General features: G+C 39.7%; 1 protein-coding gene across 2 annotated transcripts; it reads left to right on the top strand.

The window, feature by feature from the left end:
- The first annotated feature begins 12,484 nt into the window (after window positions 1-12,484).
- On the top strand, window positions 12,485-35,589 carry nr2f5 (nuclear receptor subfamily 2, group F, member 5). 2 transcript variants are annotated; one of them, XM_062422203.1, is made up of 5 exons: window positions 12,485-13,691; window positions 19,385-19,444; window positions 25,078-25,358; window positions 27,216-27,462; window positions 33,271-35,589. In XM_062422203.1, exons 1-5 carry the CDS (start codon window positions 13,325-13,327, stop codon window positions 33,588-33,590), a joined length of 1,275 nt encoding a protein of 424 aa, XP_062278187.1. In that variant the 5' UTR covers window positions 12,485-13,324; the 3' UTR covers window positions 33,591-35,589. The 2 variants fall into 2 exon arrangements, with proteins under 2 accessions (XP_062278187.1, XP_062278188.1); XM_062422204.1 differs by lacking the exon at window positions 19,385-19,444.
- The last annotated feature ends 36,500 nt before the right edge of the window (window positions 35,590-72,089 follow it).

Below are 72,089 nucleotides of genomic sequence, written 5' to 3' on the forward strand. Positions count from 1 at the left end.
TTATGTTGATGTGATGCTGAAGTTTCTTTGGGGATGATAATGTAACATGAAAATCTAAGAGGAAGGAGGTGTAAACTCTGTAGGGAATTGCTTCGTTAAGTGTTTCACTCTTGAGACAAATAAATGACGGCCTTGTTCATGGGCCATTTCTTTTGTTTTTTAATTACACCTAATATTAGATTTAGGTCTTTAAGATTTCAGGAAAATGTATAAAAGGTGTAAAATTCATATTTGTATTAATTTTGTTACCTCAATACACAACACTTTAGATTTTTGATAGCTCTTTTCAAACAGCTCAGTGCAGTTATAACAAATGCTGAAATCACATTTCAATAAAAAGTCTTTGTAAGCTGTTTTAATGTGACAAAGAACACTGCCCAAATTCCCTCATGACCTTTGCTTGGTCTTATATTCTGCTCTGCTTTACAATATATGAATTGTGGATTTATTCCATCTGCACTCTGCGGTTTTTGTGGTTTTTGTGGTAGGCAGAGGAAGTGCCATCATTTGACTTTGACAGCAGCGCTCAGAACAAGTAGTTCTCTCTCTGCCATGTTCACTGATTCCAGGGAAGAAAGAAACCGGGGTCAAAGAATCAGTGAAATCACACAGGACAAATATTGTATGCAAGTGCTGTATGCAAATTAACTTAACCCCTTAATGAACCAGCCAGCGGCTATGGGACACTATAAGCTCATGCTGTGTATCCAAACTCCGTTTAAACCTGCAAAAATGTAGATTTGAATTATGTTGAATATATTGGGCTGAATTTTGGGGAAATGTGTTTAAAGTGATGAATTTATCTATGATTCCATCTGATGGTAATTGTACAGCTATAAAAAACATGTAAATGTTTCAGACTGATAAAGAAAATGACACTCAACTAAAGTCAAGTCCGTTTTTATTTATATGTCAAATCACAAATTTACCTCAAAGGGCTGCACAGAATAAAACATCCTCCATCCTTAGACCTTTGATTTAAATGAGGATAAACTCCCCAAAAAACCTTTAATGAGGAAAAAATGGAAGGATTCCAAGCAACAGAGGAGAGATCCCTCTTCCTGCACGGACAGACATGCCAATAAATGTTGATGCTGTCTGACAGTACAGAGTGAGAAGAGTTTAACCTCAGTGGCCGCTGAAAGAAACACTCCAGCAATTTACTATTACACACACATGTCTCGTAACGCCACTCAGTAGCATCTTTCATTAGACTTCCTCTGCCCCTTAAATTTCCTCATCTTTTAAATTCCACATCACAAGTTTTATAACACAGGATTTCTGCCAAAACAGCCTCAAGTTAACCCTGACATGACATCATCAAGGTTATTTGATGGCTGTCCAAGTGTAAAAGTGGTGGAGTGAAACAAAAGGGAAAAGAAAAAGGGGAAAATTGTTAGTTAAGGTGTGGAATATTCTCTAGATAACCATCAGACATTTATATATTTTTTTTACATGACAGAGACGTCTCTACTAGTATGTTTCTACTGTAGAAAACTTAAGCTAAAGAAAATAAAGATCACACACTGGCAGACTTTGCACACAATGTGTATGTGTGTGTTTGTGTGAACATATGTTTAGGCCTTCCACAATCAAAATCTCCATCAGTTTTACACTTCTAAATCTAGCAGGGCTTTTGTTTCACAGTAATGCGCAGTTGCACGCACATGCTCACACCAGCACCTGTGCTCATGCTTAAAAGCATGTTACACCCCCCGCCCCCTTCGCCGCCTTTATGTATTCTTCTATATAGGAAGCTGACACTCTAAAAATGTCTTTACAGTCAAGCCTTTTTATGGTATCTGATGCCTTACTCCCCATTCCATGATTCACTGTAGTCCTTTTTTCCGTTTTTGATGGCCGGGAATCATAAAAGAGTGCAAACGAGTCATTGATGGATTGGATGGAGTTTTCTAAACGTGGGGCTTGACCTCCCTTCCCCTCCCCTTTTCCACTCCCCGGGCTGTTTGAGCAGAGTGTTCGGATCAGGACCAGCTCTCAGAGCCTAATGGAGGCAACTCATTTTGAGGGGGCTCGTATCTTTGATGCCGAGTTTGTTAACAATGCGTCCTTTCTGTGACTGGGTAAGAATTGGCCAGCAGGGTTCCAGTGAGAGGGGAAAATGTAAACGGGGGATTAGCCGGACTAATGGCCCCAACTTGTCGTTGATGTTAATTAGCGTTAATTAGGACCCCCTTCATTTAGCAGGCTGGACTGAAAGATGGGGGCAATCCAATGGTGTTTTTGCAAATGTCCTGTCATGTTTGTGTCATGTTTGTGCACACATGGTCCAAGTCTTATGCACACTTTTGCACACTCGCACACACAAGCCAAAGCACTCTCTCGTTAATTTCAGCATCTCGTCGATGCTCGCACTCGTACGCTGACGGCTTCCTTCTGTTTGTTCTTTGCCCGTTGTCAGAGACCATTTGCTCTCGCCACAATGACTCCCTTTCACTGGGTTTGATGTTTGCAGCTATTCAGCCTCCTCTTTTCTTGTGGTGAAGAGAAGAAACTACCATTCCACCTCGACTCTTTGCACAGCCCTAAAGCCAAATGTACCCTCTCCCCCTCATTCCAGTATGTGTGTTTGTGTGTCTACTGATCCAGGGGAATGACAGAGGTAGGATTTGGGATCTTTTTGCTTCCATGGTTCCTACACTGAGACATCATCAGCCACTTTGTTGGGTCAGTTAACCCCGTATTGTCCCGGAGGCCCCTTAGAGCGCCGATGCCATTCAGCTTGCTAGTATCTCTCCCCCCTCTGCTTGTGGTGGCAGCTTTGTGTTACACGCAAATGTGCACAACGTTGTGCATACACACTCATTCAGGAAATGGGTGACACCCACACATGCACACAAACATAGAGAGGGCATGTCCTGCACGCTACCTGAGGCTTGTTTATACTTTGGCATGCACGGCCACCCTTTCCAACGGGCTCACTCTCAGGCTCGATGTCCCAGCAGGATTCAGTGGTGTGAAATGGGGGGCCCACAGTTTGCTGCTGGTGGGAGTTAAGAGAGAAGAAAAAAACGCTTCTCTCTGGCCAACACCTGGTATCACTTTATTAACCCTCGGCTGTCTTGACCCCTGAGAGCCAAGGAACAGCAGGGCCAAAGGGGGCCGCAAGGGAGAGAGGGGTGGGGGGTGGGGTGGAAGAGGAGAAGGGGTGCAAAGGGTGTATGGACGTCACTGCGTAGCCTTTGAAGGGGGAAGCGATGCCCCCACATCGGAGCCCCTGCGATGACTTTACCAGTACTCTGACCCCCCTTGACCCTGACACCCCCCTCTGCCCAATCCAAAAACCCACCCCTCTCTTGCTGCAGCTGCTGGTTCCCATTGGCCCACCACGGGCCGCTGTGGCGGAGGGGAAGAAGGAATGGACGGAGAGAAGGAGAGAGAACGAAAGAAGGGAGAAGGAGAGGGAAGACTGGGAGAAGGATGGGGGAGCAGCGAGAAGGGGGCCATGCAAAAGGTCAACTGTTGGTCAGAGGTTTTTATTGGGAGTGCGGGAGGGAGGGAGTGGGAGTGGGAGAATGCATTAAAGACCACCGTCTGAGATTTTAACTGCAGGGAGGGGAATTTGGCCTTTTTCCACCCCTACACACGTTTAGCAGTTAGAAGACAGACTCTGAGTAGACCTGTATGCTTGCGGCCTAATGTTTAAGTACAGAGAAGTTAAGTGAAGTGACGCCCCTGGGCACTGCAGGGTCGTTTCAACTTGAACAGCTTTACTGCATGATTTTGGGTGATTGTATACTGCATGTTGACTGTTGCAGCACAGCAACCAGACAGCAAAGTTGAGTATCAGCACAGAGGATATCCTCACATCACATGCATTGCTTATTCAGGGTATTGAAGATCTCTTGGGTCATGTAATTACAGTCGGATGGTAAGCTTGTGGAAATTCCATCAGAGGGACGTCATACTGGAGGATTAGTGCTGATCCAATCAGAGGTTACGATCGGTCCAAGGCAAGTCTGAAAACCCTATATGAGCCTCTGATTAGTTGCTGGCACAGTCAATTGGGATTCATGATCCAGAAATAGATTCTGTAAGAACAAGTTAGCTCTTCTGACCTTTTATTAAAATCGCCATCAAGATGTTTGCTGCCCAGTTGTCAATCTCACCTGCACTTCAGACAACTGATGTACAGTCAAAGACATATGACTGCAGCTAATTGTTTTCATTATTGACCATCAAATTTCTGATTAACTGATTAATCAAGTTTATAAAATGCCGGGAAATAAGCAATCACACAGCATTTCACAAAGCTGCTGAATTTGCTGAAGGGGGAACGTTTATTTTATGCTCACCTTAACTGTGACTATAAGACATATAAGCAAACTTACACACATTAGAGATTGTTCACCATTATCAAGCTGCAAATAGTTTTATGTATTTCATGATCTTTTCACATTTAGGTGCTCAGTGACCTGGTGATGCCTCTCAGGGTTTCTGGTACAGTAAAATGATACATCTACTGGGAATTGTAAGATGCCCTTTTGTAAAAAAAGAAAAAAAAAAAGAAAAAAAAGGTGCATCAACATGTGGAAGTCTTTACCCACAGAGCTCAAAATGTATCATGACTGGGAACATTTTAAACTAGAGGGATCAGTCATGTGGTCATGCATGATCTGATACCTTTGTGGTATGTTTATTTCTGTGTGTTTTGTGCTTTGTTTTGAGTTTTGTGTTGTAATGTGTGCATATTTTTTGTTGAGACTTGTAGTTTCATATGAATTTTACTGTTGAGTTTGATGTATTTTAAAAGTCCATCTAGGGACAGGAACTGCAAACTAACTCAGCAATGAATGCTGTGGTTTGTGGCATACGTTCTATGCAATGTAGTTGTCCCTGTTAAGCATGATTTTATCAAATTTACAACTGGTGCAACCATGGTCCAAAATGCATCTTATACAAGTGCAATGTGGAAACTTGAAACATCAAATGAACATAAACTGAGAAAGGATTTTAAAGTGAAGGTGGAGACATCATGTGTCCAGCAGTTAATCAGTTAATATAATACATACATATTCATAGATTAATAGAAGAAATAGATGTAATGTTGAGATTCTTTTTAATTTTTGTGGACCCAATCATCATCATCATCATAAATTATCACCCAAAGCAGAATATTTTTACATGTATTAAAACATGTCTGGAGGGGATCTTTAATTTACAATGACTTAATACAGAGTAAAGGAGCAAATCTTCACATTTGAGACGCTGAAATCATCAAATATTTGGTATAATTGCCTGATATATGACTTAAAGGATAGGTTCACAATTTCTTGAGTCTGTCTTAAAACAATAGTCAGATGCCCAAATGAATGCTGAAACAAGTTTTGCTTGTTGTTCATACTGAACATCAGAAGATGGCTTCAAAAGCACTTGCAATGTAAGTGATAGGGGACCAAATCCAGAGTCCTCTTTTTAAGCACAAGTGTATTTAAAAGTTAGTGATAATATAAGGGTTCCTGTCTGAATTAATCCAATAGAGTGGATATCTTCCACAGTTAGTCTTTTTAGTAAATAACTCCCTCTTTGTGTCTCGACAGACAGTGTTTTCCTGTTTAGTTGCAGTGGAAGGATCGTAACAAAAAGAGGAAATTTGGCACTAAAAAGACTAACTTTGAGCAATATTAACTTGATTTATGACGTATTTGAAAAGCTGAAGCTTCATATTAGCTTCTAATAAGCTTAAATACATTTTTGCACAGAAGGAGGACCATTACTTACATTGAAAGTGCATTATGAAGGGTTCTTCTAATGGCCAGTACGAACAAGAGGGCAAGATAAACAAGTTTCAATGTTCATTTGGGCACTTGACTACTGTTTTAGGAAAGAAAAGGACAAAGATTGTGAACCCGTCCTTTAAATTACATTTTTTTATTATGAAAAAGTTTTGTTGTCAATTAATTTTCTGTCAATCAACTAATAAGCAGTGGATTCCTTCAGCACTTTAAACAAAAATTCAACCTGATTTCTGTGTTTTTTAATCAAAATGCTCTAATGTTTCCAGACACTTTCAGCCAACTCTAGACAGGTCTGGAGATTGTTCAACCCACTCAGGAGCCACTTGAAGATGAATCAAAACTCACTATCTCCATTCTTTCTGCACTGAACTCCCTTGTTGCCTAATTTTACTGGCCTTCTTCTTATCTCAACCAGAGCTCAAACAAAGATGACATCTGTCTAAAGACACAAGTCCTCCATGAAGATATACAGCAGTCTTCATGTCAAAGCTTCTCTCTGCAGGCGAACAGATTACAGGCTTTCTCTGGGTCGTGTTGGGCATCTGTCCAGACTCCAGTCCACGACCAGGAAGACATTGTGAAAAACAAGGTTATCTCCTGACTCAACCCCTGCAGTGCAGCGTCAACACTGTTCTGCTGCAGCTCGCCCCGACCGGCAAGTCACAAGGGCTCAGCCTTCAGTCGGGGTCCAGAGGTTAATTTATTGCCTGATCTCATGACCGCAGTTTGGAGTAAAAATGGCAGTAAACATTGCATTATGAAGGTGGGAGAGGAGGAGGAAGGGTGGAGAATCAGAGTCTGCCTAGAGTATGTCTGTTGGTTAAGTGCATTGGTCACAGTCTAAATGCCTGACAGTTTATAATGAGGGCTGTTTGACCACAACTGACCAAACAAGACAGTATGTCTCCACTGTGGCAACAGGAAATTAAATGACTGGATTCACGTAGGTGAATTGTTCTTGTTTTTCCAAAATACCAAATAAAGAGATGAAAAGATGATCAGATAGATAGATAGATATATAGATATATAGATAGATAGATAGATAGATAGATAGATAGATAGATAGATAGATAGATAGATAGATAGATAGATAGATAGATAGATAGATAGATAGATCTTACACTTTCACCTTTCTCCCTTTTTTTCTCCCTCTGTACTTCTTCTTCGCTTTCTTCTTTCTTTCTTTCTCTCTTTCTTTCTTTCCCTCTTTCTCTGTCTCTCTTTCTCTCTGTAGGCATCTTTTTATGGAAGTGACATTCCTGGAGTGGTCGAAACAGAAGCCCTTGTTTAGAGGCGAAACCCTCCCACCCTATCCCCTTTTTTCATCTTTCTAGTTTTGGAGCCCTGGGTCAAAGGTCGAGACCCCCTCCAGCTTCAGAGACATGTCAGGTCATGCAAGCCACATAGCATTCCCTGTATAGCCCCCACAACCCCACCCTGCCTCCCCTTCACCCCAGCAAAAGGCCCGCTTGCCTCTTAACAGCGACAAACCCCCTTACACAAGAGGTGTGAGAGTATGTACGGCTGAGTAAGCGTGTGTGTGACATTTTGAGAGATAGTGAGTATTAGCAATCACTTGAGGATTTTACTTCGTGGAAGTTGCTTTTTTGTCCGGCAACCAGTGTTATAAATGCAAACTTTTACTCCAAAGTTGTATAATATAATATATAAGATTTCAAAATGAGGTCTAATCTTACTGGAAGCTGATTGTAAAGCATGTTTTTGAAGTGAAACTGATCTGAAATAAAATAAATAAATACAATTACTCTTTATAAATAGTTTTGAATGTTTTGACACTGTAATTAATCTAAAAGGAAAAAGTAAATAAACATAAGATGCACGGTTGCATAATAAATTGCTGATGTGTATTGATGATGTTTTTCTTTTTTTTTTTAATCTGGAGAGGTTGTACTGTGTAAAATGATAAACTGATGTCTCATCTGTCGTGATTCGAAGCCATCGTTCACTGCCTTTGTGAGATGTACGCAAGCACTTCCATGAAATAATGCAAAAATAGGAAGTAAATGCCAATAAATTAGAGTGGAACTGAATTAAAACTGTCAGGAAGCAATTAGGAAAACACCATAATTCCTCTAAATGGGGGCCAAAGTTGAACAGATAGCAAAATACGTGTTAAATGAAAATAACCAATTTTGGGAGTGTATCGCTGCCAAATGTTAAAGGTCACGAGACTCGACGGGGCCTTCGCTCGTGTCCTCTTCGCTTAGTCAGCAAATGGAACCAGCGCCATAATCCCACAAGAAATCGGATGAAAAATGGGTTTGAGATGCACAAACAGGACTGAGATGTAGTGCAGAAAAAAGGGTGACCCCTTCCGAACAGATAAACAAATAACTAAATAAATCCTGGGGACACTGGGGGTGAGGGAAGCTACCCCCGAGGGGTCAGAGCAGGAACAGATAAATCTCCCTTAAAGACGCCATGCCTTTCCACAGTTAACCTCTTAATCAACCCCAATCGGCCAAAGGAAACTGTGCTGACTCTCAAAACGATCAGCTCTGTGTCTCTGCAGTGAGTAAACACCCTCGCACATTTGGACAATGTAAAGCACACTATGTGAAAAGAGTGTTGGGGCCATTTACTCCTGCATGATGAGTTTAATTAGAAACAATACAGTGAGTTTCATGAAGTTAATCCTGTGTCTGTGACAGAGATTTGTGTCCACCGTGAATTCAGATTACACGCCATTCATTTGTTTTTCATGTGATTGGTCTTTTTTTTTGGTGGTTTCCAGTAAAGTTCAGTTGGTTTCCAGTAAACTACAGTTATCTTCTTCCTTGTCTGTCCATCAGCAAGCGTTTCTGTAGCAGCACTTGAGTGATTAACCTCCAGTGAGCACAAGAGCATCCAGATAGTATCTGTTCACAGGTCATGCAACACACGGGCTGCGGACGTAAACTGTGCAAGACCTCCTAACAAACATGTCATTCTTAGCTTTGAATTTCTATTTCGGTGGCACGCTCAGGTTACATACCTGGCCACTTGATGGTACCTTTCCTCAATGGGATCATATTTAGCATGGCTTGAACTGGAGCGTTGCATTGTGGGCGCTGGTGTTGTCAGGCCATCCATAAATTAACAAGTAAAACAGTGGCCTCTGCATTTCCTAGGCCATCCGGTGCGGTCATGTTTACCACCCCTTGCCCCCCACCCTGACACCCTCGTGTGTCAAAGTCTCCCGCACCAGTTGGTACATCCATCCATCACTGAGTCTCAGACAGAAGTGGCAATTAATTCTGTGCATTTGTTTAGGATGTATAATCATGTAAAAGATTATTGGAGAGCTCAGGTAGCGTCAGGTGAATCACAAGTGACATGTTAAATCCAGTCCCAGTACCATCTTCTCTTTGTTTAAACTGTGTGGCGCATTTTTCTATGTTGCTGTGTGGCCTTCAACACCCATGTACGCCTGCATGTATATGAAACAAACTTTCAAAGAGCCGTTTGACCCAAGTTTGCTTGGCACACACAGGTTACATTCTTGCATTTTATCAAGGGGAGGTTGAAAGTGACCTTTGAGATGCATATTTATACCTTCAAACATGTATTCATAACAAAAGGAGAGGAGGAGGAAAAGTTGGATGAGGCTTCAGCAGTCTGAGTTAGCCAAATCAAGTGGGTACAGTGCAAAATTACACTCTTTTAAATGCAAAATTCACTTCCTTTTTGTTTTCCCAGGGCAGCGTTTCCTTGCTGATGTGCTGATAACTTTGGATAATACCTGCTGGATTTCCACCAATACAGAACAAGGACAGGGTATTTAGTTCATTTATTTCTGTCCTCACCCAGTAGGGAAAATTACAGCAACCAGAAATGGTTTCATTGTATTTATGTGTGATTGGAAAAAGATATGAACTTAAATATGAAAATGTGATTTAGACCTAAAGATGCAAATTATTGTGTTTCTAGTCATCGTGTTATAGGAGCAGGTGTCATTTTTTTCAACAGTACTGTACAAGAAGGAATAATAAAGGCAAAGTTAATGCTCTTATATATTCAAACACAGCAGAAACAAATATTTGCCCTTTTCTTTTATTAAGTAATATTTTAAATCTGAAGGAAATACTTTTTAAACTACTATATTACGGATATTGCCTCATGTTTCTACACATGTAACATGTGACACTTATTTGAGCTTGAATTATAGCTAACCATTTTAAAATGTGTCACTGGATGCTGCTCCACAGAGGTCTTTTATTTTAAAATTTCACACCATTTTTAATTCCCTTTTATGGGCAGTTGAGAAAGAAAGAAAACAAACAAAACCCTTTATATCCCAAAAAAGAAGTGACTTAATCCATGTCAGTGAGGGCTTTGTCTTTATTTAATGGGTGGACATCACATACATTACTAAACCTCAGCTTGATCCTCATTTAATTAGCCCTTCTAGGTGAAATCCTGGTCAAATTCATCATAAGCCTCGGCTGTATAGAATTACACTCTAATTATTAGGCCCCAAACCCTGAGGTGCCCTTGGTCACTTGCCTACAGCTTGTGGAATCTCCTAATAGCGAGTCAGTGGGCTAATTGGAAGACAGGTAAGGTTACATGTGACAGCAATTAAGCCAAGCGCAGGGCCAACTTTATGGCCTCAGGCAAGCCCAGAGCTGCACTAAGAACCCCTAAGTGAGGGTTTGTCCTTTCTTTGCTTTTAGTAGAAGCAAAGTTGGGGATTACAGTTCCCCCTTTTTGTCTATAGCAGAGATATGCTTATGTAAGTAGACTATCGGTCACTCGTGTTTTGTATTCAGTCGCTTTTGTTGCGATTTTGTTACACAAATGTGAGCGAAATATGACTTTCTTGCTGATCAGTTTCTTCCTTTTCCGCTTTCTTGTGATAATTATTATGATTTCTATTCATATATTAAGAGCATAAACACGTGTCATAATAAGTTTAATGGCAATAAATAGATTGTTTAGACCACAACGGGGAAGAAAATGCGGGATAATTGTGAAGCTTATAATGAAGCTTATTAATGAATACATTTAACACATGTTTATTGTTTACTGTGGAGATTATAGTTGGGATTAGAGGTGAAAACTTCACAAGGAATTACCAGAATCGTTTAAACGCTTTAAAAGACAGATTTGAAGTTGAATGAAAGTGTGGGGGGGGGCAATCATTTTTTTCCATGCATAACTCATGGCAATGAGAGGGGAAGTGTGAGAGCGTGTCTAAACACATTATCACTTTTCAAACCTCGGTCCCATGCAGCACGGGGCGGTGGGACACTCGACCCCTGGCAGCGGTGTTGTTGGAATTACCTTCACATGACAAATCAAGACCCTATCTGGGAAAATAATCAGGTCCCCGCTGCTCTCGGCGTGAAAAACCCCATTAGAGAACAACACTCTCACTGTTAATTACCGCAGTGGCCTTTTGTGAGCTGGCAGAGACTGTATGACACAACAAACCGACAAAATCAACACTTTCTCAACTGGTGAACGATTTAGAGAGTTTGGCTCGGTGAGAAGTTTGGCACCTTTTGTTATTGTTGACTTTAGTGGTGCTGAGAGAGGTGCTCCACCATAAAATATATGACCTTTCAGTAAGTTTAAAATATTTATGATTCTGCACGATTTTTTTTGTGTGGCTAGGTTCACTTTTGGTAAAGTTTAGGCTACAATTGTTTAACATGTAAGCGTGTTAAAATGGGATTTTACTTAAACTAATATATAAGAAAACATCAGTAACTTTGCACTGGACAGCTGACCCAAGATTGATTACAAGGCAGCGTTGCATGGTGAATAAAATGGTTGGTAAACTGTGACCTCCAGTCGTTGCACAGAGGGCAAAACAATAAATAAGAAATTATGTTTTCGGAAGAAAAAATAAACCATGAATTGTTATTTATTATCTAAACTGGTGCTTCTTTTCCTAGAATCAGTTTAGGCTCACACACATCATTTCTTGCATCTAAAAGATCCCCAAGATATGTTTAAAGACATTTAACAAACTCTACTGTTCAATAGTGTGTATGAACTGTTTTTTTTACCCACAAAATTACAGTTACTCAATCAAACTTTCTTATATATTCGTCTTCTATCTTATTAAAAATCTCTGAATATGCAAATATTGTTCATTTCAAAAGTTGTGTGTACTTCACATACATCATCCTGCAAGGTGGAGGTCAAACATCCAAGTGGAGAAACAGTAGGTACAACTTATTTATGAGCTCAGGTGGGACTTCAAATCCCTTCAATCCTCATCATGAAGATTTAAATGAGCTCCTTAAAAGATAAAATATATAAATTCAACTAAAAAGATAAACCTGAAAGTGTAGGTTTTCATCTCTCTGCAGGATATGAAGCACATGTTCAACACAAATAATTTAACTGTGTAAAGTTGTTCTTTTACTTTATATTCACCACAGTGTTATCATGTCTTGACGCACAATCTTTTATTTTCAATGGGACACTAATGTAGCCTACTTTAAAGTACTTCTATCGCAACAACCGCTCCTGTCAGTCAAACCCATCCTAATCGACCGTCGTCCAATCAGAGACCTGCTTACTTTTTACCAGACTTTTGGGGCCAATCGCGGCCGACCCTTCATGTCCCACCGCTCCCGCTGAAGGGAGGGGATGTGACCTTATTTGGCAGTAATGACCGTATATGGAGCGCCGCCAGGGGGGGCAGCTGTACGTGGGAGCCTGCTTGTGACACTTTCCCCAAATTGTAGCTTTGACTCCGAGAGACGGGACAGACAGTAGAAGGGTGAAGCGATACACTCGAGCGCCAAAGAGCGTCCTACTGTCTCTGCTACAATTCGCCTACACGGTCGATCATCCAAAAAAAACAGCGCCGAGGATATTTAGGTTGTGTGTTGGGTGAATAAATATCAGAGCGCACACTGACGTCGGCTTCCAAAAAACCTCACCGCGCAAGAACAAGAGGATTGCCTTTTCCTCGGGACTGCGCTTTATATCGTTTCAAAGAGCTTGATGGGACTAAATAAACCTTTTACAGAAGAACGTGAAATGTGGTCAGTATTAAATCGATCTTGTCAAGATTCATGAGGCTGAATTTATCTTGATTTCCCCACATTTTCAGTATTGAGCGTGTTGCAGACTGGAGCGACCTGCTTATAGGCGAAATATAGTTGTCTGTTAGATTCAGTATCATTTACCCTCTTACAATTTATAGAGGCAAGCAAATAGTCAGATAAGGGTTTACTTTTCCAGTCTACACTGCCGAATTGGACTGACTTTTCCAAGAGGTCTCACTCTGAAGAACAACGTGTTTATGGATTGCTGCGCAGCAAGGAGCACCGGGAGTTGTAGGCTACGCTCTTATTCATCGATCATGATGATTCCTCGCTGTTGCTGTAAACTTTGATAGATGTGTACAGCAAGAACTCAATAATATAGAAAAAGCGGTTTAAATATAAGCTCAGAGAAGCTTTGATTGACCTCCTGGAGGAAGTGGGAAGCGCCTCTTCGTCCTCCCTCGTTTTTTCTCCCCAAGACGTCAGGACGGATCCCTACCACTCTCTGACTCTCCTTCTGTGATTTAAACAAAGAGCAAAGTGTTTGGGGATAGCATGGCAATGGTAGTAAACCAGTGGTCAGAGAACATTTCTGCAGATCCGGGGTCCCAGCTCCAGATTTGCGGCCAGGAGCCCGGCGGGGCACCGGGGACTCCCAATGGTTCCACCCCGGGGAACGACGCACTTTCCGGGGACAAGATCCCCAACGTGGACTGCATGGTGTGCGGGGACAAGTCCAGTGGAAAGCATTACGGTCAGTTCACCTGCGAGGGATGCAAAAGCTTCTTTAAGCGCTCGGTGAGGCGGAACCTCACTTACACCTGCCGGGGGAACCGAGACTGCCCCATCGACCAGCACCACCGGAACCAGTGTCAGTACTGCCGACTGAAGAAGTGCCTCAAAGTCGGTATGAGGAGAGAAGGTAAGACCGGGACTGTACTCTGTGGGTGTGAGGTGGATGTCAGTGTGAGCCTATGGTACCAGATACTTATGTTTACAAAATGTATTGCTATGCGTAAAGTTGTGCGTAATGTCCTCTGCAAAATACAAGTCAAAAACAGGCCATCAATCGTACAATATTTTACAGTTTTAAAACAAATGACTCTTCACATTGACTGAGACTCTTGTTTTTAGTGCAGTTCTACTTGGTTCATGAATTTTCTATAAACAATAATCTTTGCAGCAAATTATAAAACAGACTATCCCCTTTGTGGCTAGAAAACATAATTTAAGAACATGCTGGACACAAACTGATTTGAGTTGGAAGCCATAATTTCAACACATGGACAGATTCCCTCTTGTTGCAAGATAAGAACATGTTTCAAGACGAAATGTGACACTCTTTCAGTTTGTGAGATGACGAATTACCAAAGAAAAAAAGAAAAACTAACCAAAAAAACTACAAAAACCCCACTGAGATAATTTTGTGCGTAAACCTCTGCGTCATGTAGTGAAATGCCTGTTGATCTGAAGGTTGTGTGCTTCTACTTAACCTTTCTACGAGCCAGTGTTGTAATGGGTAAATAATCAGTCACCACCTGCGGGACCAAAATGCTTATTTCACATTCATTTACCACATCTAAACCATTCATCCCATTGCTGCTCTCGAAAATCCCTCTTTTGTCCTTCTGTTTTAATTATGCTGTTTGCTCACCGACACCCAGAGCGGCTTTAAGAGGATGCCGCTACATTTGTTGTATTGTGTTGGATTAACAACGGGTCAGTTAGTGCCAAAGAGGAGCAGTGGAAACATGTTGGCGAAGAAGAGCGCTTCCCTTATTAATTATCGTTCAGCAGCGACACCCCGATCATGAGAGATGTGAGGGTGAATCATTTCTAATGTGAACCAAATGGACCAAAAATATTGTTTTCCTAACTATTGTTTTGACAGCGTGACTAATATGTTACATTTTCTGTGGTGGTTATGTGAGTTGGATTGGATAACTGAACTCCAGCCATCAAGACATAATTCAGAGGTGACAGTTTTCAGGATCAAAGGCAGTATGGGGAGTTTGTGGCTACATGATTTTTTGATATAATCTCTTAAGAAAATGAATGAAAATGCCAACAACAGCAGCATGTATTCTGCAAACTATGCTCCAATATTTTGAGATCAGGTGAGCCACATACAAATAGGCTTTAAGTGTCTTATGTGAGCAAATAAAAGTGCAACGTCTCACCAAATTATGACCTTAAATACCATCAAACAAGTCTGAATCTCTAATGAAGATGTCACACTTCGCCCCTTTTATTTTCCCTCTCAGAGTACGGAATAGTGTTAGCAGCAGCATCCCTGCTCAAGGACACTTCGGCAGGGGACACTGAAGGACAAACAGTGGCTCTAAACGGCCCAGCCGCCCTTTGTTCTCTGCTTGAGCCAAACTATGAATGCAGAGATGGTGGATATACCCGTCCTTAGAGCCTGAGAGGAGACGATCCCTCAAGGGTTCCCGCTAGTGCACCGCTATGCCTCTCTGTAACTGTGAGTGTATGTGTGTGTGTGTGTGTGCACTGTACACACAGTCTTACCTCATGTAAAATACCCGCAAGCCACACCAACTCGGTCATGCTCCTTTCCGACTGAATGAACCCGAGGAAATCGCCTGACGCACTGTAGCGTGTTTACAGCAGAAAAAATATCCTTGTGAGTTAGTTTTGGAACTGAGACATAAAATGAAACTTTGAATTTTATCGTCCTAACAGGTGAAAAGATGTCAGAGGAAGAGGAAATCAAATTCAATGCAAATCAAGTCATCCTAGTGTTTTTTCAACACGAAATTGAAATGAAATTCCTGAAAAGATCATTTGCATGTATCACCAATGGTAAATTATTTTTAAAAAGTCCCTAGAACTAAAACTAACTAAAGTAAATGCTTTATTTAAATTAGTGTTTTTGCAGAGCTGACTTTGCAGAGCTGACATTACAGCCATGAGACGTCAGAAAGTTTATAAACTTATTAAACAATCGCGTCAAAAGGAATTAGTCTCGCCTTTTAAAAGAGATAACATTATGATGCTGTGCATATAGATTGTAACATTATCTACAAAAATCATTTGAAGAAGTAATTTGTCTCCTGACATTATTAAATTAAGTGAAATTATTAAATTTACTTTCAAGTTAAATTCAGATCTTTCCAAACGTTTCCAAAAATGCGTGTTTAATTAAAATCAGCCCAAATAATAGGTGGGTGGGAAATTCTTCAATTTGAGTTGAAAATATGGTAAATTATTCAACAAAACATCCTTTAGAAAAAAATAAAATGTTAAACATCATGTGTTCACTACCTGATATAAACAATGCGTTGCAGTGCTGGTTTAGAGTTGTGCGAGTCGCTTAAATGTGGAGCATTTATAGGCAATTTACATAGGCTGAGTTCATCTGTTAGTGCATGTGAGGTCAACGGGATTAAACGGTGCCCTTAAATCCTCTTTGTAGACTGACTCCTATTTATCAGTGACCATTTGTTTACTTGCCTACATGCTTTTGTTTATACACATGTGTTGTCTCTCTGCAACATGGAACACTGGAATAGTACCTCTAAAAATCAGACATAAAAATGAGAAATGTCATAAGTAGTGAGCTGTTAATAAAAAGCTGAGCAAGGCATAATTTTAGCATGACTTGTCTCAAATTAAATGAACCACAACTGATATTTTGAGCTGCTAAAAAAACACCAAGGCAAATGCTGTATTTGGCGTTTCTGCCTACACTGTTCATTAATATTTGAAAATCCTGGCATCTTTATTTTATTGCAACATCTACAGTAAATTTAACACTTCTGCATCCCAGAATTCAAAGATTTAGGGTGTCAACTAAAAAGCAGCAGGACTTGTTAAAGCACACAACCGCTATCGTCCTCCCCAGAGGTCATACATAAGTCATGTTTCCTCTACATTGTTCAACAGGTTCACCTAAGGTTGTCAAGGAGACGCAATGTTTGTTCACAGTTACAGTCCACGTGAAATATGCGACTGATGTTTCCTCGATACCTCTTTAAAAGTTTTAAGATAGTGTTAAAATGAAGCAGCAGAATAGGCAACATGAGCGAGAACATGCAACTCATTTAACTGAAAGAGATTGGCATGTTTTGGCATTTCAAAGCCTTTTTACTTAAAAATGCACCCACACATAGGTCAAAGGGCGCTTCACATCCTGACAAAGTAGGCTAAGAGCAAAATCTGAAGGAAAGTGCTGCAAGATGGAACAACTTATGTTATTATAATTATTTGCAAGTGTTGACGGATTTTGTTCACAAATGAAGTCTGAAGCTGTCAGGCTATGTGAAGATTGTGTTTCTGGATAGCTGAGCGCTGCTGCTGATGACCTCAGTTTGCATCATCTGGTCTGTAGCTCCACCAGTGCCTCATCAATAAAATTAGCTGGTTTCGGTTATTAAAATTACAGCATCTTTTAATATCACTAACACTCCCGCATGACTTTGCTGTTTCAACTAAATTAATATTAATCGGCCTGAGAAGACATGTTCAAAGTTTCATGAGTGGACCGCTTCAGGTCTAGAGGATTTTCACTTTCAAGTGTGTGTGTTTCTTTTTGTTTCCAAAGGGGATGTTTGACCTCTTTCGGTAGACTGCTGTGTAGAACATAATATCATTTGTTGGAGACTTTTATCTGGAGCACCTTTCAGCATCATGACAGTAAACATTTCTGTGGCGGCCTCAGTGGGACCCAAACCCCTAAAAAACCTTGGCAGCGTTAGTGTCATCGTCTAACAATGCAGCTACACAAAAACCTCCACTTATTTCTCTGTCAGTGTAGTTTCTAGGCTGAATAGGAAGCAGAGCGGCAAAGAGAATCAGCTTGACAGTTCCTTTGAGCTGGAGTGAATGTTTTAATTTTGAAACACCCCACAAGGACGAGCTACTGACTTCACTGAGAACACAAAGACGTGCAGTAGTTTACTGTTGATTAATACATACGTTCACAATGATAATGTCATCTTAGCTGTTGTGTATGTCTTGAATCTGACACCTGGGCAGCTGTGTACACATCACACCACACAGAGACACACAAGTAGAGTTGTGAATGCACTGACGATAAATTGTCTGAACAGCCGTTAGTAGCACAAGAGTATGTAATACCCAAACTCAGCATGCACGGTGGGATGTGCTGCTTCCTCCTCTGACCCATATTACACTGTGACAAAACAGCAGCGGAAAATATAGGTCAACCAAAACTAAAACATTAATAACAGACAGGCGCAAGTCAAAGTCCAAATGTGTGAACTGGCCGGGGCCTCACCAGTAAGTAAATACCCCACTGGAACACTAAAGTGTAACAGACAGTGTATTGACTAATCCATACTCCACAGTCGGCTTGTAAGAGCGGGCAATTTAACACCAAAACACTGCAGCCTGGTCTCCTTTGGCTCTGAAATCCTTTGCTCATCCCAGTAATTTAGCTATTGACGAATTCAAATACTTAACCCTTGTCACCACACTTTCAGACAAAGTCATTATCCGAGGCCTCTCAGATGAAAATGGCTCCCATTGACATAACGCTCAGTGCTAGCCAGCCTCCATTAAAGCGATACAGCAGAGCCAGTGATGTTATCCCCAAGGCTAACGTGAATATTGCAGAAAGGCATGTGGCTGAATAGATGATTGATGCTGTTTTTAATACGTTTAGACACATCAAGGTGAGGAGGCAGTACAACATATAATGACCTCCTCCATATAAAGTCGTTTTTTTAAGCACCCCCCCACCCCCCACCGCACCCCTTGCACATCCAACAACAGCGAATGTAATGTGACCTTCAGGTGCATTCACTCAGTCCCTTTTAACATACTGACTCTAGAGTGTTTTGCTTGTGACTTTAAGTAGCTCAACCTGTTTTTTTGTGTCACTCGGGTCACTTGTAATAACACACAGAGTTGACACAGAGGTACAGAATTTGTCGGTCACTGTCAGGAACATTTAACCCCATGTGTCTTTCCTCCGCTTCGACGCTGTGGGGGAATCCAGCCACATGTATATTTTAGGCGTTTAGCTCATGATCTTATCCATGCTCACTGATTGGAAGTGTAGTAGCAGTAGTGCAGAAGGAAATGAGCACAAGAAGACACAAAGCTCTATTAACAGCTGCAACAAACGTTTCCTGTTTGTCCTCATTTGGAATCAAGAAAAAAAAAAGAAGAAAATTATTATATTTATAGTTTGATAAAGATGGGTAATTTCTTCCACGTCTAATGCAATGTTGTTGTTTTTTTTCTCCTCGACCACACATTAAAGAGTCCCTCTAATTCCCCCATTTTCCCACTTAACCCCTCCGTGTTATGAAACCATACAGACGCTGTTGTTTTGCTTTAATTTGGTCAAATTTGGAGGTCTGCCAATGTCACTCCTGTTGCCTCGAGACAAATGAAACTATGTGCATGGCTAGATAAAACTAGGAGTACTTGGAAAGTATGTTATTATTTTGCCAAGCAGTATAAAATAATTTCGTTCTTGTCTGGTGGAAAAGCTGCTGAAGTAGCATAATATGAAGCCAAAACATTTAATCACAGTGTGGACTAATGACCATGAATAGTACATTAATCTGTTGTGCATTATCATAATAGTAACATCATTTTATATGTTTTATTTCAAAACATTAGGAGCCCCCAGGCAGTGTCCGACCTTGCCTAATGGGGAAGCCCGTCCCTTCATGCAGGCTGGTAAGCAGTTGGATGGTTTAGTTCTGTAAAGGCTTTTTGCAGCTGACTTTTAGTATTTTTTCTAAACTTTGAGCACCAGAAACAGAAATCCATTAATCCCTACTGGAGTGGCAGCAGATGTCTCAGTCGTATATATACCTCATAATCTAAAAATAAAATTAAAACCAAAACAAAAGGCATGACCAGATACCACTGGGAATAAATGAGAAGTCATGTTTTGGGTGAATTATCCCTGTATGCTGTATGATGACAATACTAGCTGAAGAAATAGAAGAAGAGTGAGGCAGGAATGATCTGTTTAAAAACACGTATGCACGCAGCTTGACGCATAAATGTCTAAAGCATGAAGTTAGTTCTTCTTTGGCTCCCTGAGTGGTAAATGTAGGGGGGGGCTGTAAGTGTAAATGAGGATAAATTAATAAGGATAGCGTGAATCAGAGTCACTCAGCGAAGGGTGAATTTGGTTTACTAATTAATTCAGGAACTGCCTCATCAAAGTCTGAGAGAAAGAGTGAGGCAACAGCATCCATACAGCAAAAGCTATCAAACTACCTTACACAAAGATGCTTCCTCCTCCTCCTTCTCTTCCTCCTCCTCCTCATCCTTCTCCTCCTCTGCCCTCCATGTCCCTGTCTGTCTCTGTCTGTGTCACAGTTTTCCCTCCCGCTCCTGCACTGCCTCCGGTTTTCTGCACTCTTGTTCTGTTGTGTCTTTCACATTCGCCGCATACCTCCACTCTTTCATGTTCGACACACAACTGGGGATGGAGTCAGTCCTCGCTCAGTGAGCACGTGGTTCGTTCTCCATACTCTCTCAGTAGATGAGAAGAACGAGTGTTTTGAGTTTATCATGCGCCACACTTTTATACGAACAAATATCCATTTTGACACGCTCTGACTGATTTACACACAAAATATTAATTCAACGTATTCCAAGTTTAGGAGGGCTTACAGTTTCCCTCAGTGTAGCACAATAATTTTCAGCAGCCTTGACATTTTAAGTGTTTTAAGTGTACCATTAAAGCTGTTATAATCAATATCATTATAGGAACAATGGATCACATGACTACAAGGAATCTGAAAGGTGTCACTCGTAGTGATAAACCTCCAGATAATTATTAGCTAACTGCAGTTATCCTCAACTCTATGGAACTTTATTATGCACTTAAAGGTCTCAATTAAAGGTTGGCTCACTAATGTTGTTCCCATAGCATCATTTTTGGCTGCAGGAGGCACCTAAAATGGACAATATGCTACCTGGCCAGCACCTAACCTCAGAAGGATAACATTTACAACTATGTGCTGATTGTAGTCAAGCATATAGCAGCCAAAGAGCAAGATTACAATTTAGTTTAGATCAAAATCAGACCTAAAAGTAGAGAATATCAGACTAACATTCATCAGGTGAACACAAATAAATGCTAATGTTGCCCTGTGTCTGCTGGATGTGTAAATAGGAAAGTGTTGGCAAAAAAAGTGATAACATGTCAGAGTTGTATTTACAGTTTCTTTCCGCTGCCCCTGACATATACACAATGCATTATTATTCACTCACTTTACAACAGTGCATACGTAGATGTACGGTGAGAATGTTTCTGTAGAATAAGTAGCAAAATAACTAGAGGCTGTTCTTGCACAACAGCACACAGCCAGACAAATACTGTGGACCATGGACTCACAGTCCAGAGTGTCTGTACATGTTATATCCATTTTATATATAAAATAAGTACAAAACTTTGAGCTAAATAATAGAAGCTTTTAAAATAATAAAAATGGAAGAATTTAAAGTGTTCTGACATCCTTGTTATTCGACAGAAGCAAATAACTTTTTTCCATTCAGTACTATCACGTTGTCAGCTCTGTTTGTCAGTCTCTTTATCTCTAACTCTCTCCTGGTTTACACATTAGCTCCTCTCTGCTCCTATCAGGCTCTCTTTGGAGCTTTGCCCCGCTGCAGAGCAGTGACCTGCAGGTTAAAGTTCAGGGCCAAAGTAAAACCGAGCCGCAGGATATTACCTTGATGTCACATCGCACACACTGCCCTCTGAGTTAGATTACAACTATGTATACATCTACAGTACATGCACTGACACGCACACAGACACGCACATGCACACCCACACACACACACACACATGGGCACAATGACATGACATAATATCTTTCCTTTGCTTCTCCCAGATGTCTTTTTAGCAGATGAGACTTTTAGTTTTTTGGTTGACAGTGTGTTTGATGGCTGCAGATTTTTCTAATCTTGTAAATGTCCCTCATACACACACACACACACACACACACACGAACACTCAGTTGAGCCGTGGCACTAAGTGACATGGCCACACATCAGCCGCAGGTTCATGTGAGGTAACGTGTTTATTTTTTCATTCGGCGGTGGAAGCTTTAGAAATGGAAAAGCTACTTATTAAACGCAACTATTAGACTGAGCCAAATCTATAATGCGTCTGTGTTGCCCCGGCACGGTGACCTTTTAGTCCAAATGTTGATAGGCCTTAATTGTATTTAGCTGCTGTAATTCCACTAACAGTCTGACCCAGAGGCTAATCCAGGGCAGCCAGGCAGCGAACCATGCACTCTGCCAGCTGCCATTTGCTGAAGTGGCATTTTAAAAGTCGCAGCTGAAATGTCCCATGGTACCTCTGTCTGCATGCACTTTCCTCCTCTACCACTTTCTCGTGCCCTCATTTTAAGTCCCAGCTACATGAGATGTTGTTTCATTCTTTTTTTTGTGTATGTGTGTGTGTGTGTGTGTGTGTGTGTGTGTGTGCGTGTGTGTGTGTGTGTGTGTGTGCTTTTTATTCCCTCGGTTTGGTTTCGGAATATATGTGAGAATATTTATTTGCATATCTGCAGAAAAATGAAGTTTTCTAGCTTTTTTTTTGCTTTTTTGTCAGATGATGCGCTCTGTCAATTACATTAAGCAAAGGCACAGTGCACCAATTAAAAAGCAGGGAGCAGATTATGGAAGACACTCAAATCTGACTTTATGCTCTCATCCCCCTTTTATTCTCCATCTCTGTCTCTGACCCTGGTTTCCTTTTTTTCTCATATCCTCAGGCATCTGTTTTGTCTCTCTCTCTGTGTCTCTATCTATCTAATCTCATTTCTGTCTCTCTCACTCTCTCCGTCTCTTGCTGCCCTCCTTTATGTCAAGATACTGCGTCTCTCTGTCTCTACACTTGTCTGTCTTTCTCTCTAGTCCTTGGGACCGCTCCATAATCCCTCCTCCCTCCTTTTCTGTCTCTCCTTCTCTGTCTCTCTGTACGTCAGTCTCTTCAGCCAGCTGTAGGCGGGCAAAAACAGAGAGCGATGTGTCTCAGTCAGACATACTCAAGTGCTCTGCCTCTCAGCCACGAGTGACCTCGACAATGAGGCTTTTGAAAAGTCAAGTGGATCAAGTAGATTTGCCACCATCTGCAGGATTAACCACTAATCAATATGAGAGCAGATTAATAGCTGTGAATTCACAAAATCGGAGACATCGCAACCAGGGGGGTCCCAACAGGTCGTGGAATTTGTGCAATGTCATTGAATCTTGATGCATTTGATTAATTCCACATTGAAGTCAGGGTTAATGTGTTTTACAACTTGCTCAGTGTATTACTGAGAAACCCAAAAATAGGGTTTTTGTGAGATAAAACACATTAACAAGCCTGGACAGGATGACATTTTTAGGTCATGGTAGTGCTCTGACTTAGATATGGACAGTCAGGGAAGAGTCTTTCGCAAGCCTGCATTACAATAACATTACTGACTGACAGCTAGAGCACTGTGACTCTTTCACTTCACATTTAAAGCAAACCTCAGAGTGCTGTAACTGAAAACATATTTGACCAGGTAATCTTTGTGGAAATTACAACGCCTCGCTCTCGGACCACTGTTACCCCTGCTTCTACGCGCGGTAATTTATTTCCCTTCCTTTTTTGAACATCCTGCAGACACAGACACGTGTGGCGAATCTGACAGTCGTTCTCTGCTAAACAAGACAAGAGCTGCTAGAGAAGGACAAGGAATGTCCCATTGTGCAACCTTCTCTTTGTGACAGGCAACACCTCTTAGCTCAGTGAGACTGTGCTGTTTGCCAAAGGAGACCTACATTCTTTTCCGGGAACACGGGTTGACACAAGTTCACAAGGAAAACTAGTATTTTGAGGTCAACACCTTTTGTGCAGAAGTGTTTTTCTTCTGCACAGAGGACAGGCTAGAATTAAAGGCATTTTTATAACGCTTTTGAGTGATTTGACCTTTTCGTTTCTTAAACGCACCATGGTGCGTTCAATTGACACAGCTGCTGTGTCTGAGGTGACAGGTGATGCAGAGTTGAAAAGCATTTTTCAAACCCCTCCTTCTCCCTTTTCTTTCACCCCTCTCTCTCCACCTCTTACCTCCACCTGTCTCTTTATGTAAACCACCGCTTTCTATCTGAAGCCTCATCTCAGGTTATATTCAAACATATTGAACTATGCACCTTTTTTCTTTTTCTCTCTCATCTCTGTCTGCCCTCAATCTACGTTTTCTCAACTTATCACCTCTCACTCTCTCCTTCTCCACCTTATCTTCCTATTTCACCCTTTTACCTCATTTTCCCCCCTTTTCATTTTCATTGCATTCATTTCTTTCCTCTCTCCCCTGTGCTCTCTCTCTCTCCCCTGTGCTCTCTCTCTCTCTCTCTCTCTCTCTCTCTCTCTCTCTCTCTCTCTCTCTCTCTCTCTCTCTCTCTCTCTCTCTCTCTCCCCCGCCCTCTCTTTCTCCCCCTCCCGCCCTCTCTCTCTCTCCCTGTGTGAAACAGTAGATGGAGTTATTAGTCAGACAGTGGGGATGACTGAACAGGTGTTTTCCAAATGGGCCTTTGAGCACTCGCCGCATCATCATCGCTCGGCACGGGGGCGTGTGTGTGTGTGTGTGTGTGTGTGTGTGTGTGTGTACATGAGCATGGCCTCTGTGTGCCCTTTTCGCCTCAGGCTGAGCCATTTGCCAGCTGAGGGAGGAGGGGAGATGTTACCGTATGTATTCATATGTGGTATGCGTATGTGTGTATGCATATGCGGGTGCATAACATATGTAGGTGTGAAGAAGTGTTATATCTTTACCAGCTGCTGCTTGTCATTACTCATTGATGCACAACAGCAGCGGAGAATGGCCTTGGCCTGGCCACTTTCCACTGCTCCACTGAGGAGACAAACGCTGACATATTTAAGAGTCACAGAAATGTTCCCGTCTCTACACTTTTCAACCCTTCGACCCCATTCTGCAGCCCACCCACCCGACACATTTGACATGCCCAATTTGCTTCTTTCTTTTCTGTCTTCGTCTCCTCTTCCTTTCCGTTTCTCCTGCAGGCTTTTCGCTTTTCATGCATGCCGTGCAGAGGCCGTTTGGATGTGGACCAGGTTTAGGTGTATTGCATAATGTTACAGCAGGCCTCATAAATCATAAGTGTAACAGCCACCTAATGACAGAAATGTGCTGTCTGTTAAAAGTTATCAGCTGGACTGAGATAAAGACATACGCAAAGAAAGAAAAGACAGAAGTACTTGGGAATGTCACAAATTCATGAATTAAAAGTTCAGATTTATGCAGCTGAATTCTGACCCTCACCTTCTCTTGTTTTTCAATCAGCTGTACAACGAGGACGTACATCAAACTCCCAGAGCAGCCCGGGACAGTACCTGACCAATGGTACCGACCCGTACAACGGCCAGCCCTACCTATCCGGCTTCATTTCTCTGCTGCTGCGTGCAGAGCCTTACCCCACGTCTCGCTACGGGGCCCAGTGCATGCAGGGAAACAACCTGATGGGCATTGAGAACATCTGCGAGCTGGCGGCCAGGCTTCTGTTTAGCGCTGTTGAGTGGGCAAAAAACATCCCTTTCTTCCCTGATCTGCAGCTCATGGATCAGGTGAGTTGGCCAATTTGATGCTTAACTAGAATTGACTTTCCACAGAAAATACCCAAACAGCAACTCTTTAATAATATAAAGAGAAAACACAGAGAAACTTGGCAACAGGGTGTTATACACTTTCAAAATATACAGCAAACAATACTCTGTGCCTTATTAAACTGATGTTTAGATGGTGAAATTGACTATTTTCACCACTTTAGTTCAGTTATATTATTATTGGAAACATTGAAATTTAGATCTGATGATGGCGCTAGCTAGATGAAACATGTTTCATGGCAAACCAACCAATATTTTAAAAGATATTTCAGGTTGAAAATGGTGGACTGAGAGAGCGACATTGCCACCCAAAGAATAAAAAAGAAAACAATTGTTTCTATTGAATTGTGCCATTGAATGAAAACCAATGAAAAGAAATGCTGTTTTGTCAGCTGTGATTAATATATTTTTTTAATAGATTTCACAATATTTCAGCCTCTGCTGACAAGACTCGCTTACACCCTTTGCATTAAAGATCTTTAAATGATGGAAAACACACTCACATTTTTGGTGTGTGACTTTTCCCCTCTCATTAATCTTTGCTGTCATGTGAAAAGAAATCAGTAGTGTTCACTATAGGCTGTGTGTATATATATATAAAAAATGATATAATATATGTATATATATATATATATATATATATATATATATATAGAGGAGGATGTGTATATATATATATATATATACATCCTCCTCTCTCAGTAAGTGCTTCAGTATTGTATTATTGGTTCTCTGCTCTCTGGGTCATGTTAGGTTACATACCAACAGCACATACTCAATAGTTTCAACTCGTGACTGCTGTTCCTCATATATAACTTGACAATTCTTTAGGCTATTTCTCCCTCAGCAGATTAATAATTATATTATGATGTCTAATTTTAACAGATATTTTGGACCTTTTTCAATTACCCAATTTATCTCATAGTGGATAGATAATGCTATCTACTGGCATTGAACTCATGACCCTGTTTAGCTTTGCAATATGCTGCGACATCGGGCTTCAACTCTGTTTCCATGTTCGTATTACTTTGTCGACACATGTATTCAGATCACTGCGCTTCCAGTAAACATATTAAAACATATTTATCCTCCCACTGACATAACATAGATTGACACATCATCTTGTAATCTTTATGACCTTTAAACAACCTGACAATAAACACCTCAACACTTTGGCTTACCCTTACAATCAATTTATGACAGTTACTGTATGCGGTCTCTGTGAACTTTCTGCTGTGTGTCTGGTTTGTGTATGCTTCCTCCTTCCTGTGATGAGTTAATATATTACTGGTGGAATGAATTTGTGCATTTAAGGAAGCTTCTGTCCTGTTTGCATGTATTGTAATCTCTTTGATAATGTGACCAAATGATAATCATCTCTGAATGTGGGTTTGTTTATTGGATGTTCAATGCATCTCTGGTCTTTGTAGACACTTAGAAGTATGCGTTACTATCAGATCACAGTTGACTTAGGTTAATGCCAGACATAGATGGAGTCTGAGGCCTTTTTGTAGAAGGCATCTAAAGAGCCTCTGCAAATGTTCTCCAACTCCATGTTTTTATTACTTACATTTAAAAAACATGATTTCTTTCAAATTTGAATAGATTTCATCCTGTAAACAAACAATAAACAGATTATTTTTCTTCATTAGGATTAAAAAATAATTGTGAAATAGTAAAAATTCCATATCTGCAACAGCCTGTCTGCATGTAAGTGTCATGGAAATCTGATTTAATATTTTAGAGGTATCCTGCTGTCATATTGAGTGAAAATAAATTCCTTTCTGTAATATTCACTCCATTCTTCCTACATCCTAGGTGGCGCTGTTGCGCATGTCATGGAGCGAGCTCTTCGTCCTCAACGCTGCCCAGTGCTCCATGCCTCTTCATGTGGCCCCTCTGCTGGCAGCGGCCGGCCTGCACGCCTCGCCCATGTCAGCCGAGCGTGTGGTGGCCTTCATGGACCACATCCGCGTCTTCCAGGAGCAGGTGGAGAAGCTGAAGGCCCTGCAGGTCGACACGGCTGAATATTCCTGCCTCAAGTCCATTGTGCTCTTCACATCTGGTAAGTTTGAATGAAGCCTGTGTGTACAGAAGGAGAAGAGAGAAGTTTATTTAACTCACAGGGGGACCTGCATGAGATTTTAATGGTGCCTTGTTTCCATGAAGTAAAGTTAAAACAGGATGTTGGAGCAGGATATAACTGGAGGTTGGTGGCTCCAGAGAGGGTGATCGAAAGTTTAAAAGTTATTTGCACATTATCTTGAGCTGCTAGAAAGTCATCAACCAAAAATGCAAAATCTACTCATGCCTGATTTGTATGCCATTAAGCCAAAGCAACGCTGTGTAAAAATATTCTGTAGACTGGCCTTATTTTTATATTTACTCAAAAATGTCTCGTGGATTGGCAAATTTACAGATTGGGGGTTAGATGAGTCAAGCTTATTTGAATATGAGTGATATCACCACGGTTCATGAAACCAAAACCTGGATATTGGAGGAGAAACTGAGGGAGAGGAAGTTCTAAAAACAACTCCTGCCATAATGTGTAGTGTGCAAATATGATGCTCCAGGGGGGATTGGAAGTTGCAAAACATATAAACAGAAAGTTGTAATAGTTCCTAGTAAAAGAAAACTAAATAGTATTACTCCACGTCCAATTTTAGGATAATAAATCAAATACAAGTTAAAAAAATCCTGCCCTTTCACTTGTTTTTTTTTCTTCTTTCCGCTACACAAACTTGGAGTCACATGACCTTTCTCCTATGAGTAACTTTTGCTCATGCAGAAAGGGAAGCATTACAGTCACAGCTGGGTGAGCTGACTTCTATTGGCGCAGGATCATTCTGTTAATTGGTTTATTCATGTCAACAGAGACACTTAATGGCAGCATATCAAAGCAAATGGAAACAGCTTAACCTAAATTAGAGAAGTGGCCAAAAAGAGGCAGAACTCCTGCAGATACATACATTCCTTATTTATCAGAGATACAGTCATTGAACACAATAACAATTAATAATAAGCTACTTTATTGTTATCAAGTATCATTATCTTCATTATATAATAATAATATGTTACGTCTATAGATATTAAGAACTTTCTTTAGGGTATATTGCTGTTGCCAGTTTTAAATAAACGCATTTACTTTCAAAGCAAATCGATTAAAAAAACACTAAAGAAAAATTCAATTAGATTTGAAGCATTGCATTTTGTAACGAATTCCCTCTCAGACATCGCTTCATTATTACTTTACTTACTTTTAGGTAAAAATCATGACAGCAGTATTACTTGATCAATTGGACCCACAGTTGTAACTTTTCCATAACACTTTCAAAAGTTTGAATTAAATGCTGTCAGATAAACATGATTCAGCTTAATAAGGGAGAAATCAAATACATATCTATCACGTTATCAAGATAGAAAAAAGTATTACTCAATAATTATCTCCTTTTGAATAAGAAAATAATCCAGCTAATAAACCAGCTAACACAATAAATTAACCAATTTTAAGTTAAGGTGGTTCTTTATATGTGTTTAAAACAGTGTTTTTCCCCTTTAAGTAAAACAAACACAATAATAATTGAACTATCAATCTTTATCTCTATATTTAAAGTTTTCATTCATAGCAACTGTGTAGGTTAAATACTAAACATCGAGTAAATGCTTTATGTACAGTGTGTGAGCAAATAGGAATAATGTAGTGTGAGGTAAGGTGATCATCCCACAGACTCAGGATGGTCATAAATTAAGGTTTCACTGGAGAAAAAAAGTTTAAAAATCCATCAGAGATTCAGCTTGTGAGAAAAAAATAATGTATTTTAACATTTAAATAGATTAAGCCAGTAATATTGGCATCCCGTGCCTGAAAAGGGCTTTAGCTTGTAAGCAGCATTATTGTTTTACTAAATAAGAAGCTGCAAGCAGAGGCCAGCAACTGTAAAACACACAGACCAACAGAGAACCAAATCCCTGCCCGTGACTGTACATTTTAATTGTTCCTCGATCATTAATCCTTCAAAATAAGACTCAGACGGTTTTAGCTCCAAGAAACATTCCTTCCTTCTTTTGTGTTGAAATCCAGCTTACGGATACATGAAACTGACATCAACTGTACTTAACCTACAACCTTTTCACCTCCACTGAGCCTGACCGAGATGTGACCTCTAATTCTGCAGCAGATATTGTCTCATTGGCTCCACATGTAAATGCCGCTGCTACAGTCTTTGGTCCTCCCTCGAGTCAGTCATGGTCTCTGCCCTCCATGAATTTCACTGTAATTTGATCGCCCTCTCATAATTGGCTGCTATTGACCCTGTGAGTAGCTGCTCGTATCTCACTTAAATCACTTTTTTTCCCTTCTTTTTTTTTTCTGGAGTTGACAATGAGCTTTTACCTGAAAGCTTTTGTCTTTATCTTTAGGTGCTTCTTTGTGAAACTGATTGCACTGGATATTGATGACTGAGTTTCTGATACTCATCTAGTTCTTTGTTCACAATGTTTAGTGAGAAACTGATAAACAAGTAAATGATTTATTTAAATTTAAGCTGCAGTAAACAGAGATTCACAAGATAAATTGATTAGTTGATAGATAGTACATTTATTGGCAACTATTTTGATAATCAACTAATTGTTTTACTCTTTTTTTAAAAAGCAAAAATGTCAAAAAAATGTGCTAGTTCCAGCTTCTGAAATGTGCAGATTTGATGCTTTCCTGTGTTGTTGTGAACAGTATATCTTTAATTTTTTGACTGTAGATAAAAACAAAGACATTTGAAGACGTCCACATGGTATCTAAGAAGTTAAAACAGGAATTTTATGGACAAAAAGTTATTGATAATGAAAACAATCATTAGTTGCAACTCTAACAAGGACATGTATGCTGCTCCTTACAAAAAAAGAAGCCAAGCAGCTATGATCTGCTAAAATGACCTGTTTGTGACAAAAATGGTTTACATTGCCTGTAATCTTATTTTTTTTTTGGATTATGGTAATTTTCTTCTCTGTATTATACCATTCTTTTAATCACTGGCTCAGTATATTACAACAAAAAGGCTTTTATGCGTTCATAGATTTGTCTTTTGACAGCTGTTTGTATTTGAAGCTTTGTAGAAAACAAGGGAACTTGAGCCTTACACTCAGGCTTTTGCATTATGCTCCTCCTCCCTTCCTGAGCTAAAGACAGGTTTGAATCAAAATATAACAGTTTTGCATTTTAAAGGAAATTCATGTAATAGTTTTGTTATTGCTTATACACAAATCCTGTTAAGATTTATCCCGACAGTCGCTGGGCTCCAGTGCCAGCAAAAATACTGTCACGTCTGGGACACTTCACTGAGAGATCATGCCTTGTGACCCAAGGGGAAACGGATGGTGAAGAAGCTAACACTGAGATGTCTCTTGTCCTTGTTCTTTTTTTTATATTTTATTGCATTCCTTCTTTTTTGCCTTGCACGGCTTGTCAGATTCACTCTGCGTGTACCTACTGTGGCATCTTTCCTCCGTGTACTATGTGGGTGGCTGTGAATCCACCTCTGCCTTCTCTTCCTTGCTTTCATCAGCCAACTCTCCTTCATGATCCCATCTATTATTGAAACCAGTCATCCACCCCTCCTCCCTGTACGCTCCCAAAACTCAACCTCGAGCCCAGCCCAGGCCCCGGGACCCCTGCCCCCACCGCGGGAGTTGAATTATGTATAGTGGGTTTCAGTGAGACGGAGGATTCGCCACAGCCTCGGCCATGACCTACATAACCCCTTTAGCCCTGAGCATCCCATGTGACTTCCCTCTACATGGGCAGATGTACCCACTTGTACACATGTCACAAAAAAACTGCACGTCTTGCCAAAAGACTCCCGAAGACAATACATTTAGTCAAACGTGCAGATATTAACATAGAAATTTGAATGTAATGGAGACAGACATGCACACACGCACACACTAGACTGACCCGTTAATAAACCTGACTCCTGCAGACCCGGTAGGATGAGCTAACAAGCCCAGACAAACACCAATCGTCTCTCACCTCCCTCTGAGTCCCCTCCCTCCTCTCCCCCTCTGAAGCCCAGTCCCATCAAGCCACATCAGAGAACGGGCATCTCAGTCCTGCCACCCTGATCCCTCACCCCCACTGACCTGGTGTGTGCCCAAGGATCAGACAAAAGAACAGGGCGGTTGGCGTGGAAGGGCGCCTACAGAGCTGTCGCTTCGGCACGCGAAGTGGTTTCAGTCGCTCACATCCAAACCAGGCAGTGACTGCTTTGTCACGCAGAACCCAAAATGGCGGCCCAACAAAAAAAAAGAAAGAAAAAAAAATGCTGTCCAGCTGCCCCCTGAGTGGAGGGAAATACAGCCGAAGTGGGAGCAATTATTCACCCAGAATGATGAGAATAGTGGCCGCTGGGGGTGGGGAGCGGGTTTGACACGCTCGATTAAAATATGAGGTAAATTAATTTTTTTTGTTGTGCGGAACTGAGGCCCAGCAGGGCAGGGTTTACTCAGGGGACAGATCAAAGTGTGAGATGACAAAGGGAACCTACGATGCAAGGTGACAGGTTAAAACCTACGGGCCAGTGCTTTTAGACTAAAAGAATGCGCTTGAGAAGAAATTGCCCTCATCGAAACCCTGTCCACCCAAATGAGGGTTCATTCAGGGGGCAGAGTCAAAGAGCACTCCCACTGAACGTACAGTATGTGGCAGAGTACAGTAGAATGTGTCTTTGTTTTGAGTTCACACATCTATGACCTCCTTCACTAAATCCCCCGTGTTCTCCCCTGCACATAGAGGGTGCGAAAAGTATCGCGCACAATGTTACACACTCTCGCGGTTGTGCGAGACTCTTGCCAAGGCAGGGGCCGGTAGGAGGGGAAGTGTGAGGAGGTGGAAGACAGAACATGACTTCCAGCTGAGGGGAAAGGGAACACTGTACTGTGCTGTGAACACAGACCACAGGGGTGTAGTAGATATGTATCTCTGCAGTGACAACCTCAATTGCCTTTAGTTTGAGTAAAATGTCTCTGACTTTAGGAATTTGAGAGAAAAAATAATAACTGTCAGCTCTTTATTACATTTTATTACCCCTCTGTGTCATGTTTGTCATTCTCCTCATTTCTTTAAGTCAACTAAATTAAATGTAATGTACACTATCAGGTCAGGACTCAAAACATACTATATTTAAATTTAAAGTTTGAGTTCATGCAAAATCCAAGCCTCAGTATCTAAATGATTAAAAATTGTTCTTCATGCAAATCAGACTACACTATATCAATCTGATAACATCCCTGTACAACAGGGAAACATGAGAGTCAGGCTTTGCAGTGTTGTTAAACAACAAATGGAGAAGCACTTCTCAGATCTGACAGTGGTGTGACCCAAAACAGATGCTATTGATCCATAGATAGACAACCAGTTTTCCCCCTTAAAAATCAAGGCATATTGTAGCCACTACAATAAAAGTATTTTAACTTTTGTTTTTTGCCAAAACAGTGTGTGCAATTTGTTATTTGTGCCATGTAAAATGTCATACAAGAAGATAACACACTCTGCTTCTACTATGCTTCACAACGTCTCAACAGAAATATTAAGACGCCATCATTTTTTTGCCCTCCGTCACAAAGTTTGACAGTCTGTTGTGTACTCCTTGATTATTGATGTTCCTGATCCCGGAAGTCTGTCTCTGGCCCCACTTCCTACAGATCCGCCTTGGTTAATGTTCAAAATCTATACATTTCACTTTGTCAAATCAGGAAATTAAGGCACCATGATCATCAACCTGACTCAAAATAGTTAAATTTTGTGTTGTCTGATTCCTGCATTAAATTGTTTTTTGATCCATTGATCAACTCTAAATCTTTACTTTCTCTTCCTTCTCTCTAGATGCAATGGGATTGTCAGACGTTGCCCACGTGGAGAGCATCCAGGAGAAGTCCCAGTGCGCTCTGGAGGAGTACGTAAGGAACCAGTACCCCAGCCAGCCAAACCGTTTCGGACGCCTCCTCCTCCGCCTGCCCTCTCTGCGCATCGTCTCCTCTCCGGTCATCGAGCAGCTGTTTTTCGTGCGCCTGGTAGGCAAGACACCCATCGAGACACTGCTTCGTGACATGCTGCTCTCGGGCTCCAGCTACAATTGGCCTTACATGCCCACCGTGCAGCGCGACCGGCCCATCTCCCTCCACTACAACGAGAACGGGCCCTGAGGTGGACAGACAAGACGAAGGAGAAGCTGCGGGAGAAATTCAGGCCGAACATCCATCTGACTACTCATCCATTCATCCATCCTTCCCTTCACTCTCTGCATTCAACTTCTCGACTTTCCCAGAGGAAGCATTTCCCGCACCATTCCGCTCAAAAACCCAGTCTGATGACGTTATACGTCATCATCCCGGTTACACAAGCCAGCCAAACATTCACTGTGGCCGATGCAGAGACTTGGTGGCCTGTTGCAGTCTATATTTGAGATGTGGCACGAGATGGACAGGTTGGTAGAACGGGTTATTGCGCAGTTCACCAGCAGGTCTGTTGGACTCACTTCAGATGTCAGTCTCAAACCCCGTGTAGGGGCAGCTAAAGACAAAACACTCATTCATCTACTGTTGGTGCTATGCCTAAATTTAGAGAGGCTGCGTACAAGCATCCCAGTATGGTGAATACTGAGCAAGGGCTTTGCCAACAAGACTCTACAACCAAGAGCACAAGGCCCATTGTATATTTACCAATTTTTGAAAAGAAAACCAGAAGCCATTAAAAAAGAAGACAAATGCCAAAATGTCTTGGACTTTTGCAGAGGACATGTTTTATTGTGTGTGTTTGTATTAGCACTGTTTATATGGAGAAAAACTCATGATTGTGTCCATATGTACAGCATATCATTGATTCATAGGCATCTATAGCATATTAGGGTTGAATGGGAAAGCTCAGGTTCAAAGGGTGGGTAAACAGACGGACAGATATGCCAATATCAATACGAGAACAAAAAGACAAACCCAGCTATAATCACACTTAACAGCAGACTGTGCCAAAGCGGAAAAAATGCATATTGTTTGGAATATTTTTGTGGTAGTGTTGGTGATTTTAAAAAAAAAAGTAAGGTTTGGTTTGTCTATAATTTGACTATATACTTGTTTTAGGTCTCAGGGGAAGAGAAGGAATAAAAAAAATACAGATAAAAGCTTAGGCACTTGCATTGTAAAGTAGTCAGAACCGACACTTATTCACTCCTTACAATCACAGCACTGGTTGATTCTTGCTGTCCTTACGCCATTCAATCGATCGACCTTTTTACTTATTCAAAAAGGCCCATCACAACTCTTTACATAATGTTATCACAGGAGTGACACATTGCATCCTTGTCATTGATTTTCAATTGTTATTGTCAAGAATGGACCTTTTGGACTTTGGGGGCGGGGGGAGGGGAGCATTTTACAAAACTAGCTGTACTTGCCTTAGAACAAAGATTTTGTCACTGAGCATTTATCTTATGACTGTGCCATAATCTCTTGTTACCTGTTATAACAGGTATTATGTCCTGTCAGGAGAGGAAATGAACTCACACAATGTAAAAATGATTGATGCGCACACAAAGTCATAGAAATGTGATGCAAAATACGGAGATTTTTAACACATCAATAGACAATGTCAAGAAAAACATCAGCACTTTCATTTTTTGGACCTCGCGCGAGTTCTTTTCCACTTCCTGATGATATTGTCATGTAGGGAAAACCCCCTCGACTCATGTCATTTGAGCTTATCGTACCGATACCGTAGAGAAATGTATCACTAACCTCTGAAAACCTCAGTCTATGTTACAATATTATCCCAGTTGGACTTATGACTGTGACTTAGCTTAGGACTGTTTTAAGTTGTTTCGTTATTTTTCTTCCCCTTGGTGGAAGCAAGTTTGATTTGACAACATGTCTCACATTTCCAACATGGCACTGTGGCATCAAAATCAAGTATTGGTATTGGAAAAGCCATCTGGGACCTTAGAGAGCTGTCTGTTGATAAATGAGTTCACAGAAAGTTTGAATGAGTTTGTTTTTATCCCCTCTACTTTTGTTTGGAAATATGGACTTAATTGAAATAAAATTCTGTTGTTCACAGTGAGATTGTTCACAGTGAGTTTTCTGTTGTCTTTCAGCACATTGAGTTGCCCTGGGGTATGAAATGCGCTATATAAATAAAGCTGCCTTGCCTTGCCTTGCCTTTTACTGTCATATAATTAGGACTTATCAGGGTTTTACACACAAAGTTCAATTAACTCATCATAGCTCTATGAAAACAGTCTGATAATGTGGTCTGTGGCTCTGGAGGAGCTGTCCAAAATGTAAGTAACCCTGATGATGTCACTGAGCCCAAACCAAGTTACCCCTTGATGACATCAACTTGGTTATTGTAGCTCCGGTTTGAGGCTTTAAGTTTGAACAGTAAGCCTGTGTTATAAACTGTGACATGTGGAGATTGAAAAAAGTTGCCATTGGAACATCTAATGAAAAATGCTATTGAGTTGCATTTTGGGAAATGACCTATACTAGTGACTATCTCAGCCTCTTCTAGTTTGACCATTCTTTTTTAACACCAATCAGTTATTTTATACAACACTTAAATTGTTAAAATGCTCAAAATGAGTACTGTTGTGCAACCACCACCTTCTATTATGTTTATTATGTTTTATATACTGCTACATTTTAACAGGACGTACATCTTGAAGGAAATGTAATGCCACCCAAACATTTAGTTAATTAACATCACAACTGTAAATTACAAAAATGTTGATACTGGATGGGGAATAGTATTTATTTTTTTCCAACAAAATATCCACTCTTATGGTACAAAATCTGCTGGTTGTGACTACAGCATCATTTCATTTTTATACTGTTGTTTTTAGTTAATTTATCCCTATATCACAAATCCCTTTATCAAAAATTAGCCTCAGGGGGGGTTTACAACCTGTACAGTATGTAGCATCCTCTATCCTAATTCCTCACAAAACCCCTTTACTGGGTGAAAAAAAAGTTTAAAAGACTTGAACATAAACATGTTTTTGCCACATATTCAAGAAATGTGTTGTAGTGCAAGCAAATATTTTTCTAATTGAATGCACAATGTTTAATACAGTAGGAAATGTTATTATTTTGATTCGGATTGAATTGTGATGCAACACAGTACTGATAGAGTGTCAAATACTGATACCATAAAAACCCCAACACTTTCATCCGGACCGTTGGAGATAAATAGCTCTGCTGTCCATTTACAGATATTTATTTTTCCAAAAAGCACTTTGATTCAGTGGGGGAAAGAGGCAAATGTTCCAATCAATACTGTGGATCAATCAGTGATTTTAAACCAAGTGGGGGTTTCCCCTTGCTCGTGCTGGGGCGCAGCGTGAATGTTAATACAGGCCTGCTTGGTGCATGACAGAAAGTAAACAAAAACCCTCATCCAGTGTGTGTGTGTGTGTGTGTGTGTGTGTGTGTGTGTGTGTGTGTGTGTGTGTGTGTGTGTGGAAGCCAGAAAAAGAGAACAAGGACACACATGGTCTTTGACCTTTGGGTTCAAGGTGTGTTACTAGGTGTGTGTGTATGTGTCTGTGTGTGTATGTGCGTGTTCAAGTTTGGGTAAATATAGCTTCTGGTAGCTCTCAGTAGAAGCAGTCGGACAGAGACCAAAGGAGAAAGACGGCAGAACAAAGAGGAAAATAGACAAGTACAGGTTCATGCCTTTGGTCTCTCAAATATCATGTCTAGTTCTTCTCAACCTCAGTCCCTCCCTCCCTCCCTCCCTCCCTCCCTCCCTCTCACCCTCACTGACACAACACACACACACACACACACACACACACACACACACACACACACACACACACACACACACACACACACACACACACACACAAACACACACTCACACACACACACACACACACACACACACTCCCCCCACATGGTAACCTTGTGCCCTTTACACCCAACCTCCCTTCCCCCAATCCCTCAGTCCCCACCTTCTATCCTTACCGCCCACCGCCATCCCGCCTCTCATCCACACTCATATGTGTGTGTGTGTGTGTATGAAGAGTAGCCGATTGACTTATGCCTTCATTTCAGAGCTGTCACTCCTGGCCAAACACCATGACCCCTCAACCTCCATTTTGGAGGCGCGTTTTTTTTTCTTTTCTTCCCTTCACCATATGAATATAAAAAACACATGTGGCCCAAAGGTGTGTGTGTGTGCATGTTTATGTGTACAGGTAAATCAAACTGACATAGCTCCTTTGAATGGCAGCAGCTGAATTACTTTTGCACTTCAATTTTGCACACCTGCCATTTATGGCAAACACTGGACTCAGCATAAACCATAAAAGCAAAATATGTTGCTTCAAGATACAAATCAGAGCCAGTAACTATGAGAACTGAGCCTATATAACCAGGTGCAGCAATTACAGGTTATTTCTTTGCAGATAAATTAGCATAATACAAACATGTGGTTATTGCAGTACTCTACATTGTAGGTTAATATGTGAAAATTTAGAGCATTTACTGCAGATTTAGTGCTATGTTTGAACAGCTTCTGTTTATTTTCTTCTTTTTTTTAAACAGATGCAGCTGGGTTTTAAAGTATCATTTGTAATGCAACTAGTATGACTCTGTAAATTAATCATTTTTATCACAGAATCTGAACGTTTTTATGATAACAGAATAGTGTTTGCAACCTGAGGATTTTACTCTATAATTGAAGCCTCTGCTCTTGGCTACTCTTCTTTTTTCAACAACCTTGACTTTTAGGAAAGGGGGGTGAAGAGGTGTGGGGGGGTGTTTTTTTTTTCAGAATTCATTTAAATCTTTCTTGTATTAACTTATGATTATTTCCCTCCTTCAAGCCACTTCCATTTGTATTTAAGGAGGATACCCAGTTCAGTTCAGTTCAGTTCAGTTCAGTTCAGTTCAGTTCAGAGCTTTATTGTCCCTCGAGGGGAAATTTGGTTTGCAGTGACAGTACAAAAAACAACCAACACAACAATTATAAATAAATAAAGAAACAGTGACATAACAAACATTATCTCAGCATACAGCACAACCAAACTTGATAAGAACAATTACAATCGGAATAAGAGTAGAAATGTCAAAAAAGTGTCTGTCCCTTCTAGTTTACAGACCCCCCCAAAATCTTCTTTTGGCTTTATAAACAAATTATCAGAACACTTATCAATAATCCTATCCAGATATAACAGGTATTCAAATCTGGGTGATTTTAATATTCATGTCTGCTTCACCTCTAAAAATGCTGGTATTTTTTTCTTATCCCTGATTGATTCTTTTCATTTATCTCTCTCTCACTGAGCTCACTGGGCCCACACATTGTCAGGGCCATAGTGATCTTGTTTAATCTTATCCTCTTACATATCGGACTTGTCATGTTTTGCTCCTTGTATTTCTGATCACTATTGTGTAGGTTTTAATCTGGTTTTACCTCCTTGTTCTAACCGCTCACGTACACAGTTACGGTCTAGAGTTTTTAATCCTACTTCTGCCAATATTTTAGTAAAGCTTTTAACACCATCCCTTGTGAGATACAGCCCTTATTATCAGTGGATGAGCATCTAACTAATTTCATCATCTGAAATTCAATATTTGATGAAACTGCACCATTTGAAACCAGGAAAACTAAACACATGTTCCAGCCATGGATAACTGAAAACATTTGGGTGTCATAAGGAGTCAGAAGGCATCAAAGCTCCCTAGTGAGTGTGAGTGGCACAGCCCTTAAATGCTTAAATTCATACCTTACTAACAGGACTTTCTTCCACCTCTCAGCTGCATTGTGGGGTTCCTCAGGGTTCAGTGCTTGGTCTGATTCTGTTCATCATTTACATGCTGCCTTTGGGACATCTTATAAAATCACACAATATCACTTTCCATTTTTATGAAGACAATACCCTGGCTTACTTCAGCTGTGACCCCAATAACTCAAGTGAATTTGTTTTCACTCATTCCTGAGGACATTCATAAATGGATGGCTGAAAATCTACTTCATCTCAACTTGAATATACTCACAGACTCCTCCAACACTCAAATTACAAGCAAAATAGATTGATGCTCTCATCTTATTACTCCACACTGTATAAAAGCTTTTCATTGACAGCAACCAGCAACCTCACTTTGAGCAGCCTCATCAAATCCATCATACAGTCATGCTTTTTTCTAAAATTAAACCATTTCTGTGTACCAAAAACCTCGAAACAGACAGTTATGCTTTTATTTCATTTTGGCTCGAATATTGTAACAACCTTTTCTCCCACGGCAGCTAAAAGTCTCCCCCCTTCTCTACAGTTAATCTAAAAAAATGCAGCCACCAGGAAATGTGAAAATGTGAGCACGTTGCACCTATCTTTTCATCTTTGCACTGGCTAACTATGTCACGGTTTTGCATCTTAGACTATTCATTCATTCATTTTGGTTGATTGTTTCTTTATCCATGATCTAACTCTGCTGCCAGTGTTCCCATTGGGTATACTCTATCTCCACTCACCTGCTCCCCATTGCCTCATTAGTCCCCTAGTCTATATATATATCCTGGTCTAATTCCACTTAGTCTCTGCCAGATTGTTTTTGTGCCATGTGCTGTAGCTTTGCAGCTTATTGTTTGCCTTTAAGTTTAGTTCTGATCTCGTGGTTTTACCCAGCCTGTACTATTTGTATTCTGACTTATTCTAGCCGTGTTTGACCTAGTGCGCCTACCTGGATTTTTATAACCTTGTGCCTTTTTTTGAAAGAAAAGACTGTTAAACTTTATTTCACTGTCCTGAGTCATGTTATTGGGTTCTTTTGTGCTTTTTTGGGACTATGACAAACTGTTAGTTGTAGAGTTGGTTTTATAATTTTACCTATCACTTTTAATGTCTACAGCTATTTGGCCCCAAGCTCTACCTCTGACCCTTTAACTCCCCATGTGCCATCACGGGCCCTGAGGTCCTCAAATTCTTCTCTCCTGGTGGTTCCTAAATGTGTTTGCCCTCAGACTTTGGAGCAAATTTCCACGGGAGATTAAGGGGGAAAAGTTGACCTCTTCATCTCTTCTTAAAAACTGTCATCCTTCTATCATACCTTTTCCACGACATTTGTTTTATTTTACTTTAGGTTTCTCTTCCTTTTTCCCACACACACATTATATTACTGGAAAGATATTTTGAGCTGTTATCATAGCAACATGGCAGAGTGCATGGCAACAGAGGAAAATCTGGTTGAAAAAGCAGATTCAACAAAACTGATCCTTTAAAAAAACACTATAGCTATTTTTATGTCAAAAGAATACAAAATGAAAACAATTCGCTTTTGAGATTATTGTCAAAGTTTAATGATTTCATGCTATGAAATTTAAAATAAAACTGCAATATTATATATATTTACAAAGCCAACCAAACCAAACCTATGACATATGTGTTTTTAAACAGATGACATTTTTGTAGATGACAATATTTTGGAAGTCCGTACAATATTTCACCCCAATGACACGAGAGTTCTTCACTAACCCAAGTCAATTAAGTCGAAGTGTGATGCAAACATTCACACAGGCAGGACAGAAACAATGTATCCATCTGATCCATCTGTAGGTAGGCGGCCATACCAATCAGGTCCCAGCCAGAGGTCGAGATGACAAACACAATAAGGCAGCAGATTCATCACCCGTGTGCTCTGACAGTAATTGTCCTGGGTCCATGTCGCAGTCCCCCTGTTAAAAATACAAGGGATGCCTCTTTGACAGAGATGACATCTGCGCCAGTCACATGCATTTATACCAGACACCTCCTGTATTTGTTATGACACACTTTCAATTTAGCAAAAGGGCCCCAGCGAAGATGAACAGTGCCCTACGTGGGAGGAAGGCTTATGAATGCAGGTCGCTGTGGGTGTAATTTAGACTTGGGTAGAGGAGGCGAGACATGTGGATGGATTTTGTTTAATAAAAAGGCATGTTTTGTCCTGTTGCTAAATGTGAATGTTAGGAGAACAAGGGCGAGCTAGACGTCCATCTCTGGGGGATACGGCAGCCCAGATCGATAGGTGGGATGTCAGATTGAATTGAGGTCACTCTTTGTCTCCCTGAAGAGGTCCCACTTACTGGCTCACCATCAAAATGTAGTGAGATATTAAGTGAAAACAAGGATGTGGAAGTGTGGGGGAGGAGGCTGGACAGTTGTATTGCTGATCCTTGTCTTGTCAAAAGCAGTGTGGCTTTCTGCTCTGCAACATGTTCACTCTCAGTTGTTCTGAGAATGAACAACGTACACTTGACACTGACAGACTCTGTTGTTTGAGGGATCAATAACCTGATGAGATGTGATGAGACTGTTGTTGCTCAATTCTATCTAAATGTTAAACAGACTGACTGTGGAGTCTTTCTGCTCAGCTGAAAAAATATGCACATCTGTGGTCGTGAATATATCGGCAGGGGGATTCAATGCAGTGTGGAGCTGAAAGGATCATTGATTAATCAGTCATTTGTCAGACAGAAACAACATTAATTGCGATTCTGATCATTCTTTTAATAAGTTACAAGAGTGACAATGTGTTCCGAAATGTGTTTTTGATCTTTTGCTGTAAACATAAATGTGATGTAATAACTAAGGATGCTGTCAGAGTAATAGTGTTTAGTGTTTATCATGTTGTGATCACCAAAGTGTTAAGACGTGTGTGACAGAATAAAGTAGTTGATTTGTGTGAGGATATTTAAAGCAGAAAGATCAATATGTTATCTAATTCAATTTAATACTTTACTCCATAAGCGAAAAAATTTGACATCCTGGTGGCGCTACAGGAAAAGTCTGGAAATCATCAAAGTGAGTAGGCTTTATTCTCTGGGGACCATCAATGTACTAAATTTCAAGGCAATCCATCCAACAGCTGCTGAGATATTTCAGTCTGAACCAAAATTATCAACAGCCTGAATTTTTTATCCCTAAAGCCTTGCTGCTGACTTTTAACAGGGCGAAAAAACAACAAGCATTAAAAATGTGAAAAATGTCTCACTTTCTTCTGTATATTGAATATTGATCAGACTAAACAAGACATTTAATGAATACCCTTTGGACAATGACAACTTGTGAAATTTAGTTATTTTTAAATAATAAAAAACATATTAAATGTATTAATTACATAATCAATACTAATTACACCTCACTAATCAATAACAATGATACTAGTATATTTTGATACTAGCAATGGAAGAAATGAATATGTTTATTGTGAAAGGAGTTGCTCATGGTGACAAACGGAGAAAGAAAACTCTGCAGTTCCCATCAGTTCAACTGATCAGTTCAACTTCAACATCCGTCAGCTCATTGTTTTGATTTTTCAGCTCACAATTTTCAGCAGCAGCAGGCAGCTGTTTAAAAGCTCTGAATGTTCACTGCATCATCAGCAGGAAACATCAGCTGGAAGAAGTTTGCAGCCAGCTGGTGAATATAGTGGAACCTAAGGAGGAGTTGGTGACCAAAACAAAGCTAAAAGGAGAGTGAATATTGGATTTACATTCATTAAGTGGCCAAAACTCATCTCAAAATGAAGGCTAATGTTGCTCCTTGTCTGCCGGACGTGTAAATACTTACATGTTCACCATATCAACTTTTCAACTTTGTAATATGTCAGTGTTTACAACTAGTCTTTATACCCCCAACTGAGTAAAATCATGTCATATTGCTTTAACTGGTAATGACAATAATTTCTACAAGCAGAATGTCTGAAATCTGCAGTCTGCAGTTGTGTGTTTTATTGGCCTGAGTGATATTAAGATATTAAATGGCTTCAATTGAGTGATACATTTTCAGCTTATTTGCTGCTGTGTCATTGCATTACAAAACACGCAGAATCCTTCTTTAGCTTCATTTGCTTTTATAATCCATAACATTTTAAGTGGTGTTGAACAAGACAAAGCCAAAGTTCATTTTGAGTTTCATTGATTTCCCCTTGTTGTTTTTCCTCTCTATGATTTATATCTGAATGCATGATAAAAGAGCCCGGCCTGAAACTCTTTACCAAGCACGCCCTCTCAACACTTGATATATGGAGGAATGCATCTCCAAAGCTAATATTATAATGAATTGGATCTGTGTCTACGTGTGTGGCCCAACAGTGGACTGTTTGTGAAGATGTCCCAAAAGCAATACCCCCGTTTCCAGAATCAACAGACCCCCATTTAGCATTCCCAGATCCCCTGAAATGAAACGTTCATTTTTCCATAACTATCATCTCCGGCAAAGCATTGCGAGGGAATTGGATCTGTCTCTGCACAGCCCCTCTCCGCTCAGATCTCATCAAGTGTGGGTTGGAGTCACCCCTCTCCCACGGAAATTGCTCTGAACGACAGGAAAATGTACATCATTGAGGCGCTGACCAAAAATGGCACTGGCCCCTTTCGCATACAGACACCACCCCCACCAGCGTTCCTCTTATAAATCCTTAAAGAGGGGCCCGACTCCAATGTATGGCAACACCATCAATATTGATGTGGGAGAAAGTTCTTCCAAAGCCGCCTCAGTCACAGAACATTAATATTGATAGTGTTGTGCACCAGCCCGGATGCTTGGTGTGACTCTAAAATGGTAATGGCATCTGGTCTGGGGGTTAGAGGCCAATATCATTGCTGAATATGGACATGGCTGTTTAGCTGCGAGCAGGACAGGGGGCCATGCCAATCATCGTCCTCAACCTGACCAACCTTAGGAGGGCATGTCTGGGGTCACTGAGGAATTTTGACTCTCACTTCATTTGATTTTATTCTTCTGATGAACGTTTGCTAGGATAGGCCCAGTGAGATTAAAGATGCTTTTCATGAGGGACCACAAGAAACATTTTAAAATCATTTATTGGGTTTAACCTGTTGCAACATTTTTTTTCTTTATTTTTTCTTCTTTGAACGTGGATGACATTCAACTTTTGTAGTTAGTTAATTTTTTTCAGTCTATATTCTCCAGATCAAAGTCAGATAAAAAGCTGGTACTACATTGTTAAAAAGAAACAAAAAAAACACCACCTCATGTATTGGTCTTTTAGAGGAATTTATTCACAATCAATATGCTGACAAATCAGCTGATTTATTTAGGCACAAAGCTTTTTCTCAGCGCACATCTCCAAGGAAGGCTTTAGATTGAAACCCTGTTGTTTTTAAAGGCAGAGCACCCAGATGAATGAACCCTGATTCCTATTAACAAAGGGATTATTTTCTGTGTATAAAAATGCCACAATATATGCTATATAAATTTTCCATAAAGGTTACAATATAAGATCACTATAAGTCGTTGGGTCTTAAAAAGTCAAGAACATTATATTCCATGTGACTTAATTTAATCCTCATTGCGTAATTTTATCACCCTTACACTGTTCAGATAACTAGGACACACATGCTTCATTTGCATGTGACTTTGATGCATTGACCTAAGGTGCAGAGTACAGTATGTAGCTCGCATTTTATGAACGGTTAAACCATCAGACCTAATGATATCATGGCTCCATCGTTGTGGTGCTCCGCTTGTGCAAACACGTGATTACACTGAGGTTTTTTTCTGGGTCAGTAAGTTAAATATTTCAGATGGTTTATTTTTAGCGCCGTCTGTTTCCACTTTGTGTATTCTCTGCACATTTGTGTGTACATGTATGTGTGTGTGTGTGTGTGTGTGTGTGTGTGTGTGTGTGTGTGTGTGTGTGTGTGTGTGTGTGTGTGTGTGTGTGTGTGTGTGTTTGCACGTATGCACACGCACACGCACACATTAGTGCATCTCTCTCACTATCTGTGATATCTGCAGGCTGCATTTGACCCACTAAGTCATCTTCACATGGCCCCCGGGGTTTATCAATTGAGTGGTGTGTGCAGAAGGGAACATTTTAATTGGTTACCAATGACTCTTAACACTTCCAACAGTATACAGGTCCTGTGTTTGTTGTTCTGACACTGAAAATATTTTATCCTCAGATATAATGGCAGTATCTCAGTTGTGGTTCACCACATGATAGTTTTCAAATGGCTCAATTGTAACTGCTTTTGTTTACAAATCAATAACTCTTAAAACAGCACACAGTTCATTAGGGAGCTAATATATGTGTATTAAATGTATTAATTACACATTTTCTTTTATGACTTTTAACTAGGTTGCATCCATCTGATTAATCTAATGGAAAAGGAAATATAATCGCCCTGCACCTCAGTTTAGAACATACATACAGTGTGCATAAAGCAGGACGGGGGTAGGGGTGCGGGGCTAAACCACATTAGATCACTTGTACATGGCATTAAACTATCAGGGCGTAAAGATGGCATTTTAATTGCGATGAGTGGTTATTGAACTGTAAAAAGCAGAAAAGTTTTTCACAGATTATGAGAAGCAGAATGATTGGGAACTGCCCAGGGCAAAGGTCCCATGATGGTTTTTGATCTCACCACATATGTGGAATCAATGCAGGGCTCTGTTGTTGTCCTTAGCTGTTCTCTGCAAAACATACCGCTTTTCTGTTTCTTAAAGACAGCACTCCGACAGTATCGCTGCTCATCCCCTGCTTTGCTGCACTCTTCTCTCTCCCTCATCTCATTTAACCTCTCCCTGATTTTCTTCAGCTTGTCGTAGTTGCTTTGATGATCTGGACACTTTAAGCTCTCTGGCAAATGAAGCTAAGGAACTCTGCAGCATATTTTTGCTGCAGTATCTATTTTTTATCTGTAAATATGTATTGCATTGTGTAACAATATTCCAAGTTTAGTGTTTGCAGTTGCTAGGTTGCTGAAAATATTTCAGATTTTTGTTCATTTATTTTTTCTCAGTTCTTATCAAAAGCATTGCTGTTTTTGACAGATTATCTTCGTCAGATAAATTTCAATACAGGTTGTTTATTCAAGGTCTTACAACCACCGACTATGTTTAATTTGTTTTCTGACAAATGATCTCTTGAAGTTTTATGAACAATGGCTGTCCTTAATCTCGTGTTTTAACTACACAAATATGTAAGAATTTCATTACAACCACTAGAGATTAAATATTGTATCAGTGTTCATTTCTCTGAATCATGAAGGTGATATTTCTGTCACCTTAACTAATTAGTTTTAGTTGCCTCACCTTAAGCAATCCTTAACCATAAATGTGGCAAATCAAAAAGTGCTCATATGAGTCGTGTACTGACCACATGAGTTTTGGAATGTGCTGCTAAATATCCAGCTTTGACATTTTGTTGAACTTGTTGGTTTTTGGAAATAGATCAGCTTGTCAAATGGTGGTCCTCTTGAACTGAGCCAAGGTTATAAAAGAACAGCTGATGTGGAAAAAATAAATGAAAATTGCTTTTGGGGGCAAACTTGAAAGGCACATAAATAACTCAAGTTAATAATCATACAAATTAATTACTAAGTACTTGTTTTTACATTCATAATCTTGGTAAGTCCTAAAACTGGGTATAATGAGATGTCTTCACTCTGTCGCCTTGACTTTCTTGACTTTCAGTCTTGTGAAGACTGTGAAGTGAAGTTTCAAAGCTTAAAAATGTAAAGTGGAGCCATCTCGGCTATCTGTCCCATCACTAATATGATATGAAATGATTATTTATTTACAGACACAGCACAAGATCTAAGAGATAATCTCCAACATGGTCCCAAGATATTAAAAGACAAACAAGACATTTAACATAAAACTAAACAACAAAATCCTGCAATCCAAAAAAATATGTAACCGCAATTCAAATAACAAACAATAACGGCCATATAGAAATACTTAAGCACAACGAGGACAATTTTATTATGAAATAAAAATAGCCACACACTGTAAGTCCACGGAAAATAAAGACACCTCATCTTGAAAGTCCCCTTTCTAAACTACTTCTATCCAAGCATTTCATCTGTTAACAGGCTTGCAGCCGTTCCAGGCGATGCCACAGGGCTCCATTGTGCCTCTGCCAAGCTGTGACAGAGTTCTGTCCAACTTCTCACCTACAGCATTGTCCGCCTGGGGAGCTCAGTGCAGAGTAATTGGGAGCCGAGATTCCAGGACAAGTTTCTTTTTGTCCATTTTGTGGGAATCACTGACCCGAACGTGTGAGGTCACAGCTGTGGTAATTGGTGCTGTGTATACATATGTGTGTGTGGACGCTTGTGTGTGTGTGTGTGTGTGTGTGTGTGTGTGTGTGTGTGTGTGTGTGTGTGTGTACAGTAAAAATATGTGTACCATTGTTCTGCATTTCACAGATTGTGTATGAACAGCATTAGCAATGTGTGTACTCGTGCTTTTTTATGCGAAGTGATTATTCGTTTCAGATGAACAGTTTTCAGTGTTTGCCAGTGAAAGTCTGTCCCAGAGTTGCCTCTTCTGTCCCTGAGCTACAAAGGCAGGAGCTTGACAAAATGAGCCCCTTTGTTGCACATATGAGATTTTAAAAGAGGAAACAGTCACCAATAAAAATAATTTGCTGCACTAACAAAAAGGTACCACATTAAATACCACACAATCATGGCTTTATGTCGTTATTTCTTCAAAAGAATAAGTTTTCAGACTATGAGAAATAATCATCTCAGGTGATGGAAAGTTCAAGTATTCAGCTTGGCTGCTTCTTCTCCACCTGCACAGTGTCACCCTGCATGAAGTCACACTCGCAGCAGTGAAGGCCACTCCAGATTAAGGTTAAGGGTATAAATAAACACGTAAACTGTGGGATGCACTCACAACTCTTCACCATAAACAGGAAAAACAAGATGTCACATCAGATACTGATATATGCCTTGCTCATTCATTTTTTTTATGTGTTGCCTCCCTGGAAATGTGTAACAGCCCAAAAATAATTGTCCAAAAGCAGGCGGTGTGTTCTCATTGGCTCGTTTTTTGTTATTGTTGGATGTTTTGTTGCATGCATATATGATAATCTGATAAGCAGATTGAGTTGCTGTTGTTTTGTTTTGCTTTAACCCATTAATATCAAGTAAAATATATTTCCAATGAAAAATAAGCTACTGTAATAGTTGCTCAGAGCAGTAAACCTGATTTTAACAATAATAAAAAATAAAAAAATAAAAAAAAATTAAAAAAAAATTTAAAAAAAATAAAAAAATAAAAAAATTTAAAAAAAATAAAAATAATAAAAAAAATAAAAAAAAAATAAAAAAAAAATAAAAAAATAAAAAAATAAAAAAATAAAAATGTGCAGATTTAAGTTTTTTTTAAAATTGTATTTCTGTAAATTGGCATATAATAATCTGTGCAGCTGCATCCATAAAGTCCCTGTTCCTATTCCCACCCTAAGCTCTGATTGGTCAGTTGTTGAACCATTCATCAATGGGCACAACATCAGACCTAAATGAATGACTGAACAAATCTGACACTTGCTCCATTTCTTCTAAAGCTTACATTAAAAGTCTGTAAGAAATATTAAAGTGACAGTCAAAGTAGCACTTAACTAAAAAAATGTTTTTTTGGTTCACATTCATGTTATTTAAATGTTTTTGTAATGTGTTGTATGCTGAAAATGATTAAGGACACAAGCCGAAACACAATAAAGTTGTTCCCTACACTACATATGTTGCTGCAGTTTTAACCTCTTCTTTCTTCCACTGTCTGACAGGTGTGCTTCCATTTAGGGGTTGTGGAGTTTGATAAGTCAGCACTGGTTTGGGTGGTTTATTATGGCTCTCAATCTCAACAGAAACCTGAAGAGAGTCAAAATGAACAGCAGGGGGTGTAGAGAATGACATTACGCTTTTTACTTGTGATAAATCCAGAGATTCAGTTAAATGTACCATGTGGAGTTATGCTTACAGTTAACAAAAGCATGCTTACATTCATTGTTGTTTTATCGAAACATATAGTTTAATGCTTCAAATTTAACATTTGCAAAAATCAAATATTTTTGATTGTGTACTATTTACAGTTCATCCATGCTTGTTTGTAGTTTTCTCATTCACCACCTTTTTTGGTACGTTACACCATCAACTGTCCATCACTGGAACAGGAAAAGGAAAACAGGGATCCACTAGTGCCACTAGTGGTCAAACATTCCACAAAGTATCTATTTAACTACATTTCCTCACCTTGGTGGAGCTTGAAATGTGATAACTGTAACACAGTAAGGAATGCTAACTCTTTGGCACAAGTATAATGGTCATTATGGTAATATCTCCTTTTGAATATGACTGTGATTTTTCCCCTCTGATGAGGAGAAAGACCAGACCAAAGTTCACATCCAGCAACAAAATACACTGGAAATCATTTAATTTAGATTTTTCAATGCTGAACTTGAAAGGAATAGATTATCACAAATGAAACTTTAACACAGATCAGTTAAAATTCATCCATATATTATTGCATCAAAAACAAGAAAAGTGATTATAAAAGGGAGAAAAATCAGGGCACTAATTCATCCATTTGTTTAAAATCAAGTCTAAAAATGATAACAACATGTAATGAAAACCAGAAAAGTGGTAAACAGAAAAATGTAGTTTATTCTTAGACCTGGAAAGTGACCCACATTTGACCCTAGAGGTGAAACCCCATCCCAGGTCATGATAGGTGGTGGCACTGACAACAGCCTCCCCCCAACTGACCACCTGTCAGTCTACGCCCAATCTGGGAGACCACTGATTGGTCTCCACAGCAGTTGTTTCCACCACGTAGGCCCCAAGACATGATGGCCACCACCTGTCATGACCTCAGGGAACGCTGACTGTAACACTTTTTAAAAAATCAATCCCAGTCTTCCTTTTGAATTGAATAGTTAGGAGTGAGGCGCTGATGTAGAAATTAGCAGCTTAAATCCAGTAATGTTTTGCTCATGCACTCTAGTGGTTCAGCATGATCTGTCCAAAATCCCTTGTTGGTGGACAGAGGCACGATTTCCCAGACGTAGACTAATCCTCTTTACATTACTGGACCTGGGTTTAACTGGGGATATTGACAAGGTTTTGACCCACGTCTGGGACAATTTACTCAGAGCTGTCAGCAAAGTTCAGATACCGGTCATTGCCATCGACAGACAAACTGGGTGTTCTGATGTGCTTTTTTTTAACAGGTTGAGGGATGCTGCATTTACCTTGATTAAATAAAAGACTCAGCAAGAATAACCTGTATCTCTTAAGAAACAGCCCTTTAACCCCAAATGTCTGTCCATCCGTCACTGACTATCTGACTTACTGAGTGATGACGTTACCCTGGTGTTGGAGTTCGCCCATTGGCCGTGGTTCTTTCAAAATGAATTGGTATAAACAGTTTCAGTTACGTGACATCCTCAGGGGGCGTTTACGGTGGAGCCCTGAATGTAGCTCACTCTCAGCGCAGAGCCGAAATAAGTTTTAAAAACAAACATTTACCAACTGAAGCAACTCACATTATGGATCCAAGACTGATCTTGTGGCAAGTGTTAACATAGCTGTGCCGTGCTATGTGTAGCCCATAGACTGTAGCCACAGTGTTTCTGGTTTAGCATGCTGTTAGCCTAGCATTCCAATCCTATGTAAACATCTGGATGAGACCATATGTTTGTAGACATCTGCATAGTGAAACATATGAAAGAACAGTGGGAGTTAACAGATAATTAGAATAGTTATTATTACAATTTAAATAAGTTTTCTCTCAAATCAAACATCCCAAGATATGAATGGAATATATGGTTCTTGCATTTATACCCTTTTTTTCTTTGCCTAACCCTGTCATTGGAAATGCTACTTCAGTACACTTTAACAACAGAAGATTTAACATCCAGGAATTCAAATTATAGGCACTACTACTTACTATCCCTGCAACAAATTGGCCACAATTTTGCACATTTTCCATACATGGTCTAGCCATATAGGTTTAGACCTAGTCTTGTTTGCTGTCTTCCTAATGAGTAATTTTTTTGTTTTATTTACTTTTTTAGGATGTACTGTATGTCTGAGTTTTGAATGATGAGCCATGTCTAAGACAAATTTCTGTCATGTAAGACAATAAAGTTTCTAAATCTGAATTTGTACGGTGGAAAGATTAAAGATAAGAAATTAAAATTAAATATACTTAAAAATGCCTACATGTACATTATACCCATAGTAGCTACATAAAGTTGAAATGTGGTAATGTAAAGTGATTTCCAGCCTTCGGGATCAGAGCCCCAACATGGGGTTGTGAGATAAATCTCAGGAATACCGGCAAAATAATTATCAGACAGATATAAATAAATGTTTGCTAAGCAATACTATTGTTAGTTTGTACTTCTACTGAATTACATAAATTTTCTTGTCTCTAGTTCTCTAAAAAAAAAAAAATCACACTCTTTGAAACAGTCACAATGAAGATGGATAAAACCAGTCAAGATGAGTCACAAATAGATGTTTTGTTTTCAGAGGTCACATCCCAAAAAGGTTGGAAACCAGTGCTGTAGATCAGTATCATGTTTATGGACATAATGCAAAACACAATGGGTGTCCCTCATGACTGGGCAGAAGTGAAAATACTCAGGAAAAAGGAAGGGAGCCATCACATGAAAAAAAAAGTGATATAATTTAATACGCTCAATATGTGCATGAGTACAGGCAGTAAATGGCATGAAGGAAAGGCTTGGATCAAGAGTTAGTCTGAATTGCAATGTGTGCCAATCATAGCGCTCTTCCTCAGGCATCATCACATGGGAAAAACTGAAAAAGAATGGTGGACAGTAGTTCAACGGTAATAAAATCATTTTTCAGATCTCTACAGACACATTAACGTGGTGATAAGACAAATGTCAAACCCAGATATAGTGTATGGTGTTAGTGTATCGTATAGATCTGGGACACACTGTCAGTCTATGAACAACACAGGGTCTCCTGGCCATTCCTCCAGGGACAGCTCTGTGACCTTTTCACTTACAATGTGTGTGGTAGCAGAAGTAACACAACTTGTTCTGGCAGAACTCTGCGATGGCCTCTAGGCTGGACACCAGCATGTGGTCCATGTGTGACACACACACACACACACACACACACACACACACACACACACACACACACACACACACACACACACACACACACACACACACACACACACACACACACACATACACACACAGACACAGTGTCCCTGTGATCTCTGGCAGATACACCCTGTGACCTAAGAGAAGAGCAGTGCTAATGCAAAGTTATGAAACAACAAAGGATCAATGAGAAATCCTTTTTCCCCTTTTTTTTCTTATCCCACACAGCTCACAGCCTGTGACTGAAATGTAAATATCCTTATGTTTATCATTTTGAATAATAGATTCAACACCATCAGACTTTCGATGAATAATAGTATCGTCAAAGTGGATAAAACAGAACTAGACAATGTAGACTTTTCAACTCTCACGCTCCTCTGTAATTAACTTAGAACATTTCCTACAATTATATGGAAGGACACCGCCACAGTAATCCAATTTGTCTGAACGTTTTTTGTTTTTTTTCAGGAGGTGTTACAGTAATTATTTGGATGGATGTACTGATGTCTTTGATTAATTAATTGATCTCATGTACTGTTTTACTCTTTGTTGAACTTGGGGCAAATTATTCCTGCCCCAACAGCATTTCTCTTATGTTTGACATATTTTTAAAATCATTTATAGTCTAACTAATTTTATTCTACTTTCTATTCTATTTTACTTTATTATCTGTTTCATGATTTTGGTATGTGTAAATAAATCTGAATTGCTTATGTGTTTAATGCTATACAAATAAACCTGCTTTTTCTAGTCATCAACAGTCTTCAAAACTAATAAATGAGAGATTGGTGCAACATTGAGATGTTAGTAGGTTTTCTAGGTGTATCAGTATTAAATGTTAACAGAAATGAATGCACTTTTTAAAATGTATGTCAATTTCTTAATGGGTCATTGTGGTCCATTAAACTATTATTATATAAGACAGGATGGATGGATGTAGTTAATGACTGAGTTTGAGAAGAGATTACTTTTGTCCAAATATCTACATTGTTGTTGGAAGACCTTCAAAGAATCTAATACTGGATTCACACATTGATTATTCAGTACTTCACATTGTATTGCTCAATAAATCATAAATATTTGATCAAAATAGATGAAGTTCAGGATTCTGTATAACAATGAAAGAAAAACAAGCTTATAAAAGGGCAGGGCTCAAGTAACACATCAAATCATACATTCATTATTTCAAATGATCATTGCCACAAAATGCAAATGATAAATTCCATAAGAAATCCTACTGTAAAGTTGCTCTTTAATGCCTCTATGAAATCATTCTGGGACCTGCCATTGTGTCTATGTCACTTTGAGAGAGAGTTTCTAATTTACATTTCTTCCAATAAACTGCAGTCCTTTAACTCAACCAAGGACGTTATTTCTGCTCCCAGAGCAGCTCTGCCTCTGAGAAATGTTTGTATAACCAAGATGCCAATCTGCCCCTCGACAATTACCGTCAAGATGCCCTTGACCCCCAGCTGCTTGGCTGTGGTCGCTCAGCAGCCCACAGCCACTGCCTCTGGTTGTAGTGAGCAGCTCCCTGGAGTGAATATGTGTAAATGTACAACTGTGAGGTATGGCGCTGCTGGAAATGAGCATGCGTGCCTGGAAAGCTGCTCTATGGATAAAGGTTAAAAAATACTTTAACACTGACAACTGACTTAACATTTCCTTTTAGGGTCCATTTGTAGAAATATGGACTTCCATTCATAGCACTTTCCTCTTCGCATTTTTACCTGCGGGATATGAATAAGTCATTAGAGGAAAGTCTTTATTTCGCAAACCAGCTGAATGTGAAACTCAGGTTACTCTTCATCTTATTCATCTCAAAGAGGAAGGTGAGTGGGTGGTTTCGTCCCATAAGAGGAACTGTTTAATGTGTTTCTGTTGCTATGTGTATGAAGTCTGTCAAACAAAGGGGAGGAGAGCACACACACCACTTTGTTACTTAGAAGAATACACTTTTCATACATTTAAGGGGATTTTTAAAATATAAAATATTAACGTTTCGATCTTAGAAACCTTTAATGCATTTCTACTGTATTGTAAATACGGCAGCAGTACTGTACAAAATTAAGGTGCAAATATAGACTTTTCCTTTTAATATTATGAATTATTATGAAAATGAATTATGAATTATTATGGGAATTGGGATACTATTACTACAGACCCATGAAATATCTTTTTTTTTTTCTAGCAATACTCATTGTTGGTGTTTACCTGCATCACCAGTTTTAATCTGATTATAAACTACTCCATTCTTCATCTTTTTTCAGAGTATCATTTTAGCAAGATCCAGTGAGATTTAGGATGAAAGTTTGCCATAATTCTAAAGACAAATGAGGTGGAAAAATAGAAATCTAAGTCGGGGATTGGAAGGACAGTGAGGACGATGTAAATGTAAACTCTTTGCCATGGCATGTTGACATCTTGAGTCAGTCTTAAACCAGATTTGACAATATAGGCGTGGCCTATGAGAGAATGCAGGGTACAGCTTCTCCCAAATAATTCTTTACTCTTCTTACTTCACACCTTGAGGATATCTTCTGTCACAGCCTTAAAAAGAATAAGAGCAAAACTAATTCTACCAATGTGCTTCATGGTTTTTATATTTGCTCTAACCTCAACCATCATCGCCCCTGTCTTTTCTCCTCTCCGTCTGTCAGCTGAGCACAAGACAGAAGCGGGATCATTATGTGTTATGGTGACCTGTCCATGACCTCAAAGTGCATTCTGCTGTGCCCTCCTGAGAGCACCACAGTGGGGGTGGTTAAAGAGCTAGCATAACTTCTGACATGTCTGCTGGTGTTATGTTATATGCAGAAGTGTGTGTATTTTTTATATTTTTTTTGCGTGCATGTCTTTATGTGTTCACGACACACCTTTACGTTCTGCGTGTTACTTTTTTACATGATTGCAAAGCCCTGTGGATTAGCATGCCCCAGCTAAAAAAGGCATGTGGGGTGAAGGGCGAGGTTAACAAGTATGCTCAGAGGATCAATATGCGTGCGTGTGTGTATGTGTGTGTATGTGTGTGTGTGTGTGTGTGTGTGTGTGTGTGTTTGTGCTTTTGTGTCTGTGCCAATTTCACAACAGAGGAACTGTTTTGAGTGGATTTGTGTACACTAACGTGATGATGGTGATGGAATTGCGTGTAACATATGGCAGGGTGTGAGAGCAGGTTGTGAGTTTGTATTATGTGTGTCTGTGTGTGTGTGTGTGTGTGTGTGTGTGTGTGTGTGTGTGTGTGTTTGTGTGTGTGTGTGTGTGTGTGTGTGTGTGTGTGTGTGTGTGTGTGTGTGTGTGTGTGTGAGAGAGCATCATTCTATGGGCTAGCTGCCGCGGCTCATAGCTCCCAGGGAGATCCGTGACCGAAGATCCTCAAGTTTAGGGTTCATCTTCAGTTCAGAGAGAGGTTAACGGCCGGTCAGCGGGGCACTGTAAGAGCAACCTCATTCTCTCTCTCTCTGTCTCTCTAATTCCACCCCCCTCCTCCACACACACACACACACATACACACGAGACACACACATACATACGCACACAAACACTCTCCATTTCTTTACATACAGCTCTCTAAAAACTCTTCCCCTCTCTCTTTCACTCAGCTGATCTTTTGCCTTCTGTTTGACCCGTGTTGTGAGGCAATCAGGTGGAGTCTATAAAAATAAATCACTGTATTATCTTTTTTCCGCTATTCATCTAACATTCATATTATTATCTTAGCTCAGACGAATCAGAAAAACCCCCATTATCATCCATTGGGAGCCGATAGAGATTTGTCTCCGATGTGGCTCACAAACAAGTAAACAAACAGTAAAATATTAAATGTAAAAAAAGACAAATATGATAAATATGATAATTTCCTTTCCACTGTTTTTGAAGCAATTGTATGATAAATTGAGTGTATTTGTTTGTTCTTTTGATATGTCTTTTTTTCCCTCCTGATTTGCCCTTTTCAGCACATAAAGCGAAGTGCTTGCCACTGTAAGCCAAAGGTTTTGATTTGTTGGCTTGAATTGACTCAACGTTAATCCCTTTTTTTTCAGGTCATTTATCCACATCATATAAATGAACCTGAAAGCTTTTGTTTTGGTTTTATGATTGGAATTTTGATGAGGACATACAGTCCTTTTCTGCTTGACTAGCGTGTGCCGTGAGCCTGATGACCGTTATGTCGGCAAAATTTAATCAGAAACCCCTTTGTCTCTCATTACAGAAAAACAATGACCTATTTCAGCAGCTGACCTCAAACAAAGTGGTGCCGAGAGTGTTGGGACTGGATTTGAGAGCCTTATTTGTGGGGAATGCTACGCAAAAGACAGACCCGAGCAGACTGACAACATTGAAACCAAACAACAGTAGAAAACACAAATCATGTAGAGAAACAATGAATTGTGTCATGTTGCATGTGCTGAAACGCGCTGACTTTATTCAGCTTCAATTTTCAGTGTAATATTAGTAGCATAGTAGCAGCAATAATTGTAGAAATTATGTTATTTTTCTTTTAACAAATTAAAGGCAAACCGTATACTGAATTGCTCAAAAGCAAACTTTTCACATATGCATTTAGCAAATATGGAGTTATTATGCTAATGTTGTCAGGAAATACTATCTCAAATAGACACAGCGTCATGTCTGGTATATGTATAACTAACTTTATTATTTCTAAGCAGCTGTTTCCCGTCTGAGCTGACAGTGGAGCTAAATACATTTAGCTGAGACCAAAACACAAAGTGTTTTCTTAAGGATTTTTTTCTAACATATCCACTATTTAAAAAAATGGTTGCAGCAGTTTAATTGACCAGATGTTTTATTTAAGAAAAAAAATAATTAACTCTATTTGAATGTAAAACCTTTTGGAGATTAACTTTTAATTTCCTGATGTTATATGTGTCATATGGTCATTTTTGGATAAGACAACCTCCACTGCATTGCTCTTGGGTGGGAATTGTATCACCCCCACCTCCCCCCTAGCCTCCTCCTCCTCATCACCACCACCACCTCCTCCCTGCCTGTCTGCTCTGATGTGGCCCAGCTTGTTAAGCCAGCCCATTGGCTTTGATCCAAGAGGGATAATGCCAGATTGAAGGGGTGAGAGGCAGGGTAAGAGTTTACCACATGATACAGCCAGGACATGACACAGGACAAAACAAACCAGTCACACTTTATTGGCTTAGTTAAGCTGAGACACCTTGACTCTAAATATGTGGCACTATCCAGTTAGTTGAAAAAAGAGATAAAGAGATGAAACACCAAATTCAGATGCATCATATTCAAATGCACAATATAGCCCATGAACAGTATGTCAACTACACATACAGTATAGTTAATATTAAAAATATTGATTTATTTTTCAGCTTATAATATACATGAAACTTGATTCTTTTAAAAAAAATCAAATAAATATACTGGCACATTTGAAAGAATAATGGGTAATTTAAGTGTGGGGAAGGGGTTTTAAGGTTGAGGGTCATCAGCTGGATCCTTCATTTATACATGAACTAAATGACATACTAATTTGAACTTTAAATGCGTACATGTGATTTGGAAAAATGAACTTTTCAAACAGCATACTAAAACATTCAAACAGTATATCCATAGGGAGATATAGGAGGCTATTAGTAGGAGTGAAACGCAGCTCTATATGGAGAGGCAGATTTTTTTGCATAGTTAGACCAAACTATGGGCTCAGCAAAGGCACCTGGCGATGGTGATGAAACCATCTTATCTGAACACAAGCTCTGCTGCCTCTGCTCTTTGGCTCCCACTGCGATATTGTATTGCTGAGTCTCACTTTGCATGAGAAATCGAAGTGCCGTCCCGTTCTTTATGGCCGCTGCCTGCGACCTTTGTCAACCCAGCGAATTAACCTAGAGGCGTATCAGCTGCGCTGGCCCTTTTCTCCTACAGCCTGTCCTATTAACTGAGTGAGGAGCACGGTGCGGGTCACACTTAAGTAACCTTATCTTGTAATTGGGTTCAAGGTTAAGTGACCCTGGAGCATGGGGGTCCGGGGGTTAAGGTCACAATGTCAGGAAGAAGGGGGAGCTTTTAATCACTGATGGGGCTGGAAATCAAGGCCCGGGCTTCTGCTATCTGGCTACTCCGGACCCGCCCACCCCCATCACCTCCAGCATCACCCTCATTCACCCACATCCCACATGAAACTGTCCATGAAGGCTGGAGCAGGGTGGGGTTGAATGGAGCAGTTGCCAGGCAACCCATATTCAAGCCAAGGTCTTGTAAGCTTTTAACCTTAGCACAAATCGATATAGACAGCAATTGGGCTAATATTCATCGAGCAGATGGGAAAATTAGGCGCAAGTCTGCCTGCAGGAGATAGAGGGGAGACACACTGTTGGCCTAATGGTCATAGCATCACTCAGACTCCTCTAATTGAATGTATGCACAGCAAAGAAAAAACTCTGAATAGTGGGGAAAGGATGACAGGGAAATAGCTGTGACAAGCCTTTTAGTGAAGCAACATCTTGTCAGGCTGTCGCACTTTCTCTGAAATGATATCCGTCTTCTTTTCATCGTGCAAACAATGTATAACTTTCTCTCTCATCACTGCTCATTTTCTTTCCTCCTTGCCCTCTTTCCTGCGTTTACATCCTGCCTATCATCTCTCTCTTTCATTACTTGTGTATTTTTTTCTCATTTAATTTCTTAATTATCTTTATTTTCTTTATTTTAGAGGGATTATTCCTTTCTTCGCTCTTTGTATCCAGGTAAAAATACATAATTTGATTTTGTTAATACACACATATCAATGAGAATTAGTTAGGCTTAACTGCAGTAGTCTATTGACGTATAGTGTAAAACAAAGAGCTGTTGATTTAAATTAGCTTAAAGTAAAAAAAAAATCCTAATTTGTACAGTGATTACCAATTTAATAAAAACATGATCCATAGTTTTACAATTTTTACGGTGCTCCAAAGTATAACCATAACCATTTAAACATCTCATCTCTTTTAATTTTCACAACTACCCTCCCTCCCTCCTTTTCTCCCTCCCTCTTTCCCTCCCTGTCTTTTAGAGAGAGAGATGGATGACCACTGGTGGAGGGGTTCAGGCAGCATGACCCATAGACCTATCCATTGCCAAGGGCGAGGAAATAGCCCAGATTAAAGAGCTTGTAAATAATGGCCCATAAACATCTGCCTGTTAGCCCAGCCAATCCATCTCAGTCTCCCATCTGGTCCTCTCTTTCTCTCGCACTCTCCCGCTTTTGATTTCCTCATTGCAAACGGTCCACAGGGCAAATGCATCATCAGACCAAAGTCAGTCATATTCCAACACAAACAAACACTGAGACTGACCCCCAGGTCGTGTACAGTTCAAATCCCCACCAGTCACAGCATCCATGACTCAATCCAAAGATAACAATGGAGAGCATTAGCTTTGTTTTCTTTTCTTGGGTTTCCTTCCATTTGTTAGACCCTCAGTGTATATTGCTTTGTTAGATTAGCATATGGCAAACGTGAGTGCATGTATGCATTTATGTACAACCACAGCCATGAAATCCCCTAATTATTTTTTGCATGATTACAGTTGATTTTCAGTGCACCCTCCTCTTTGGCAGAGACAAACCTTCACTCTGGCTCTTGTTTGCAGGGCCTCATTAGAACCCCGCCCTAATTAGTGATTAGGCGTTGTTAACGTTGGGCTCCTAACATCTGCTCCGAGGACTGGCCACTTGCACTCTCTCTGATCTCCTCCTATAGTGATGTAGTCTGGCTCGAGCTGTGTGAATCGACCCCTGGCACCGGTATTACTGTAACCACCTCAGTTGTGGCCCGACTGCAGGTGGCAAATTAGCCCAAACAAAGGGCCGATTGCAGGCAGACTGAGGCTGAGCTCTCGCCAAAAAGCCTCATGAACAGTAAATGCTGCAGCTTTAATGTTACATCCAAGGATTAAACAGCTTTTCTGCTGCTAAATAGCAATTATATAAGCATTCCAAAACTTTTTCACCTGTTACTGTTTTCATTTTATCTTTCTGCTACTTTATGCTAAGCAGTTAATGTGTGTTAATTCCCAGTGTTTTATATCAGGGTACGAGTAGGACCTGAAAGCAGCTGCACAAACCAGTATGTTAATTCTCAGTAGGATCAGCAGTACTATTAACCACATTTTCTTACAAAATAATTTGATTCTGTGTGAATATGTAGAATAATGCTTAATAGAGCTTTGAGTGTAGATATGTTTATATAACTGTGTTTTGAAAGGTGCTATATAAATAAAGTTTATTATTATTATTATTATTAATAGTAGTAGCAGCAGTAGTAGTATAAATTCAAAATATCTAATATCTAACCACTTACTAAGCAAAACTATGTCCAAAGCTGTAGCTTAATGGTTAGTATGTGTTATGACATTTAAAGGCACATAAAAGCTGTAACATCTTACATCTATACTGTCTTCATGTGCATACTCATACCTTATGCACTTAATATGCTTACCTTGGCAAAGCAGCTCCTTGGTGTTGGAAGGGAGAGTGCGGAAGTATTTGTTATCTGCAACGCATGCAAAATTGAAAATGAGTGAAATGCAAGGTAGGAGAATCACCAAATAATGTATTGATCCCAATGGACTTCTTAATTGTAAAAGAAGCAATCTTGTCCTTTTTGAAATAGCTCAGCAGACAGTGACTATGTGGCTCGAGCTGTGAGTTGGTGGTGTATGTCATGTAGACCAAGCATCAACTTCTTGTAAATATTAAATCTTTGCAAAAAAATATCTCTCTTTGCGAATGATAACGTATTTTTTTGTGCATCCAAAGATTAGTCCTATATGCCATAGAACTCCATTGTTGTCCAAAAATGATCAAAAACAGATAAATGAGCCACGCAGCTGCACTGGGACATTTTCCTTTATTACCATGAACATGGGATCCAATAGTTTATTTTGAGTCTATCCCACACACACAACATCCTGCTGTCGTAAACTGTTTGAGTAAAGTTGGCTTAAACTGCCCAGCTGTTTAAGGAGATTAGTGAACCATAAAGACGAACACAAAAATGAAATTATATTTTTGTGATAGTTTGTTTTACTTCAATAGTAAAACTTGTATGCAGCTGTGACCCACAGATAGGGCAAATAAATTAGACAGTACTGAGAAATGGACTATTGTTGTATGTTTTGTTTAGTTTTTTAGTTTATCATGGGATTTGTTGATAGTTTGAAACATACAGATCATCGCCTGTCTTTTCCATTAAGTGTTTTTTTGTTGTTGTTATTTTTTAAATGTTTTGGGGCATTTTTACCTTTATTTGAATGCACAGAGACAGGAAACACGGAGAGAGAGTGAGAGGGGAATGTCATGCAGGAAAGGTCCCTTGCTGGGACTTTCTTTCCAAGGAGTTGAACCAGGGACTCTGCGGTTATGCGGTTATGCGGCATGCACGGTAACCACTTGGATACCAAACCACTCCATCCATTAAGTTTCACTTGCAGTAACTTTCCAAAGCTGCAGTTTGATGGATATGTTTCAGTGCACATCATTTCTTGTTTGTACAAAAATGGAAAAAGCTTGCTGAAGAAACAGTGTTCTGTGAGTTCAGTAATAGACCACACACGGTACAATACTAGTATGTAAAACAATATCTGACAGGGATATACCTTTTCCTTGATCTTATCCTGCTTACAAAAAACATAAACAAAATTTGAAGAAATGCTGAATAAAAAAATATTTCTTACAAGCTAAAGAAGCTTTCAAGCTGCGACTAAAATAATTAGACAAATAAAAAAAACATCTATAGTTATTATCTAAAGGCTACTTTGTGGCTGTGACCAGTATTATCAGATGTTGAGCTTAAGGAAATAACATGTAAAGGTTTTATAATATGTGTCACTAACCCTGGATTGGGCTGAGTGGAGAATGTAAACAGTACTGGGGTAAATATTAAAATTCCTCTCATGATTTTGAAAGTTCAACAACACAGTTTGCCCATAACAGGTGGATCTAGGAAAAATTGGAAACAATGTCACTGCTAGGAATTTAAAAAATTATGTAAAATGACATCGGCCAGATTTTATTCAGAACTGGGCTGAAATGAAGAATTTTACTTCCAAACAAAGTTTCACAAACACTTGTTTGTAAATGTAGTCTGCTGAGAGGTTGCAGTCACTCATCAATTGAATCACTGACACTCAATGTCACAATACGCAGCTCACACACCCACATTAACCTCAACAAGACTTATAAGTTTGAATGAGCGACAGGTAAGTAGATTTTCCAGGCAGGTGAGCTGCAGCTTAAGCTTCATGATCTCACATCACTGAGAGGGACACTGGCCTTCACTTCTTAAATAAGCCCTCTACCCTCACACTGTCACAATGACTGATATACCATCTTATAGCTGGATCTCACTCAAGGTAAAGTGTCCAATGATAGCAGCTTGTGTGTCTTGCTTTTTGCATCTAAAAATTGCACCATATTCTCCTCTAGATTGTTTTACTTGTTATGAAGTCATACAGAAACCCTTTTCGCCTAAAATCTCCGTCTCCTCGCCTCGCTTTTTAAGTCACGTTAGCTTCAATTTACGAGCTGCCATTTTGACCTAGTGAGTGACCCCACACCTTAAACACGTTCCAATGGAGCCAACAAATTTATTTGGCAGACAAATCATTGTTTACCGAATGCTGGTGGAAGTGCAAGGTCAATGCTGTGGAAGGGGATAAAAATAAAATCACAGAGATAGTAGGTCAAGTGTGAGTGCCAGCATCAATGTCTTCTGAGGTGGCGCTCATTGACAACTTAGATTTTTGAGACACGCATTGTCTGCATTTACCTAAACGAGATGCACATGGAGGAGAAGCTCATGGTCAGGGTCCTCTTATAGGACTGGGCTTCATACAACAAATAATAAACTATCATGATTTGTCCATCTGCAGAAAAATATCTCCACATTACCACAACATAAATTGGTCAGTTTAACAATCCCCCCATGGCTGCAATCAAGTTCAGCCAGTTCCTTTTTCTTCTATTCTCCAGATAGTCATATGACAGCTAAATACTATTTTACTATACTCATTTTTAGTAGTAATGATACCAAAACCTGTGCTGTTACTTACTTAATGAAAGAGTTTCACAGTGTGTGTGGATGGGAGCAGGAGATTAATAGTTTATGCAGAGTAGTTATCGTGCAAAATATCTCATTGGGCTTGAAAATAACAGCAGATTGGAGTTTAACTTGGTCAAGTCAATAGGCAGATGACCGTATTGATAGAAAGTGAAAGAGAGAAAAAGAACCAACACAACCAATCCATTACCTATAACCACTTGTCATGTGTTGCAAGGTATGTTGATATTGAACAATCACGCAATACTGTTGGGTTGTATTAATCATTTTGATTTAGTTAACATGCACTGCCAATGTTTTTTAAGCAAAACAAACTTAAACCTTTACAAAAAGTCTGCACATTGCAAAGGCAATATGGCTAAATTTGCAGAACGACGGTGGTTATAGCTGATAAACTATAGCTAATGCATGGTTAGGGTTAAAAAACTGAAACACTTGGTTACGGTTAGGGTTAAGAATGTGGTCTCAGTTAATACAGGCCAAAGTCTGGTCTCCTGCATGAGAGTCACACAGACACTTCCATCCATCACCCCGACCTCTACACCCTTTTTCTTTCTAAATCGTTACATAAAGGGCAAAGCATGTCTTCCGTTGGCACTGAATGTTGGCATTGGCCATAAATCCTCTTGCAAAATCATCCAACATGGACGTTATTCCTGGGATACTAGATTTAGTGGGGCACACAGGTTGTTAGTCTATCACAGCGCTCGCACATATAGTATATACACCCAAAGTCAAATTTACACCACCAGGCACTTAAGACTCAAAAATACACTTAAATATCTTTGGGCCGAGGACCTTCTTGCTGCTCTCGGCTCTATTTCCCAAAAGCATCTTAAGGCTAAGAAGATATTATCCCATGAAGTTAAAATGGATCTAAGATCTAAGATCGCCTTTACCTGAAAATGCTTTTGGTAAACAGAGTCCTATTCTCACGTGCTGTGAAGGAAAAGATGCAAAAAAAGTTACATTCTCAGCACATAATTGGACTATTCCAAAAATGACTAGCAGCAAGTAAAGTAGTTACTCATGTTACTTAGTCATACATGCAACCATTCTCTGAATCTCAGGACTCAACTAAAGTTGCATGTGTGCAGAGACACATAAGCAACTTTATTTGAGTCCTGAGATGACCCTCTGTTTGCATTTGTGCAGAAACACGTAAGCAACTTTAGTTGAGTCCTAAGATGACCCTTGTCCTGGTAGTCTAGGGGTTGAAGATGCTGACCTTGCAGATTGAGTCTGGCTGACCTTTGCTGAGTGAATCTCCGTTCTCTATCTTCTCTCATTAAAAGAAGATGCAACTATGAATGAACGGATAGTTGACAGCTTTAAAAGGCCATTATCCGGCATGCATGCTCTTTCCTCTGATGTTTTTTTGGAATGACCTCATCACTTTGTCATGAGCACAGCACTGCTCATGATAGAGACTGAATAATAATTAAACAACCCCCATTTTTTTTAATCCGAGCACTGTGAAGCGTCTCATGCAAATAAATGATTGTCTTTCAGGGACATTATGACAAAAATTGGTAAAAACCCAACCACATACCCACATTCTGTACAAGTGGACACTACATGTTGATTATTACACACATAATTGACACCTGTGGTATAACTGTAAGATATATTTGTGTTGATACTCACATATATGCTCTGATCAAATACTACAAGGATGAATAATATGAAATGTGTAGCCTCCTCATCTAATTCTTCATGGGTGGCGGTTTTTGAGGGGATCACCAGGGGATGCTAATTTGATTTGTCTGACCAATCGGCCAATAGGGCAGCTTATCCATGACCTCTGAACTTATGAGTTTTCCAGTTGGCTGATCAGGGCGAGAACCTTCACTTGACCCCCCTCAGCCTGTATGGTAATGTCATTTATAGGTGGGGGGGGAGAAAGACATTGACTGGTGCAACACCACCAGAGCTCAAGGCCAGTAGCCGCTCTCCATCTTGTCATGTATGAATATAACTCCTGTCTAAGAAAAGTAACGACAAAGTAAAATAAGATGAAAACCGTGTAGGCCATTTGTTATTCCACACGTATCACCTTCGATTTCAGGCGGTCTAAAATAATGTTGACCTATACTTTGATATAGAATCTGATCAAATCCCCTTCAACCCTTTGTGCTGTTTTTGCAGCCCAGTATTCTTGGCATACTGTTTTGGCAATTCTGCAACACACAAATTACGTCCAATGCCAGTGTTCAATTCCAATTCATGAAATAGCATGTCCTGTAGCAAGGTTGAGGTGGTGGATGGGTGCGTCCTTCGTGCAGGGGATCTTATACCGTTTTACAAAATTGCCCAATAACGACATTGTTGTTGTCTGGCTTTGTGTTTCTGTCGAGTACATGAACGTTTTTGTTCGTCTTCACTGGTTTATTAATTGAATAACACCCATTATGGATGTTTAATGAATAAGGCTTAAAACCAACTCTGCCAATTATGCAGACTTGTTGTGAATACCTGAACTTGGATTTACACCTAGTTCACAAGCATCATCTCATATCTCTGAAACCTAATAGAAAAAATCCTCTTAGTATACTGTTACACTGTTATTTACTATCAATTTGTGATGTTAAATGCCTTCCAGGATCTATCTATCTATCTATCTATCTATCTATCTATCTATCTATCTATCTATCTATCTATCTATCTATCTATCTATCTATCTATCTATCTATCTATCTATCTATCTATCTATCTATCTATCTATCTATCTATCTATCTATCTATCTATCTATCTATCTATCTATCTATCCATCCTATCTCACTCGCTCAAGAGGCACACCCATGCGTACATTTGTTGCAGGATGTGAATAATCCTGTGCCAGGTATCGTTGATGATAATAGGTAGACAGTAAAAAGGGATTTCCTAGTCAGACTCCAAAGCCCTGTGAAAGCATGCAGGGCTTTACATGGAAGTGCTGCGATCAGAGGACTGGAGCTCAATTAGCTACTGTTGTGGGTGGGGGCGGAGAGCGAGCAGAGGTCCAAATCCTCTCTTGCAGGCCCAGCTGGGGGGATTAAGACTGGTTCCTGTCCCGTGGTTGACCTCTTCAAAGCCTGCGCAGATGTCCTGATCCCCCTCTGCACACCCACCTCTCACCAACACACACACATGCGCGCGTGCACACACACACACACACACACACACACACACAAACCCCCTTTTCTTGAACTCTCTCTTGACCCCACAACAAAAACAAAGCACTCAGGTGACATCTCTTATCCCGAGAGCACTTGCCCATTCTTTGATTTGATATCTCTGGTATCTTATCTCCTCTGCAGTGCATACTTCTCTCTCTTTCTTGGTCCCTCTGTCTGCCTTCTGGTCCTGAGAGGGCTCCCTTTAGGTGTCGGCTGTCCTTTGACACCGAGCATTGGTCAGATTTCGGAATGACCTTAGCATGGAAATGAGTCTGTCAATCTCATATGCTGCTGCCCTTTGGTAGTAGAGTGTTTTCAAATAGGGGACCAAGGTCAAGAGGCACTGGCGAAAACACTGAACGTGAGATTTTGAATGACATATCTTAATCAAAATAGGAAATAAACACTTTATATGGAGATTGCAAAGAGGTCCTTTGAGGTTGATGGTGGTTGTTTATGACCCCTTTTTTAGGGCTAGTCATTCTTGGTCAAAATAATGGCCACCCAATCAGCCTCATTTGAGGCTAAGAGGAGCACGATGGACAATGAATGGATTAAATCCCTCTAGGGGGCCCAATCCAAGCTTACTTTCAATCAGTAGCCTAGAGCCAAGAGCCTTACAGATCTTCTAAAAAATAATCCAAATGTGAGATTAGGTGTTAATTATTTTCTGTGTTTGTGCCTTCTTTGGTGGGCCAAAAAGACTTATCAATGTATACTAAGGTAACATGGGACTGTAGCTCTCCCGCCACAGACTTGCACTCTTTGGAAAGAAAGTTTCCTCATCAGAGACAGAATGAATAACCAAAAGGTTGTTGAGCACTGTTAACAGTTACAAAGATTTAGATACTTCTAAAAAGCAAATTTCCTTGCCTGTTACAAAATTCATGATGAAAATAGTGATAAAGTAAAAACAAAATGAAAATTGAGTCATATTAATAGGCCAAGTTCCAGCCTGTTTCCTAAACTTGTTCTGTAACATTAATATCTGGGTCAATTAAGGAATAATAGATGATGTGGTGCCTCTACGTAGAAAAATAACAGATGACGTGGAGGCAAAGGCCGCTGCCACACAAAGCAGAATGAAGTTTTCTCCACCTAATCCGTTGTTTTTCATCAGAGAACCTCAGGGTGTATAATCAAATTACTATTGTGTTCGAAGCACATTAAAAAAAACAAAAAACAAATAAACGGTGATCTCTGAAAAACCCAAAAGTCATTAAAAAACAATTACTGTGGTTCTGAGGGAATTTCCAGGATCCTCGGAGACTTCTATGTGCATTAAAAGTATTCTGTCTGCTGCACAAAAAAAGATTGTTAACCCCTTTCTTAAGTTGTGCTATTGTTTCCTGATACAAAAAAGATGATAGCTAGAATTGTTTAGTTTTAAAAATAAATCTGTTTTATTATCATTTATGTTTGTCTATATTACTGTAATGTTACATCATATTATTGATTATAACATGTCTATATTTTGTAGATGGAAGGGAATTATTTTATCGTAACTTGAATTTTTTCATTGTTCATCCAGATGGTAAAAAGAGTCTTTGAGGATTCTGGAAATACCTTGAGAACAACATAAATGTCATTAAACAAACTTCTGGGTTATTCAAGAACATCTATTTCTAATAAAAAATAAATTATTTGATCTGTCACTCGAATGTAATGACAATACGTTTACATGAGAGGCACAAAGTGGGCTAGCTTAAAGTTTCTTTTTAACCTTTAGTTAGGCCAAACTATTTCCTAGAGGCAACTGTAGCATATTTTGCTGTGGATACCTGCAAGTTATTACAGGTTAAACACTGATAAATAATGTTTGATAAACTTTTTACCAGTATTTTGTTTAAGTTGGCCTGTTTGTAAGATTTTAATGGACACCGGCCAAATCAGAAAACAAGTTTATGATACAATTAGATAGTCAAAGACATTAATAATTCATCTATCAAAGACTGTTTCTTGTGGTCATTTGAACAAAGTATCAAGATATAGATGATGTCTGTATGTTTTGAGAGCCTGTATGTTCTTTGAAACATCTTTACCATCTTATCAGCCATCAGCTCCTCATCTTTCCAGCTCATCCTCTCACTCTGTCCATCTTCACTTTCCACTGTCACTTCCAAATTCATCACCTCTGCACTCCATCCCTCCATCTCTGTGCTCTTCCTCATTCCTTCCATCTCTCCCTCCCCTCCCTCATTACCCCCCACCTCAGCGCAAGGCTGTCAGAGTTTTAGGGATCCGGTGAGCTGTGAAATCGCACAAATTGCTGTTGCTTTGCGTCTGGCCCAGCAACAGAGGGGGGAGATAGACAGAGAGGGGCAAAGAAAGAGAGAGAGAGAGAGATTTTATGCTTCAACACTTCTAAACCTGAATCACCCACCTCCCCTTCCCTCCCCTCCTTCCCTGCCCCTTCTCCCCTTATTCGCTCAGACATGGACAAGCACACGCACAGCTGCAGGACTGCATATCTACCCACTACAATCCAAATACCTTCCCCCCCCCCAACACACACACATACACATAGTCAACTTCTTCACCCCCACCATCACCACCACCTCTGAACATGTAACCGCACCACCGCCCTCGCCACCCTCACGGTGAAGACACCTCCACCACTTTGCTTCAGTGTGCGGGTCACTTCACAGAACAACTCGACGAGAGCCTGCAGCCCTCGAGAGAGATAAAACCCCTTCTCAACCTGAGGAGAGCTGTTTCAGCCACCTCTAGTATAAAAGAGCAAAGCCCGCTTCCCCCTACACATCATGCCCCCTGGAACACCCTGAGAGATATGACAAAAACTTGCAAAAGGTCACAAACATGCATGTTGTGACTGTTTTTGCACTCTTTATCATTTGTGTTTTTTTCTGTTCAGCTAACATGTAGGTGTCACAGAGCATGGGTTACTGACATAACGTCTGCAGAGGAGCTGATTCACTTGCATTCACATTTCGAAATGTCTCGCAATAGTAGGCCTTCTTGCATATTTACAGTATCTATATGTATATTTTATAATTATCATTCTACAGAGTGTAGAGTGCAGTGAAATAATCCAGGTCTGACTAGACTTGTTCAATACTTCATGAAATAAATTTGACCTCATGAAAAAGCAGTAGTTATTTTTTAAAGAACATTTTTGCACTGTATATATCCTATGGCTCACTTTATGTGCCAAACAGCAAAGTTTTAGGAATTTGTCTGGTACAAGGATAAAAGGACTGATACATATTTCAAAGCATCACTGCTTTATAAAAAAACATTATAGAGACTGCTAACTCCACTCTGTGTGTGTTGAGAATGACCCATCAGGAGTCATCCAGCTGCCCAAATACTGAAGTGTTGTTGATCAGTTTGAGGCGAAATCATCTATGCTGCCCTCTAGTGGAGAAAGCCATCTACTGTTTTACACTGGGGTGCTCTGCAGTGCAGCCTCAAACCAAATTAACTGAAGTTGAAACATTTGCTTCAGGATGAGGATGAATTGAAAAATTAGTAATTATCCTAGAGCAATAACTGCTCTAAATGCTGCAAAAAATCTGATCCTGTATTAACTGCAACAGCAATTTTGAGTGTTATATTAAGGGGGATTGTGCAATAATGATGGCAGAGAGTGGAATGTCTTGTGTGTGTGTGTGTGTGTGTGTGTGTGTGTGTGTGTGTGTGTGTGTGTGTGTGTGTGTGTATGTGTCTTAGTTAGTTTAGTATCAAGTTAGCACCTTCTTTCTTTTTTTATTTTCAATTGTGTTGTACATGTACAGTACAGTGACAATAAAGACTATTCTGATTCTGATTCTGATTCTTTACTGTTTGCTTTATGAGTTTGCTCATTAGCAAAACATAATGTTGATGGAATATGAGGATACATGAATTAGAGAGCATGATCTCATCTGCAGGTGTGGGGAATTAAAGCTTCAAACTTCAGGGGAATTCAAAGTGCTATTCATTTTGAATAAGACCAGATCTAAAAATACAATAAAGTTACCAAACTGATATAAAGATAGTGTGTTTGCTAGAGCAGAGACTAGGATACTGATAGATCTTTTGTATTCCTTTTTTAGACCTTTTTGTGATTTTTTTTTTTATAAAACAAAAGATAAGACAACTTTCATTTTTGTACCTTAAAATCAACTAAATACCTTTTCTCTAACTCACTGCTTTAGACCATACTAATACTAATAATACCGTACTAATAATTGCCCCTCAAACAACTCCACTGGAACAGGTTGGATTGAGTTCCTTGCTCTGGGGTATTTTGACTAATTCTTGTTTTTATTATACAAGACAGGGTAAATACATTTATGTTTTTTGTTCGACTTGAACAAAGTAAAAGCCCTCTATTCAAATTTTAACTCAATAGAAATAGAAAAAAGAATCTGTGCTAAACTACAAATATAAAACTGAATAATACGGTTCAACTCATCAGGACATTGGCACATTAAGCCATGATAACTCAGACAACACTTCTGAAGGTAGCTGCAACTTTTTAGTCATTAACACTTGTTTGATCATTTCACAGAAGTCACCAAACAATGTGTTTGTGTTGCAGTGCATTTTTGGACACTTCCTTGCATACTAAAAAGCTGCAACATGAGGAGTTTGTCATCATGGAGTTTGTTGGTTTGTTTATACCACTGAGCGAGGTTGCCTTTAACTACATCCTCTATATTGGATCAGTTCCCTGATTTATGCCAAATCTGCGTAAAAATAGTTTCAATCAGGAGCTGCTTCTTGCAAGATCACAGCCTTACATTGTAAGTATTTTCATGTTATTACAGGTCTAATTACTTCATGTACTGTGGACATAAATCAATACATCATATTTTATGAGCTTTTTGTATTATGTATGTTAAACTTCACTGCATGTTAAAAGTACAAACATTATAACAACAACAACCTACAGGCATTGCACCTGTAGTTCTATAAAATATGAATGCAATAGGATAATGCAGTAACTTAAAATACAACAATAGAAATGAAATAAGCAACATTTAATTCCTTGTGATCTTTCAGTCTTACACTTTGGAAGATATTGCAAATTTGAAAAAGGCTTCAGTATCATTGTTACAAAATGTGATGTAATGCAAATTGCAAATTAATGCAAAACTTAATGAAGTGCTGCTATTTCTAGACTGTATTTATGAGCAAAATAGTACATTTTAATAACTGTAGAATACTTTGTTATTGTTATTTTCCACCTTCTCTGAGATTTAAGGACAGGTTCACAATTTTCAACAACAGTCAAGTGCCCATACTAACACTGAACGGGTTTTCTCTCACTGTAATAATTCCTTCTGATCATACTGGCTGTTAAAAAATACTTTTCAATGCAAGTGATGGGAGCCAAAATCCACAGTGTCCACAGTCATTTTGTCCAAAAATGCATGTAAAAATGTATCTGAAGCTTTTACGAGGCTTAAATAGTCTGAGTTGGTCAAATCAAGGATATCTGCCCAGTTTACAGACTTGACACTTTAGACTTTAGCATCAAATGCCCACTTACTATTTCCGCAGATCA

This window comes from Scomber scombrus, chromosome 7, assembly GCF_963691925.1.
Source record: "Scomber scombrus chromosome 7, fScoSco1.1, whole genome shotgun sequence".
Taxonomy (NCBI): domain Eukaryota; kingdom Metazoa; phylum Chordata; class Actinopteri; order Scombriformes; family Scombridae; genus Scomber; species Scomber scombrus.

Coding starts and splice junctions, on each gene's coding strand:
- nr2f5 (XM_062422203.1), top strand. CDS start 13,325: ATGGCAATGGTAGTAAACCAGTGGTCAGAGAACATTTCTGCAGATCCG. Junction 13,692..19,384: donor AGTCGGTATGAGGAGAGAAG/GTAAGACCGGGA, acceptor TCAAAACATTAG/GAGCCCCCAGGCAGTGTCCG. Junction 19,445..25,077: donor CCGTCCCTTCATGCAGGCTG/GTAAGCAGTTGG, acceptor TTTTTCAATCAG/CTGTACAACGAGGACGTACA.